The sequence below is a fragment of the Onthophagus taurus genome, chromosome 11 (assembly GCF_036711975.1).
Source record: "Onthophagus taurus isolate NC chromosome 11, IU_Otau_3.0, whole genome shotgun sequence".
Classification (NCBI taxonomy): Eukaryota; Metazoa; Arthropoda; class Insecta; order Coleoptera; family Scarabaeidae; genus Onthophagus; species Onthophagus taurus.
Window position 1 is genome coordinate 7,202,355 of NC_091976.1, and position 72,089 is coordinate 7,274,443.

Here is a 72,089-nt window from a genome sequence, read left to right on the forward strand (position 1 = left end):
ATTTCGGCTCAACTGCTCAAAGTACGCCTTCTTTTCATTACGCACCGCTAATGTTGTAAAATTACGCAGCTCTTTATAGTAATTCCAGTGACCGTCCGTTTTAGATCTTTTATACTTTAATTTAGCTCTATCCCTAAGCCTCTGCAAAAGTTTGACATTGTCAGTAAGCCAAGGTGTTCTTGGTTTGGTAATTTTAACGGTTTTGATTGGCGCAAACACATTGAACAACTGCAAAAGCGCATCATTGAAAAATTTTACTTTAGCATCTATGTCTAAAGAATAAATAATGTCAAACGGAATTGCAGACAAGTGACTAGCAAACTGACGATATTCAAAATTAGAGAAATCTCTAAAGGAATAGTAGAAGGGTTTACGGCAGAAGTTAGGAAACCTACACTTACAAAAAACAAGATCATGATCAGAAATTTCCGAGCACAAGACACCACTTCTAGCAACAACTGAAACATCAGATACAACTACAACATCCAATAACGTCGCGGAAGACTCAGTGACACGAGTCGACTCAGTAATTACTTGAGTCATTTGTAAAGAATCAAATAAAGTAAGCAAACTAATTGTATCATTATTGCTAGTTTCCAGCAAATTAATATTAAGATCACCAAGGCACAAAACATTATCATATTGTAACTTAAATTCAGTTAATTGTATTTCCAACTGTTCAACAAAGATTACATTATTCAGAGACGGTGGTTTATACAAACAACCAATAACATGACTCCGAGATCCCAACCTAATTAAAACCCATATCCACTCGTAAGCCATCTCATCAATACAATCAACCAAACAGCAGTTCAAAGTGTTACGCACAAATACGCCCACACCCCCGCCACGCCCAATCCTATCCTTACGAAAGAAGGTATAGCCGTCAATCCCTACAACATCGTTACTAATCTCCGGTGACAGCCAGGTTTCAGAGATGCAAAAAATATCAATCCCATGACACTCCAACAGCTGTTTAACCTCAGAAATCTTTGGCAAAAGCGAGCGAACGTTCAGATGCGCCACGGTTAATTCTTTATTACTCATCAGACCATACCGCTAGATTAAGACGATACCAAAACTCCCCTGCATTTAAGTCAGAAATCAATAACAAATGAAATAAATTTATATAACTACAAAAAAATTGAATAAAAACGTATAAAAACTTAACTACTTAGTATCCTTCCCCTTCCTTCCTTCTCCATTTCTTCCCACCAGCTCATAAATATCTTCCAGGCACCTAATTTCAACAATTCTATTATCCTTTTTGGTATAAACATTACAGTTATTGGTCCATACCGCCGAACGAGAGCCCACTCTTTTAATTGTTTCCTTCAACAGCAACATTCTACGTAACGTCAGATCCTCCTTGATTACAATGTTAGTGCCTTTCAATTTACTCTTCTTGGCGTAAATTATTTTCTTGATATTGCGATTCGTGAATCGCACTATAATGGGCCTCACCCTATCTTCTTTTGCTTTCAATCTATGTGAGACGCTAATTTCACTAGCCTGAATCGTAACTCCTAATTTTTCACGGCATATTTTATCACAATATCATCAGTGAATTCATCCTTAGTTTCCTTAACACCAAAAATTCTTAAATTTTCTCTCCGTGTATATTGCTCTAAATCGTCAATTTTACGATTTGCCTCTTCCATTAAATATTATAGTTCAGGGATAGATAGTATAGTTCTAGAAATTCAGGGTATTTTAGATGATAGGTTAAATATAAATAGTGAAGCTTTAGAAATAAGTATGGGGGAAACTTTTGATCTAAAAACAGCAGGTAGTTTACTTCCATTAATGGATGGAAAAGAGGAAACTACAAAACAATTAATAGATTCAATTGAATTATATTCTGAATTGTTAAATACAGATGGTAAAAAACTCTTAATTAATTATGTTTTAAAAACCAGACTATCTGGCAATGCTAAAGTAAGGTTAAATAAAAAGTATGATACCGTTGAAACGCTTGTAAGAGATATAAGAGAAAATTTTACAACTCGAAAATCTGCCACTACTCTGTCCAATCAACTCCATAATTCCCGGCAACAGAATAAAACAGTTGATGATTTTGGTAGGGACATTGAACAGTTACTTACTGATTTAACTTTGGCACAAGCGGGTGATGATGAAAATTTACTAAGTTCGTTACGCATTGTTAATGAAAAACTCGCGATAAATTCGTTTTGTAACGGGTTGAAAAATCATGAATTAAGAACAATCCTTAAAGCACGAAATTGTAAAACCCTAAAAGACGCAATTAACGTTGCATTAGATGAGGAAATAAATAAACCCTCGTCATCTACTGTTTTTCAAATGAATGGTAGAGGTAATCAAATCAGAAGAACAAATTTTCGGAATTCTAGACCATTTAACGGGTATAACCGAAACAATCGAGGAAATAATAATTTTGTTCCTCATAACAATAATCGCGGATTTAATAATTTCAATAGCCACAATAACAACCGAGGTAATTATGCTGATTTTAGAAGTAACGATCGTGGTAGTCAGAGAGGATCATATCGCAGTCGCGGTAACTTTCGAGGTCATAGAGGAATCTTAGGTTCTTTTCGTAGAAATCATGCGTATTTTGCAGAATCTGACGCGATGGGAATTCCTGAGGTTACCAATAAAAATACAGCCAATGACATAAACGAACAACGGTTTTTTCGTGAATAACTCTACAGATGAAGTAATATGTAGTATGAATGGTATGAATTATTTCTTCTAATGATCTATTATTTCTTTTGGATACGGGTGCAACATTAAGTGTAATTTTTTCAAAATTTTTACACAAAAATGAAATAATTGATACCACTAAACAAATAGATATAAGAGGAATTGCAGGTTCAGTAAAGTCAATGGGTTTAGTAAACATTCCTTTAATCATTTATAATTATAATATTACTCATGAATTTGTTGTTATGAATGATTTTGATTGTGGTGTGAATGGCATCATAGGATCGGATTTTTTTGAAAAATATCGTGCAACCATAGATTACGAAAAATTTTCATTTTCATTTTGGATTAATTCTTGTAAAATTATGATCAACTTAGAATTTAAATTGACAGTTTTGTAACTATACCACCACGTTGCGAAGTTATAAAGTATTTCTCGACAGATTCGTCTGGAGACTGTGTGATTTTGCCAAGTGAGATATCTGAAGGTGTCTTCACTGCAGGAATCATTGTTCGACCAGATTTGAATAAGGTCCCAGTTAGAATTTTAAATACTAACGATAGGGAAATTAAAATTAAAAATTTTAGACCTTCAAATGTATGTTTATCAAAATTCGAATTGCTAAATTTTGAAAACACTAATATAAATTTAAATAGAGTAAATAAACTTTTGGATTTACTTGATGTAAAACATTTAAACAAAGAAGAGGTAGACGCAATTCATAAAATCTGTGCTAAGTATGCAGATGTTTTCTTATTAAAAGATGATCCTTTGAGTGTTACGAATATTATTAAAGAAACTATTAAATTAAAAAAAGACGCACATCCAGTTTATCTCAAACCTTATCGGTTACCTCAAGCGCAAAAAACCGAAATCGACTCTCAAATAAATAAATTGTTAAATGACGGAATAATTGAAGAAACAAAGTCAAGTTGGTCCTCACCATTGCTAATAGTTCCTAAGAAAAATGATAGTCAGGGAAGCAAACAATGGCGAATTGTTATCGACTATAGGTTGTTAAATAAAAATATTGAGGATGACAGATTTCCGTTACCTAACATTACTGACATTTTTGACTCCTTATCAGGCGCGTTATATTTTACCCATTTAGATCTTTCTCAAGGATATTACCAAGTAGAATTGGAACCATCCAGTCGAAATTGTACAGCTTTCACTACCAACAAAGGCCAGTTTCAAATGACTAGGCTACCAATGGGATTAAAAACAAGCCCTAGTTCATTTTCACGGGTTTTGACCATTGCGATGTGAGGTTTAAACTATGATTCATGTTTTGTTTATATGGATGATCTTATAGTGTTCGGAAATAGTTTACAAAATCATAACAAAAATTTAATAAAAGTACTCAATAGGCTTAGAACAGTAAATTTAAAATTAAATCCAGTCAAATGTCAATTTTTAGAAAAAAAAATGTTATATTTAGGTCATATTATTTCTGCAGACGGAATTTCACCAGATCCTGCTAAAATAAATGCAATAAAAAATTACCCAATACCGAAAAATGCCGACGAATGTAAGCGTTTTGTAGCATTCGTAAACTATTATCGTAGGTTCATTGAAAATTTTGCTGAAATCGCATATCCGTTGAATAAATTATGCCGGAAGTCTGTACAGTTTCGATGGGATGACACTTGCCAAAAAACGTTTGAAATTCTAAAAAATTCTGTAATAAACCCACCGGTTTTACAATATCCTAATTTTTCAGAGAGTAATAGGTTTATTCTTAAAACTGATGCTTCTGGTTATGCAATTGGCGCAGTACTCTCAAATTCTGATGATAAGCCTGTTGCATATGCTAGTAGGTCATTGAATAAAGCAGAAATTAATTATCCAGTCATTGAGAAAGAACTTTTGGCAATTGTATGGTCCGTAAAGCACTTTAGACCATATTTGTACGGTAGAAAATTTGAAATATTTACCGATCATAAACCATTGATATATTTGTTCAGCATGACGAATCCTTCTTCGAAATTGACTAAATTTAGGTTAGTGTTAGAGGAATTTGATTTTTCTGTGCACTATATAAAGGGAAAAGAGAATTCCGTAGCGGACGCGTTATCAAGAATTACTCTTGACTCTACAGATCTAAAAAATATGTCACACGATGTTTTTGTAACGACACGTGCACAGCAAAAATTAAGAAACTCTGAATCTGTGGTAAGCTCTGGCAATGATACTGATAAATGGACTGGCCATCCAGGAATTGTTGAATTGCTAAAGCGGCCAATAGGTTCAGTCGAATTAAGAAATTTGAACAATAATGAATTAGTGAACTATAACTATAATGATATGGATATAATTAATTATAATGAAATTTTATATGATAAAAGGCATCAAATAATTTATATAAATTTAAGTTGTCGATCAATTTCAGCCCTAGACGCAAAGTTGAGACACTTAGAAGCTATATGCATTGATAATGAAATTTCACAGCTGTGTATATTTAAATGTAAAGAAAATGATAAGTTAATTGCCAATTTAGCGAAATATTCACAAATAATCAAAGAGTTACGCGTAAAATTTAACATAATAAATAAAGGAACTTACATTGAGTGTAAAGAAACACGTCAATTAATTTTAAATGAATTTCATATTTTACCTACTGGAGGTCACGCTGGTATCAATCGTATGTTTAACAATATTAAGCGATACTACTGTTGGAATAAGTTAAAACATGATGTAACGAGATTCGTAAATAAATGTGATGAGTGTCAACGGTACAAACACTCGAGATCTCATAAAGAACCGTTAACACTCAACACCACCGCATCATCAGCCTTTGAAAAAATTTTCTTAGATTTGGTAGGTCCTTTGAATCAAGATAATGAAGATAACAGGTACATTTTAACCGTTCAATGTGAACTTACTAAATTCGTAGGAGCATATCCTATTAAAAGCAAAGAAGCCGAAACTGTAGCAAAATCTTTTGTTCAAAATTTCGTATTACAGTACGGTATTCCACAGGAAATTGTTACGGATCAAGGTACTGAGTTTTTAGCAAGTGTTTTTAAAGAATCAGCAAAGGTTTTAGGTATAAAACAATTACATTCATGTGCTTATCATCATGAAACTTTGGGATCTTTGGAAAACACACATAAAAGCTTAGGCGCATATTTGCGAATTCAAACTTCCAAATTTCAAGATACTTGGAGTGCATGGGTACCGTTTTGGGCATTTGCTTTTAATAACACCGTGCATTCAGAAACAAAATACACACCGTTTGAATTAGTATTTGGAAAAACATGTAAATTGCCAACTAGTTTGCTTAATAACAATCAACCAGTATATAATTTTGACGATTATAACCATGAATTGAGATTTAGATTGAAATCTGCATTAGACGATGCTAGGACGAATTTAATTGAATCTAAAAATAAGAGAAAATGTAGGTTAGATAAAAATTGTAAGGAAATTAACTTTAAGTTTAATGATAAAGTATTATTAAAAAGCGAAATTAACAATAAACTAGAAGCTATTTATAAGGGTCCATACAAAGTAATTAAAAATGAATCCCCTAACATAATTATAAAAATTAACAATATATAAATTAGTAACTGTGCATAAATACAGAGTGAAAAAATACAGTGCATAAAAAAGAGACTGTTACGTGTAGTGTTATGTAAATTTAATTATAATAGATTATAGAATTTAAGATTTAATTGTTATAGAAATGTAGTGGAATAAATAAATTGAACATGAAAATTTAAAACATTAAGATGTTTAAATTTTCTTTAACAATAAGGGAGATGTAGTGGAATAAATAAAATTAGAATTAGAAATTAATTAGAAATAAGTGTAAATTATAAAAAATAGCATAAGTAGCATTAAATAAAAGACGATGAACTGTGCGGCTCGTGGAGTAAGCATTTTTGGTCGTTCACCGATTGCCTAATTGATGAGCACGCACAATGAACCGTTTGAATAGTGTAATAATTAATATTGCAAAGAGTATTATTTTAGCTATCAATAAAGTTAGTTGTTAAGCAAATTATTTTATGGTTTTTAATGAAACACAATTAAATACCCTATATGAAACCCCAAAAGGGACCAAGTTATTACATGTAATTCTCGTTCCCAACCGCTTCACGGAGGAGGGCGTTAGTTGTTTTTTAGTTTTTAAGATTTTTAACCTTTCATTGTACGCGTTGACTTTTACACGTGCGTTTCCATGTTATCAAGAGAAAAGATTTTTCTGTTATGAAAGTTTGATAATAATTTATTGTTTTCGACGTTTTTTGTATTAATGTTTGCCAGTTTCAAGAACTTAGGTATGTTTAAGAGGTTAAATTTTTTAATGCTGTTTTTCTATTGATATTTTGTTGTTGTAGAAAGAAGCCCTGAGGAAAATTACAAATTTAATCGAAATATTGGCATGTTAAAATTGTCACTTAATTTTTCTGGATTTCGCTGATTCAAACACACTGCTTTTTTGTATATTAAATTATTCTTTATTTTATTTGTTTTACACTTTTTCAAAACCAAAAAATGTATGCAGTTGTTCGCTGTAAACGATTTAATGATGAGAAACTGAACAAAATGATCTCCCGACGCCACAGCTATCGAAAAAACCGTTTTCTTAATTTCAGGTAAATACTCGTTTCGAAAGTCTCTAACCGCCCACATGTTTTCATTCTCTTTCAGCCATCTGGGCCCGACCGAATATAGCTCCAAACCGGCCAATTCACAGCCACTCTTGATACTGGATCTGCGGCATTATCGCTACTACGTACGTATTTCTAATCACCAATTTTTGATTGTTCGGTTATTCGCGCCACCCGATTACCGACAAATATTTGTAACTGCAAGGGCTCGTCGACAACGAACCCAAAACCACGCTAGAATCGGTCCAATAAATTTCCCGACTAACGTTTATCTTTAATACAGATTTTACGTTTATTACCAGTTCCGTGAGTAATAACGCGCCCATTAGTTCCACCCGTGGTACTGTACCCTTTTTTAACGGTGCAACCCTAGATTTCGCGCATATTAAACGAACCAAAACATTTTCGTCACTATACAGGGTGTTTCGGTGACTCGGGGAACAAATTTAACCATATATACTAGAGTCAAAATGATGACGATTCACGTAAAAAAAAATTAGAAAAAGTTTTCAAATTTCGACGATACAGGCCATGTAAGTTAGGAAATTTTAACACATTTTTCCAAATATCTTAACCACTATTTACAGTAAAGCGTTGAAATTTGGTACAGGGTAAATCAATGTCATGTAAAATCGTTAGGCAATTTATGAATTGGATCGGTCATCGGGAACAATGCTATACAGGCTGTTCCTAAAGTTTGTTTGTTCAGAACTTTTTTATTCTATCATAACCGTACATTTATGTTTGCAGTTTCTAATAGCAAATTTAGTTTAGAAACTTTTATTACTCTTAGATAATATTGATAAAAGTCACCGTTTTCGTGTTAAATGCAAAAATGTTGGGTTCCGATTTCATTAATAGCACTAAAAAAAAGGAAATCTAAGTTTTTGAACATTTCCTTTAGTATTTTTTATTACTTGTCTTGTTATTTTATGTATGTTTTTATTATTCCTGTTAGTGTTGTCGTTTATTTGTTTATTTTTTGTTGATTTTTAATTTATTGTTTTCGAATTCTTTTATTAAACCAACTAAAACAAATTAAAAATGTGATTTAGCTTAATCTACACTTGGACATGTTGCATACATAATAGTTATGACAGCTCAGTTCGATTTTCACTTGTCATTGACAATTCAGATTATTTATTTACTTCTTTTTTTTTAATGTTATTGAATTCGGAGCCTAACATTTTTGTATTTAATACGAAAACGGTTGTTTTTATCAATATTCTCTAAGAGTGATAAAAGATTCTAAACTAAATTTACTATTAGAAACTGCAAAAATAAATGTAGGGTTATGATAGAAAAAAAAAGTTCTGAGCAAACAAAGTTTAGGAACAGGCTGTATAACATTGTTCATGCGTACCGATCCAACTCAAAAATTGCCTAGTGATTTACGTGAAATAAGTTTACACTGTACCAAATTTCAACGCTTTACCATAGCGAAAAACTAAGCACACGGTTGGAAAGCTTGGTCTTTTCTCTATCTTAAACCGCGTTTTCGTCCGATATGTTGATAATAAGAGCAAGAAAAAATAAGAAACGTCGCGCTGCATTCAATTTACCTCAAAATTACCAAACTTCACGGCCTTGTGCAGCCATTACCAGACGGAAATTCAATAAATGGTTTACATATTCGGAAAGAGCTGACCATGTCAGTCTTATTTTCCTATTCAGTCTTAATTTATTTAAAACCGTTTAAAAACATATAAGTACGAAGGCTTTCACGGCCGGTGTTAATAAAACTAACACTAGCACTATCACTATAACTAACACTAGACCTAGAACTAGAAACTTTCGGGTTGAGCCGTGCGTTTTTTGAACAAATGTTTGACGTTTCGGGTGCCACCTTCTTCAGAAAACTAGTTGGAACCCGAAAGTTTCTAGTTCTAGGTCTAGTGTTAGTTCTACTGATAGTGCTAGTGTTAGTTCTAGTTTTAGTTTTACGTTTAGAAACATGTTAAACTGTTCAAAACGGAAAGATTATTTCATGTTACACCTATTTTATCAGAATCTCGAAGAATTTGAGCAATTTTAGATTCGAATTGTGTTTTGATGGTTTTTAACTCAGTTCAATTCTCATTCAATTTTCTCCTCGTCATACAAGAGAGTTATTGACCTAAGCGTGGTTTAGCCGCGGCAAGAATTCGTGGTTTAGGTAGTTCATAGTTAGAAAAAAGGATTGTGCAAACGTGTGATCACGGCGTGTCACACATCGTTGGAAAGAGCAGGAAATTTCCCATAAGCTGAATATAGTTGTAGAGTTTTCCCCCATCAAATAGGAAAGTTATTAGTGCAAGAAATACATGCGTTAAAACTCGGAATAAGGTAGTCCAAGGTCAGCTCTTTCCGAATATATAAACCATTTATTGAATTTCCATCTGGCAACAGCTGCACAAGGCTGTGAAGTTTGGTAATTTTGAGGTAAATTAAATACAGCGCGACGTTTCTTATTTTTTCTTGCTCTTATCATCAACGTATCGGCGGACGAAAACTTGGTTTAAGATAGAGAAAAGATCAAGCTTTCCAAACGTGTTCTTAGTTTTTCGCTATCTTTCTAGATAACCAAAATATTGGCCCGAAAAGTAGACGGAAATACAAGGGAAAAGTTTGTTGCTGGGCTGATAAACGATTGTGCAAACGTGTGATTGAGATGTGTTATATACCGATGAAAAGAGCAGAAAGTTTCCCATAAGATGAACATAGTTCTGGAGTTTTCTCCCCGTCATATAAGAGAGTTATTGACCCAAGCGTGGTTTAGCCGCGGCAAAAATTCGTGGCAGCGCGACGTTTCTTATTTTTTCTTGCTCTCATTATCAACATATCGGCGGACGAAAACTCGGTTTAAGATAGAAAAACGACCAAGCTTTCCAACCGTGTGCTTAGTTTTTCGCTAGTGTTATAAATAACAAAGATATCCGTCTGAAAAGTACATAGATGGAAATACAAAAGTAAAGTTTGTTGCCAACTGTAGGCTCCTTTTCAGGAGCGTTTTTTTGACAGACGCCGACAGATATTGACGGACGAAAACTCGGAATAAGATAGTCCAAGGTCAGCTCTTTCCGAATATGTAAACCATTTATTGAATTTCCGTCTGGTAACGGCTGCACAAGGCCGTGAAATTTGGTAATTTTGAGGTAAATTGAATGCAGTGCGACGTTTCTTATTTTTTCTTGCTCTTATTATCAACATATCGGCGGACGAAAGATAGAAAAAAGACCAAGCTTTCCAACCGTGTGCTTCATTTTTCGCTATCTTTCTAGATAACGAAGATATGGGCCCTAGAAGTAGGTGGAAATTTAAAGGAAGAAGTTTGTTGCTGAAAAGGAAGGATGTTACCGAAAAGGAAGGAAGGAAAAGGACTTACAGCACGTCACAATGGCGTCGTTTCTGGCTACCAGGCCTCCAACATGGATTTCTAATTTAGATATAGTAGATTCGGTGTTCATCGCAAATTTTATTTAATAATTAAACTATGTTTAACCATGAAGCAAATTTATTTGTTTTTCAGCGCTGCATATGTTTCGGAATTTCTTTTCTTCTTCAGGCACGACTGAAAATACCATGACATTATCAAATTGATTTAACAAATTAACTAAAGATTAAAACAATTAAGGAGCAAAAACAACATATATAAGGATTAAATGAAAATTAAAGGAAACAGCTCACCGTCAGATCTCAGAGGAACTCCTTTTTATAATTAAAATTCATTTCTACGTTCATGAATAATTTAGGCGTATATGTTTAGGAGTTTATCCCCTGTACAAATTTAAAATTTCTTAAATGTGAAAAAATGTGAGAATAGTTATTTATGCCTTGAAGAGCATGTCTTATAAGTAATGTAAAAGTTGACTTATTGGTTTTAACGTAAAAATGTGGTTTATTGAATTAAATTAAGAATTTATCTGTAAAAGAAGATGAAAAACTGTAAATGTGATTATTTAGTGAATGTAACTTACTGAATCTACAGACTTATTAAAATTTGAAAACTGAGTGATCTATTTTGTATTATCAACTTTGGGAGACTGAATTAAGATATTATTAAACTGAAATTGCGCATGCGTTGAATGTGTAATTTGAAAAATTAAATATATTCGATGAATTGTCTATATGGGTTAATCATTCATTAAAAGGTTATTGTAATTATTATTATGTATGTGAAATTCTTCAATTAAGTCCATTTCCCTTGATTTCGTTACACTTTTGATGGATTTCTAAGTCGCGTGGTCTGGAATTCCTGGGTCGTCTTGGACGGGTCAGCAAAAGCACTCCCAATATGGACGACGTCGTGGAAAAGGATTTGACACGCCGCTTCAGTGCTTGGATACCATTTTTATTTCGATTTTGTTTTTACAATCAGACTCGAAGGACCATTTTGTGTTACTTAATTTTTCTGGATTGCGCTGATTCAAACATTGCTTTTTTGTAAATTAAATTATTCTTTATCTTATTTGCTTTACACTTTTTCTTTATACGGAGTATGATTACGAGATTTAACGTACTTTGTGTAATTGCGAAGTTTTACTGCTATGACTGATACAATGTGAAGAATATCAAAAGACGGACGGGGAAAATTTTGTGCACACAGGCTCTTTTATATCTTTTTGGAACACAAAAAGTGGTTCTCGATTTAACCAAAATTGAAAATAAAATTGAATACTTTATGCAACCCAAATTGCTATTAAAATAAATCTTAACAAAAATAGTTGTTTTAATTATCCCAGATCCTACTCCTGAAATTTATTGGTTTTTTGTTACTGGTTACAGGATCAAACAACACAGATTTCTTGCTTATTCATTCTTTTCTTCTAACAGCTTTAAATATGGGTAGGATTTAGGAGTTTGGTTGAATCGTTTTGATATTTATTCTAATGATATGATTTAATTGGCATCAGATTTAGCTTCTGGTTTATACCAGTATTTTATTAAATTGGAAAAGTCTAGGCTATATACACATTAATTTGAAGAACACCATATATCAATTCTGGTAGAAAACACGACAAGCACCACCTTTTCAGAACCTCCTCCATGACCTCCAGATCCTCCAAGACCCCTCTGAAACCACCACTTCCTCCATTTCCGAGACCACCAACACCTCCCGAACCGCCGCCACTTCCCACTCCAACCCCATGACCTCCTAGACCTCCACTACTTCGTCCAGCTCCTCCTATGCCGATCCATAACCACCATAACTACCTGTGCCCACGCGGCCGTCCACACGGCCATCCAGACGGCCATCCAGACGGCCGTCCACGCCGGCGCCTAAGCTGGCGGCCACGCCGGCGCCGAAGCGGGCGCCCACGCCCACGACGAAGCTGGTGCTTACACCGCCGCCCAAGTCGGCGCCACCATATGGCGACCTGCCCACCCTCTTCAAGACTGCGGAATTGTCTTGTAATAATATAAATAAACCATTATCTCGAAAATCTTTAGATTCTTCTAAAAAAAAAAGTTAGTATCATTCGGATAATTATCTAGCGTTCAAAAACAAACTATACTCTCTTCGCCTGTGTTCTCTTGAGCTCGTAGCGAGCCAAGGAAAAGTAAACTGCACACCAACAAGAGACGCGTCTTTAGCGCATCTGATGTGTTAATTTGTTCGTGTGCAGTTTTTATACGATTAGTAAGGCCCTGAGTCGTTGCGCAATGTGCAGGATTTCCAACAAGAGGTGAAACAATAGAAAGAAAATGTTAATGTTGTGAACTTGCGTTCAGATACGGGCCAACGTTACGTAATCGGCGATAAATGATTAAAAACTTATAATTAGACAATCCGGATAGTTTGCTTTTTTATGGTTTAGTAAACGTTTACTGCAACGAGTACATCTGCATGAATTTGTTTACGCATGAACTTAACACTTATACACATAGATAATACGGATGTGTTGTTGATATTCTGAGAATGTTGTCAAAATTATCCACGGGCCTTTCATCCGAAAATTATAGGTTGGTAAAAATTAAAAAGATAAGGAGATAAATAGACAAGAAACACAGATAACCTTTATACGGGTTATGCGATCTTCGTCAATAGAATTTATAATTATCTTTGTTACCTCAATATAAAATATAAATACAATATAAAAAACGAATTTAATTATTATACAGGGTGTTAGATAAAAAACGCCCCAAGCTTTAATTCTGTCATTTACATTCCGATTTTCATGAACGAGGTATCAAATGAAATGGTTTGATGAATACTGTGATTCATGCTACAAATAAATTTTTGCCAACGCCATCTTCAATTTCAAGTGATTATTAACTTTTGTTTTTCAAATTGCTCCATATATTTTTCTTCACGTCATTGGATAAAGATTGTTTTTCTGAATCCATTGATGTACAGGGTGGTTCAAATTCGATGTCCGAATAGGCTAACTCGGAAACTATAAGAGTTAGAAAAAAAGTAGCTTACATGTCATGATCTCGTTTTTCGAGAAACTGCTAATGCCGAAAACCACATAGCGCTATCGTCTTTTGTTTTTCCGCTAGAGGCTAAAATTGAAAATATCGTAAAACCAGCAAGCGCAATTATCTTGGTTATTATTATAGCTGGAGTATTATAACTAAGACATTATATGGACACTTTTTTACAGAGAATTTGATGACGTAGTCAAAAAAATTTTTTTGGTTTTAGATTTTGAGATATTATCACAATGTTCGTTTTTTTAAATGGAAACAACCACTGATTATTCGCTTATTAAATTCGTTATTTTTTTCTGATTACAAAAATATAGGGTTCGAAAGGTCTATTTCTTATTGTTTTAGAATAAAGCTAAAAATTTACTTTTCTTTTAGTGTCTTCCAAAAAATTAAATTTACAGTTTCCTGTAAATTACGGTACTATAATTAAAAATGAAAAAAAAAAAACATATTTCTGATATTTGAAACAAATATATTTGTTGAACTATTTAATTTATATATGTAATTATGCAAAAGTTGAAATAGATTGCATTATTTCACATTTTTTATTAATATTTAATATTATTCTTAAATGACTTAATAAATTATTGATAGATGGCGCCATATGTTTTTTTTTAATTCAAATAAACAGCAACATTTGTATTCAAAAATTTTCTGAAGTGTCACTTTAAAAATCCTGTTTTTTAAGATGGATTACGAAAATTACGAAAAGTTTAACATATTAGAATGTTACATATTAGAAAATAAAGTAAATTTTATATAAATTTTTAGTAGAATAATTTTTAGTTATAATACCGTAATTTACAGGAAACTGTAAATTTAATTTCGTCGACGACACTAGATGGAAATTTTATAAAAAAAGTTTATTTTTAGCTTTATTCTAAAACAATAAGAAATAGACCTATCTAACCCCATATTTTTGTAATCAGAAAAAAATAAAGAATTTAATAAACGAATAATCAGTGGTTGTTTCCATTTAAAAAAATGAAAATTGTCATGATATCTCAAAATCTAAAATCTTAAAAATTTTTTTGTCTACATCATCAAATTCTCTGTAAAAAAGTGTCCATATAATGTCTTAGTTATAATACTCCACCTAGAATAATAACGAAGATAATTGCACTTGCTGGTTTTACGATATTTTCAATTTTGGCCTCTAGCGGAAAAACAAAAGACGATAGCGGTATGAGGTTTTCGGCATTAGCAGTTACTCGAAAATCGAGATCATGACATGGAAGCTCCTTTTTTTCTAACTCTTATAGTTTCCGAGTTAGTCTATTCGGACATCGAATTTGAACCACCCTGTACAATACATCCATTTCAAATGTAATTTTAGCAGAGAAAAGGCAGCCTTTATATACAGGTTGTCACACAAGAACACCGCAAAGTATAACTCTGTTATTTATCTTCCGATTTTTATGAGCGAGGTATCAAATAAAATGGTTTGATGAATACTACTATAAATTATTACTACTACTTATTCATGCTATAAATAAACTTTTTCCAACGCCATCTTCAATTTCAATCGTTATCAAGTTTTGATTTTCAAACTGCTCGGTATGTTTTTCTTCACGTTATCGGATAGAGGTTTTTTTCTGAATCCATTGCTGTACAATACATTAACATCAATTGTAATTTTAGCAGAGAATAACAATTACAGCATTTTCCGAACATTGTTTTAGTCACTTCTGTAGTACTGTAGTGTGCCATGGAAAAAAATAACGGGCAAAACTGATAACAGTCATTAAATGATATTTCAAGTCCTGAAGCAGTATAACACAAGTGACTTTAAGAGAATGTTCGGAAACTATTTTAATGTTTTTCTCTACTACAATTACACCTAATGTTAATGTATTGTACAGCAATGGGTTCAGAAAGAAAATCGCTATCCAATAACGTGAAGAAAAACATTCCGAGCAATTCGAAAATCAAAAATTGATAATCGGTTGAAATTGAAGATGGCGTTGGAAAAAGTTTATTTGAAAATCCGAATGTAAATGACAGAGTTACAGCTTCCGGCATCCTTGTGTGACAACCTGTATATACAGGTGTCTTTTGTCTACTAATATTACATTTAAAATGGATGTATTGTACATCAATGGATTCAGAAAAACAAACTCTATCCAATGACGTGAAGAAAGATATAGGCAGCCATTTGAAAAACAAAAGTTAATAATCGCTTGAAATTGAAGATGACGTTGGAATAAATTTATTTGTAGCATGAGTATTCATCAAACCATTTCATTTCATACCTCGCCCATGAAAATCGGAATGTAAATGACAGAGTTACAGGTTAGGGCGTTTTTTATCTGACACTCTGTATATCAAATTATCAAAATAATTTTTCACTTATTAACTTATTAATGATGTCATAAATAGAATTTCTAAACAAATAAATCCGCTAATTTCTAAATATTATTCAATTTACGATATAGATAAGTAGGTACATATTTTTAAGTATACTTAAATTAAAATGCGTTTCTAAAATAGACAGAAAAGTTGTGGTTCTAAAATCTGCTTAAAAAGGAATATGTTCTTTTTTAAAGACGGATACATCTGAAAATTCTTCAAAATAAAATTTTTTTACTCCATAATGTTACAACACTACCTAGTCCAACATCTACTCTAAAAAGTTTGCGTCAACAACAAATAAAAAACAAAACTCTACGTCTAAAAATCTCGTTCATGTAATCAAAATATTCTTAAATATTTTTTAATATTTTAAGCATTAAAAAACGGTCACTCTTGTGATGCAACACTGACTGGCAAAGTTTGTAAACATTTGGAAGCATCTTAAATAAATCCAAAATACTGATATAATCTGGGGCATTCATTGCATTCATACTAAGGAACAAACATGTTAGTAAAATTTCTATTTCTTCGTACAAATCTTTAGCACAGATGGTATCATAACTGTTATTAACATTTTTCAAATTTTCCTCCCTATTCGTATATTATTTTTTTATGATATTAATTCATAAAAATTTGAGAAAATACGTCGGTATACAGACGTCCGTAAAGTAACGGATATACGGTATACGAAATTAAAATAAAATTAGTTACAACTTACCGTTAGATTCGGTTTGTTCGACTGATTGCGACGTGATTGCACTAATCAACATGCCTAATAAAATTATAGTTTTCATTTTTGTTTAGTCGATTGATTGGTTGGTTGCCTAACTAATGGCACTCACTGGTGGTGTGAGAGATTGTGTGAATTCTTCTTGAAATCCTAACTCTTTTAAAGGGGTTATATTCAAAACAGAATTATTCAAATTCGAAATAGAATTAACCGCCTGTCTGACCTTTTGTTTAATTATGTGTTTGTTTCTAGGAGCAATTAAGAAGATATTCATTAGAATGCAAAGTTTCGGACTTAGAATAATTTAGCTAGAATTTTAATAATTTTATTATTCCAATCAATCGACAAAATTATAATTTATCTTATTTGATGGCTGCACGAACGACTGCATATTTCTGGGAACTGTGTCGGAGAAATTTTCCAAATCGAAATTTTATTCCGATTTTTTGGGACTTAGAATTTTGATTGAAGGTCACAATTATTTTTTGAAAGGTCATATTTTAATTTAATTTATTTTTTTTTTTGAAATCCCGAAACTCAACGTCTGGCGGGTATCGGACGAGAAGCCAACCCATATGAAGGTCTTTGAAAGGGTTGTCTCATCTGAGCTATGGTGTCATATTGGTAAATATGAACATCTTGCCTACTTTTCAGTCTGGATTTCGTCCAGGTTATAATTGTACGACTGCTCTCCTTGATGTTACTGATGACATCATACATGCTATAGATTCTAATATGATTTCTTTGTTAATATTACTTGATTTTTCTAAGGTTTTCGACACCCTTCACCATAAAACCTTGCTGTCTATTTTACATTTTATTGGATTATCAGAGCGATCTATACAATTATTCAATTCTTACTTGTCAGGAAGATTCCAGGTAGTTGTCTGCAATGACAAAAGATCTAAAGAGAAGCCTGTTAGTTCTGAAGTACCTCAAGGATCAATATTGGGCACTCTTCTTTATCTAATTTACACTCTAAAGTTGTGCAGTTCATTGGAATTTTGCAAACCTCACATGTACGCAGATGATACACAGTTGTTTTGTAGTTTTGAATTGAGTGACATTTACAGTCTCTTATTAGTTTTGCTAAAAGTCACTGCCTTAACATTAATGCTGCAAAAACGTCTGCTATCATGTTGGGGGGTAAAAATGTTGCTGGACGTGCTCGGGAAGAACTAGAAATTTTTGTTTCGAATAATCGGATTGAAATTTTTGGTACAGCGCGTAACTTGGGTGTCACAATAGATTCTTCCCTCCGATTTAAAAAACATGTAAACACTCTGATTAGGCGTGCATATTATACTCTTAAAGTCTTATATAGCAGCAAGCATCTTTTAAACCGAAGACTGAGGCTTCAGTTATGTGACACACTTATCTTGTCAATTTTTAATTATGGTGACCAGCTGTACCGTTTCTGCTTAGATCACGTTGACAGTGCTCGTATACAGGGGGTGCAGAATGCATGTTTACGGTTTATATTTGGAATCCGAAGATTCATATCTCACATACTTTAACTTGGGCGCGTTGGTTGAATATGGAAAATCGCAGAATATTACATTGTGTCTGCTTTATCATAAAATATTAAAATTTAAAAGTCCACCCTACTTGTACAATAAAATTAGAGTCAGAACTGATGTACACAATATCAATGTCCGACGCAGACACGCCGCGGCGTGTCTGCGTCGTGTCACCGTTACTATAATATTTAACAAATATTTAAAAGATCATTTTCATATTGCGTACCATTTCTGTTTAATGATATATGCCACCATGTAAACACAGCCTTGGGAACACTAACGTTTAAAAAGCAATTTAGATTCCTTTTAAGTATGCGACAGTTCGATTTGTGATATATCAGATCATTTGTCTATTTTCTTATCTTATAGCATTTGTTTATTAAACTTTTCGACTTTCGGCTAGTTGGAGATGCTACGCATTTATTATTTGGTTACATAATTCTTATTGTAACCTCATTTTATAGTTTTCTCTTTTGTTTATTTTTTTTTCTATTTGCTCACTGAAGTATAGTACATTATTTTCTTTTATTGAATATTTTATTTTTGTTAATTATTGAATAAATATTGTTTGTTTCAAATCGCAAAATGTTGCGTTAGCACTGACGCAGTTCCTTTTGAGAAATACCAGCGTAATTTTTTTATTTGATTTTATATTTTATTTGTTTCTATTATTGTTGTTTGTAACATTTGGTATCTCAATAAATGTATTATTATTATTATTATACCTGTTTTGGTAAAAATAAGAAAGATGTCTTTTAGTTAAGTAGATCATATCTGTAAGTGCTATGGTCAGAAATGTTCCTAATTTAATAGTGATTTTTTTAATAATGTAATCCTTAGTAACTTAATTACTTAATTGTACTTATTACTTAATTGTAATAAGAATATTAGTTTGATTGAGTTAAGGTTCAAAAAAATTATGTCTATTAAGTTTGATACATTTTTTTTTTAAGTTTTTTAAGGAGTACTATGGCACCTTTGCTAAATTCCCTTTATTTTTTATTGGGGTTGCATAAAAGAAAAAGTTTGTTCAAAACCCATTGAAAAATTATGTCTATTAAGTTTGATACATTTTTTTTTAAGAAAAGGAGTACTATGGCACCTTTGCTAAATTCCCTTTATTTTTTATTGGGGTTGCATAAAAGAAAAAGTTTGTTCAAAACCCATTCAACTTCACAAAAAGCTATTAATATAACTTAATTTAGAAATGATAAACTGTGAAAACTTTTAGGCGCGCAAATATGTGATTTGCAACTGAAATATAACCTCAAATGTTCGTTGCCGTAAGTTATCTGTATTAATTTTTATATTTCTTCATATTTTAAGATAGACATGAATAAGCACACGTTCTTTTACGATACTTAAAGTTATTAATGTAATCCTTGTTTTATATAGGTCGTTTTCCTGAGGATGACTGTTGCACAGTCGAAACCGGTAGAAAACTAAGCTTTTTACAATAAATGTCATCGTTCAAGTGCTGTTTTTTAATTTATTTAAATTATTCTAAGTCCGAAACTTTGCATTCTAATTTTTGTTGTTTGACCCCAAATCGTTGCAATTGACCCCAAAAAATAAATATCTTCGTTGAACCATCCTCTCGACCTATCCATCTTCCGCGAAACATATTATCTAGATGTCGCCGCATATGTCGGATATCTAGGAAATTAAAAAACTTTTACTAAAATTTTTTTCACCTATTAGTAATTATTTGTCATGAGGAATAAATCCCCAAGTTTATGCGTATAGGTTAAGAGTAGACGATAAAATCATTCTAAACGGTTTATGAAAAAATCCCTAAATCATTTTTTTAGTGTAGACTTTAAATTTTTTCCGCCTTTATAAACGACTTATGACGTCATCGATATTTTTTCAAATCGTAATCCCCCATTTTTATTACGGAGTATGAAAGAGAATTTTTTTCTGAATCTAGTACAGTAACAGTAGTAATACTGTTAGTAACTCTTCTAGTCTCATCCATAAACTCCAACTACATAAAAATAGCACACTTCTTTTGTTTGATATAAAAAAACCTCTACGCTAATATCCCAATACACCAAACCATTCTTATAATAAGAAAACATCTCATTGATACTCAAGATCTCACTGGCTTTAATATTTTGGAAATTGATTGCTTCTTGGAATTGCTTGGTTTAGTATGCAAACAAAATTTCTTCTCCTTCAATGATAAATTTTACACTATGAGTGATGAACTCCCATTGGGTTCTCCCATTTCGGGAATACTTTCTGACATTTATGTCAACTTTTTTGAATCTGAGTTGTTTTCTGATAAATATAAACTTTTTATTAACGACATCGACATTGCCTTTTATTCCAGATATGTAGATTCCACATATTTATTGTTTTAATGGAAATCTAGCGAAATTACATGCACTTTTTAATATCTTCAATAACATAAACAATTTAGCTTTCACCATAGAAAAGGAAGAAAATCTTACTTTAAATTTTTTAGACCTACAAATTACTACGGATAACATTAATCAACATTTGATTTTTAACGTCTATAGAAAACCTACAAGTACAGATAATATCATTCCAAAACACTCCTCTACATGTAATCAGCATAAACATGCAGGCTTAAATTTTTCTTCAACAGACTTTATAATATTCTCCTCAATTCAGAAAATATTATCTCAGAAATTAAGAAAATTGTAAAAATAGGTCTCAATAACCACTTTTCTTTAACTGAAATGCAAAACATCTATTTTAAACTCCATAACTCATACACTAACAATATAATTTACACACGTACCAAGCTTAAACAGTTTTTTACATCAGCTTACCTTATCAACCTTCCTTAACTAATACTCTTGCAAAAAATTTAGATAAATTTGGAATAACTGCTGTCTATTTCTCCGAAAATAAATTGTATAAACATATATTCAAAAATAAACACAGATATAAAGAAAGTGAACTGAGTGGGGTTTTGGCCAGAATCCTTTAAAGTTCTAATGGACGGTCGTCGTGGATGACCCTATATATACCTTGGTAGTTGGTACTCGACTCCCCGAGTCGAACTCGGTTGCGCATCAACGCCTCACGCGCTGAGGCGTTAGAGAGCTGACTAAATATAATAGAATAGAGCTGACTTAAGCAAATTAATTATACAAAACGCAATTTAATATACAGGGCGGTTTGTTACATAGTTATCCAAAGAATTTAGTTCGTGGTCGTGATGCCTAGATTGAAACTTACGTGTCGCCATTCATAAAAATTTAAATTTTACTATACGCGCCCAAACGTATTACTACGACAATCGTAAAATAAGTTGCATATATTTTAGTATTTCTTGCATAGAAAAGAATCGATAATGTGTCCTTCGAAAATAATACCGAATTGTTGGAGACTATTCGTCGGTAGATACCGATTTGCAGACGCCAAATTTTTTTAAGTAGTTAGTATCTTTTTAAGAAGTTTGTTTAAAAGACTATATTTAATATACCGAGTAAGGCATTCAAATTGAGACTACCTAATAACTCATAAAACATCAATTTTATCAAAAAAGTTTCAGGTAAAACTTTCATCGTATAAAGGAGGAAAGTATTCTAAACGATTTTTATTGCATTATAGAAGCGCCATCAATATTTTTCAATTGTTAAGTATGCTTTTCAAGGGGTACATGTTTTTTCTAAGAAAGGGCCAATTGAAAAGTTGCCTTTAATCTCACACAATATATTAACTGCCCAATGTCGTTAGTAATTCATTTCACGTAACCAATAAGAATTTTCTAGTAACCAATAAAGCATACTTGTATTCAATGACAAAATGAAATTGGCTTTTGGATATCATTCTCCTGATGCTCTTGATACAAAGAGCGTACGGGTGAAATTTATTGCAATGTAAAAATCTAAGTACACTGCGTTGGTATACAGCAAAGTCATAAGAAATTACTCGAGAAGAAATATATGGATTATTACGAAGAGCAGCTCAAACATTGAATTTCTTGTACCGCCTTTTTCTCTATTGAAGATTGGATGTTTCTGTCTAGAAATCTTGGTTCGAATAAATTTTGGGCAACATTAATATCTCTGACTGCTCCATAAACAAAATTCATTTTAGTTTTTTCAGCAATTTTTCCATGCATAATTAAAATAAAGTTACTATTTTACAACATAAGTAATTTGTAATTTACAATTATAAGTAGTTAGCAGAATGTGTTGTTTTTTGTTATTCTGTATTCATGATTTTCATTATTTTCAGTCAACACAATAAAGTCAACCTTAAAAAAGTTCATTAATATACAGGTGTTTCTAAATTAATGCGAAGGATTTCAAGGAGTGATTTTTCAGCAAAAATTAAGGAGGGTCTTTTATATAACTTTTTGTTGAGAACCCCTTCCCCACCGAGATACAGCACTCTAAAGTTATGGGAAAAAATGCTTTTTATTTAATAAATCCACTATGGAGGAATTTATAAGATAGAAATTTGGCAGGTAACTGTTGTTTAATAAAATGACACTGTTTGACGATTTTTATAACCAGAAAATGTTATTACAAGAGGCTGAAAAAATCAACCCCATAATACTTTGCATTAGAACTTTTTAATACGTCTACATTTTTCTGTTTTACTAAAACTTGATTTAAATAGTGAAAAATAAAATAATTTTTGGGAATTTTAGATTTTTTCCCTTAATTTCAAAGGACTATAACTTGTTTTTAAACAAAAAGTTATATGAAAGACACCGCGTAATTTTCGTATTTGTATTTTAACCAAAGAATTCTCGACGACGAAATAATAAAGAACGAATTTGTGTTGTTACGTGAAGTCATTTATCCAAACTCGAGTAGTTGAAAAAATACTTAGTTTATACTACCTGCTCGTTTGATAGTGCTCAAATTATATGATTGCTCAAAAGAACGCTCGGCGCTACTACGTCTGAAATTAAGTTTGCAATAGGACGAACAAAAATCAAAACTCACCTTTTGTAGTTCTACTACAATTTTAATCGAAAATAAGTATTTGTTTTTCTTTCATTTTAAAAGAGAAAAGTCCTAATTGATTTATTTCATTAGCAAATCAATTTTTGGTTCTCTGTTATAAAAGAAGGACAGATATTTTTTAAAATATTTAGATGTAATGTTTAATGTAATTAAATATTTTATATGTTAAACAATTTCGTGTTCAATCACATAAATTCAATTAATCTTTTATTCTGAGTATGCAACTTCTACTACAAGTTGGTATTCCAATTTTATTCAATTCATTCATAAATGATGTTTTTCTCGTTTGCTGTTAGAGGCAGCACGTGCTAGAGCAACCCAACTCTATCTATATACAAAGATGGAACTCTATGTATTTGTTAACATATGCTGATTAACTATCTTAAATGCTACAGCTGTATATCTTGTTTTCAAATTTTGAATGTAAGGTTGCCAAGTTATTAATTATTTTGTGAAAATGTTTAAAATTCATTAGATCACTTAAAATTCGTTATAAGCATTATTATTAAATATTGTAGATTGCAATTTGGCATGTCGATGAACAAAGCTTGTGTCTTTCCAATACCGCTAATACTATTGGATGTTATTATACAAGGTGTTTACCAGAAGCGATTAATTTATGTAATGTTTAGAGAACCACAACTTTGTTGTTTTAAATGGAACACCCGCATTTCTCTAAGGTTTCGCAAGACTTTATTAATCACCCTATGTAGCGGTTTAGGTCAACCTCTACATTATTTTTTATAAGATCAAGTGACTATCCGAACTCCAAGATAATATACAACTTGTTTATTGTCATAGATTATTTATTCATTCAAAATTTATTACTCGTCACGTACACATGTATCAATTTTTTATAATATACATATACATATCTTTCCAAAATAAAGTAATTCATATTTAAAAACACTTAACCTTAGCTAACACTGGGGTGGGACAGTATGAATAACAAGAAAGAAAGGAATATTATATCAACTGTTTAAGATTTTTAAAGAATTTTTCATGTAATTTTGGAATTAAATATTATTTATCAAGATGTTTTATTGAACAAACTGCAATGTTTTTCAAGATTTGGTTGTATATTAAATTTTAAATAAGTAAGTACTTTTGTAAGTTAATCTATACTTTTTTACGATGCATTAATTGAATAATGTTTGATAAATTTGCTAATGTTAAATATCGATATTTTTGAAGAGTCTCTGAGAATGCCCTTAGGGCGAAACTAGTCAGACAAAAATATAACAAAATAAACCAGTGAAAGTACAAAAAAAAAATTTTATTTAAACCTTATTTACATATAAATGTAATATATAAAATGGATTTTTCCAACTTTACTTCTTAATCAGCATAGGATATTGTGCTGATATAATATTATAAACGTGGTGGTGGCGTTTTGATTGAGTAGCATCTTCCCTGTCTGTCCTTCCGCAATCAACATGATTTGTGGACCTTGAGGCAGTGTGTGTTACTCTACGGACCGGTTCTATTACTTTACACATTTGCTGCGTTTATATTCCTCCTTCTGATCAAAATGCATTGCTTAATTTTATTAATGAAATTAATTTAATCATTGAAGACCATCCTAACGACAAATTCTTGATTTGTGGCGATTTTAACCTAGCTGAAATTCGGTGGTCGACCGATCTTGCAACCGATGCCTCCACTTCTTCTGCTCGTTCGAGTGAGTTTCTGGATGCCCTCGCCTTATGTGGTCTCAACCAATTCAATTTTCACAGGAATGCCTTTCAGAACACTTTCGACTTAATTTTTGCTAATTTTTCTAATATATCTTCTATTTCATTAAGCACTCATCCTCTAATCCCTGAAGATAGTGCTCACAACACTTTAGAATTGTTTTACTCGTTTGAAATGCCACACCGTCTTCCCACTGAATCTTCTAACGTGTTTAACTTCAGACGTGCTAATTTCTCTGACATTGATTTGTACCTGTCTACTATTAACTGGGATACAGAGCTAAATACTCGTGAAGTAGACCCTGCTGTTGATTTCTTTTATTACCATTTAAATTTTGCCATTCAAAAATTTACTCCGATCAAGCGCAAATTCACTAATGGTTTTCCGTTGTGGTTTTCGCGAGATACTATCAGAGTGATCAAAGAAAAGCGAAGGGCTCATGTTAAGTGGAAACGGTATGGAAAACAAATAGATTATTTGAATTTTTCATTATTACGAGGGCGTTTCAAGTTTCTCATTCGGCGCGACTATGGGAAGTATGTTGGTGGTGTCGAGAGCAGTATTAAAGCTAATCCTAAATACTTTTGGTCTTATATTAAAAACAAGAAAGGTGCGGATACAATTCCTACACTTATGATATTAAATGGGGCTGTTGCCGAGGACGGTAAGGGTGTCTGCTCGCTATTCGCAACATATTTCTCTTCGATGTATGTCCCTCCCTCTGTTAATTCAATTAATTCACTTCACTCTGCTAATGCTGACCTTAATGATACTACACGTTTGGGTCCGATGCGCTTTGAGCGGCCTGAGATTGAGGAAGCACTTATTGCTTTAAACATAAATAAGGGTCCAGGCACTGATGGTATTCCTCCTATCCTAATAAAATCATGTTTTGAATCTCTTTCTCTACCACTTTCCATCTTATTTAACAAATCTGTAAATGAAGGTACGTTTCCTGCCTTTTGGAAACGTGCATATATTTTGCCCGTTTTCAAATCCGGTAGTCGTAACCTTATATCTAACTATCGCCCAATATCTATATTGTCTGTGTTTGGTAAGGTTTTAGAGAAACTGGTTTATACCAGACTCAATTTAAAACGATCTATTCGGGGTGAACGGTCAAATAAGCACAGGAACAACTTTTTACAATTTTCTAATATATTTCGGTTGTCGAATTACAACCTTCATCAGAGCGAATTACATTTGCTGTTAAAGAGAAAAAAAAATTTCTTAAAATGGTAGAAATTTTACAAAATAAGTTGAAAAACTTACTTGTTTATGAAGTGGATAAACCAAAAACATTATTGAACACATTACATAGATATTATTACGTTTAATTAAATTAAAACTTGGAATTAAAAGTTAAAATCATTGAGACGAACGAGATACACGTTAAAATTTTACTTTCGTTTTTTCTTTTTTTTTTTGGTTCTGAAATTCTAGTTTTATTTGAACAAAACTGGAACAATACGCCCAGCGCGTGCATTAAAATATAAAGAGAAAACTGTAATTGAAATTCAAAATTTAAAAATTTAAATTGATGATAAAAGTTAACATAACTAAATTTCAAGTAACCCCAGCGATACAAATTCACAATCTGCACACAAATTTAGATTGTTTAAATTAAATAACAATTTTAAAATATTAATTTGTTGAAAAGTTAAACATTAAATGTAGGAAAATTTTATGTAAACGGAAAAACAAAATGTCTAGGGGGCCAGCCTATTCTTGCTTTTGTCATTAGAAATGATGTAAGCATAAATGTTGCTTAAGGATTGTGTATCCGTTTTGAAGTTAATTGAGTCATCAGTGTAGTTAATGTAAAGAACTTCTAAGAGGTTTCTGTTATGATAGTTCTTTTCAACATCCAAAACTTTGACATTATCAAAGTCAAATTTATGTCCTGTGTCTGTGGTATGTTGTGACAGAGCACAGGAGGTTTTTAATAACCTGCAATCGCTTTTGTGTTTCGAAATCCTACTTTTTAGCCACTGATTGGTTTGCCCAATGTATTTGCCATTGCATTCCCCACACGAAATGCAATAGATAACACCTGATTTTAATAGTGGATCAGCGCTGTCCTTGACTTTAGTGAAATATTTTTGTAATTTATTATCGTAACAATCCACAACTTTGATATTCTTAACGACTTTTTTAATTTTACCCGTAAGTTCATTTACGTAAGGAATTTTACGATATTTAACAATCTGTTCAGTTGTGTTTGTTGTTGTATTTAAGATGTTGGTAGAGAATAACAATTTATTAACAAGTTTTGGGGATACCCATTATTAACAAAGGCATTGCTTAAAAATCTCAATTTTTATCAAGGAACATCGGATCACTAATATGTGTTATTCTATGTTTCATTGTCAAAACTGTTGCTATCTTGTGGCCAAAAGTGTGGTTAGAATGAAAGTTTAAATATCTCCCAGAATAAGTAGGCTTTCTATACCAATCAAAAACGATGGAGTTACCCAAGTTTCTGATGACTTTAGTGTCAAAAAAGGGTAACCCCCCGTCGACTTCGTGATCAAGTGTGAATTGTATGCTAGGGTGGAAACTGTTAAATTGATTTAAAATTGCTCCTGCATCGTCTTTGTGGACACCCAAAATTAGATCGTCTACATATTTTTTGATGAAATTAATTCTGAAGTTTATGTTATTTTTCTTTAAAATGTTATCAATGACGTGGTCCATCACTATCAGAGCCAGTATCGGAGAGATTTTGGAGCCCATAGGGGTTCCTTCAATTTGACGGTAGATTGTTCCATTAAAAGTAAAGACTGAAGCTTCAAAGATTAACCTCAAACCCAACAAAAACGTGTCCTTATCCCAACCACACTGGTCCGCTACCAAATCCCATTTTTCCTCTATAATTTTATTGACCAAGTCCAAAGGAATCACCGTAAATAAGCTGATAACGTCAAGAAATCAATATGTAATCCCGTGGCAGCTTGTAACCGTTATAATCGTTAACAAATTGAAAAGTGTTTTTGATATTATAATCAGTTCTGTCGTTAAAAGCTAAGCTTAGTATGTTTGCCATGTAACCAGACAATTCATAGGAAGGGGTGCCCACAGAAGAAATAATAGGTCTTAAAGGGTTATCTTCCTTATGGATTTTTGGAAGAAAATACGCTTTGGCCAAGACTGAATTACACTGTTGGACATAATTCACGAGCACACCCTATATAATCTGAACGCGTGAAGATAAATCCATGATATTTGTGGAGCACAAAGATTTACTGTAGACGAGTTTATTCATCGAGTTTCGAGTTGTTCCGTCGCGGCATTGTTGACTGAGCCGCTCTTCCAAGTGGAACATTCCGTCGCTATGGAGACCGAAGTGGATGGAAAATACCGGTCGTTTTTAGTGTGGTGTGAGGAACCACATTGTTATCGTACTCTGTGCGCAATGGATGGACGATCGCGTTACTTAAGCGAGTTTGAGCGAGGAATGTTTGAGGGTATGCACATTGAGGGTGTATGGTTCCGTGAAGTTGCGCGTCGTCTCGGCCGGTCGTTATCGGCAGTGCAACGGGCATGGCGAGAATGGTCTGAGGTAGGACATAGGTACCTTCAGCCTCGGCCGGGAGGGCCATGCGTGACCCCAGCACACGAGGATCGCGCTCTTGTGCTCAGCGCTTTAGCGTCGTGTGAGTCCTCCTCAAGGCAACTTGGAGCTGTTTGGCCACCGGCAGGGGAAGGCGCACTCACTACGCGAACTGTACGGCGGCGTTTGGTAGATAGTGGACTGCGCGTGCGTCGTGCGAAACAGCGGATTCCAGTAACATCCGAGCACCGCAGCATACGTCACGAGTGGGTCAACGCTAGGCATTAGTGGGTTGCCGAGTAGAGGGACATTTTGTTTTCCGACGAATCAAGATTCGAATTGAGCACCGGTGATGCGCGAATTTTAGTTCGTCGGAGACGTGGTGATCGTCTACTCGAGCAGTAGAAACTAAAATTTAAATAACCTACATAAAACTAAAACATAAAAGTACAAAACTACATAAAATATACATATATGGAGAAATGGCAACACAAAATTTTTAAATTTGTTTCATATTTGAGATGCGATTCTTGCACTACGTTTTCAGTATTGCGACGAGTAAACGAAAGAAAGAATACTAAAAGAAAATAACAATATTCTTTATTATCTCATCTGCAGTTTCCTTATTTCGCCTATTATAACGTAAATTCGCTTGTCGTAACCAATTGCTTACTACCACTTCATATTCTTTATCAGTTAAATAGAAGCTCTTCCTAACTGCCACTAAAATGTATGTTTAAATTAGAATTGGGTCATGGAAAAAGTTTTAAACTCCTCCTTAACCAACGCGATTTATTCGCTGTAACGGCGATTGTTTCGCATGACGTTGTCGCCAGGTCAACACGAAGCCGCGGCAAATGAACATACCCAGACCGACGCGAAAGTATCGCTACACCCACGGTTTTTGTCGTTGTCACCTGACAGTTGAAAAAGTCGGTTTGGGCACGTTTGTGCATGTTCATTTGCCGCCGTGTCGACTTGGCGACAACATTATCAATCGTAACAATCGCCGTCGCAGCGAATAAATTGTGTTGGTTAAGGAATAACTTTATGTCAATATAATATTTTTCGGTTAAATTCAATCACAAGATTTAAGTCAGCATTTTAAACAAGAATGTTTTTAGATAAATTTAAAAATAACTAAACCTAGTGGTGATATATAAAAAAACTTATATAAAACTTACCTGCACCATTCTAAACCAATATTCGAGCCACAGAACAGATATATAGAAAACGATTCGAAGGAACTGAGAACAGCACTGAACAGAACAAAACACACAATAGAACAAGTCGTGACAAGACGCTGATGAGTCACCGCGTCCTGGAACATGCGCATACGTTCACAGGCGCTGATGAAGATATTGAGACATGTTTCAGACACATTTGTAGAGAAATGTTTCAAATGAAATGTTTCTGCTACATATTTTAATGATATTTCATAAATATTCCTACTGAAATGTATTTGATACATATCTTTAGATACGTTTCGTAACAATCGTATCTGTTACGTATATGAAACGTAGTTGTAAAATGATTCATTTAATTCATTGTACGTTAAAATTGAAATGTTTCACAGATGTTTCTTGTTTACTGGGACAATATGTGTGATTCCACAGTTCTTTTGAATTCGGTCAATATTCATGTACCTCCCCGTCTTCTTCGATTTAATTTCTTGTTCTGTACCCCTATTCCGCGCACCAATGCTTTTCGAAACTCTCCTATGTTGCGAATGGCTCGCCAGACCGATAAGCTCAATATTGATTTGTTTCAGCATTCATTTACGTTTAGGCGCTTACTTTTTAATGCAGTCAACGAATTGCCTCCTACGTTTTGCTAGCTCGTTGGTTCTGTTTTTGTGTAATGTTTAATTTCGCCGTTACTGTTAAATGAAACAATGCCTAATTACTGTTGGGTATTGTTTTACTTTACTTTACTTTTTGGCTTTTTTGCTTTATTGTATTATTATTATTGTTTTATTTTATTTTATCTTTTTTTGTATACAGTAAAACTTCGCTAATCCGAATCAATTAAAACCAGCTCAATTCAGATTATGGAAGCATGCGGATTATTGAAGTCATATTTAAATATTATCAAAAAAAGTCTTATAAATACTTATTTATAGATTTATTGTAGTAGATAATATATGCAATACATGTTTTATACAGTTTATTTAAAAAAATCAACAACTTTGTTTGTCAAGACTGCATCTTGTTTAAATTTCATGGCGCGTTGCCGTAGAATTCTAAGGGTTGTTACGGTGTTTAAATCGACTGCATTCTCCTCCGCCCATTGAATACATGAAGCTTTTAATAGCATTCTCATGTTTTACTTTTAATTGCTATTAAATTAGCCGATAGTTTGTCCCAAGCATTGGCAAGCATGAACACAGCATCCTTAATAGAAATATTCTTCAGTGCTTTGGAAATATCGTCTTCCTTTATAGATAGAACATGTTCTAAGAGACTTTTCCGGTAATACACTTTCGTTAAACGAATTGCATTTTGATCCATAGGTTGGATAAGTGGAGTACAATTGGGTTAGTATAACGTAAACAAGTAACTATAAACTATAAAACTAAACGTGTTCCAACTTGTTTAAACGGCCACACAAAAAGACCGTTAATTCCGATTAGCGAATCTTCTAGCAATTCGGATTGCAAGGGACATAATGCAAATTTCACGTTTTCTAATTTTGTTCGGATTACAAGGGAATTCGGATTTGGGGGTGTTCGAATTAGCGAAGCTTTACTGTATATATATTAATATTTGATTTCCGATATTTTTAGTTTAAGTTTCATTTCATGTTTAATTTTATTTTTATTGCTCGCCTTAATTTAGATAATTTTTATTTTTTGGTTTATACATTTTTCGTTGGTACACGTATTCTTTTTTTTATTGTAAATTTTTTTTGTGGTACAGATCATTTGGGTTTGTCCTGTTTCTGTACCCATAAATTGTAAATAAATAAATAAATATTCAACAGAGGAACTACAAAGAAGAAGGGGTTGGAGAATAGAAATAGAGATGTGGAAAATTGGATCATATGCTGAAGTGTGCCGATTTGAGGGAGAGATCATTTTATTATCTTGTCTTAAACGTTTTTAATATAATATAATAAAAAAAAATGACAACACACTAACAAGTATTAAATAAATCAAAATTTCAGTTTTTACTATACATTTCTGTTTTTAATCAATTTCTAATTGTCGGAAGCTACCATCAATACCGTACTCGTACGATTTGAAATAGTTTTCTCGGTTTGGAACGAGCCCACATAACTTAATTGCATCCAATTTTGTCTTTAATTTCGAGTTTTCGGTGATCAAAATCTCCCAATTTGCAGATAATTCCTCCAGCGTGCTATTTGTACCTCCTATTTCAACCGGAAGGAGATTTTTAGGGATTTCTTTGTAGAAATCTTCAAAATTCTTGTGTACCATAAGCTAATTAATACAATTTTATATTAAGTTATTCTATTTAAAAATAAAAACTCACTCTTTCTTTTAATTTTTGAGCTAAAATTGCTTTTAAAATAATGACCGCTGGCATTGCTATTGGGTGGAGATTTAAGATATGAATGCTTCTTATCCGAAATGGTAAAACATCAACGTACATTTTAATGTAATTATGCATAGCAATTAAGTCTACTTTAGCCATTAAGGAAGCGGTTACGTTTTTAAAATCGTAGATTATTACCACGCCAGAACTTAAATCTTCGTGTAATAAATAGTCGACTATAAAAAAATATTTTTATTAATGTTAATAATAATTAAAGATTTACATAAAATCGTTCCGTATTTTAAAACTGAATTAAAATTTAAATCTTCGATATCTTTGGGCTGAACTAAAACCATTCTGTAACCATTTTCCGTTAAGCTTGGCAAATAACACATAAATCTTCAAAAATATTATTAATTTAAACAGGTAACTCTGATTAGTAAAAATCTTACTTTGAAATATAAAATTTTTGTAAATATTCTCTTGGCATTTCGCGATTTTCATAAAACAATTTAAACTTTTCTCTCGAAATAAAATAGAGGTCTAATTTTTTCTTGATTTTTCCGACGTCGAATTTGCATAAACGAATAAAATTTTCAAGTAGTTTTTCATCTACAATTTATGCTTGAAACGATTAATTCAAAATAAAAACAAATACTTACCAATTTCGTTTGGTAAATGATTTTGATATTTTAACCATTCGTTAATTAATTGAATACGATTTTTGAGTCTTTCGCTAGTCTCGCCCAATTCCTCCTTAATTAGTTTCAATTGGTTATCATTTGGTAAACAAATAACTCCGTCTTTCATCATACTTTATATCTACTTAGTTTTCTTAAATTTAACTTGAAGCTTTAGGTTCGAAGAAGCACAGAAAACGTTTTAAAAGCAGTAGGTAGACGATGAGGATAAAGACAAGATTTAAAAACAGGTTATGTAAATTTTATATGTAGTGACAATACATATAAAAATTAGTGACCATGTAACCTGAAACTAAACTAAAATAAACGTATTCAAATACCTCAACTATAGGTATATTTTTAAAGCATAACAAAAAAAAAGTAAATGGTTAATTATGTAGTGACGATAAGAAAAACGTTGTTATAAAACATGATTTAAAATGTTTATTTTAATTGGGTGTACTATTCTTTAACTCATTTAAATTGTAGGTATTTTTTTCTTATTATACATTAATGAATTATAATTTCCTTTAAACGTAGATGAACAATAAAATATAAATATTCAAATTAATGTTTAAATAAAGCGTAGAATAAAAAGGGAAAATTGTGATAATAGTAGAGTTACTAAAGTCCAACATATCAAAATCTTTTTATTTTTACAATTATAAAATGATTTTTTATTTAAATGAAAACTTAAACGTTTTCCTCTATTATTAATTTGGTCTGTTGCGCATTTTTGAACGAATTATGACGTCACCGATATTGTTTTCAAATAGCAATTCCCCATTCTTGTTGCGGAATACGGAAGAGGAATATTTTCTGAATTTAATACAGTCAAATTTAATATTAGCTACATAAGAAAGTTTTTGAGAAAAGATACCTTAAAAAAAATAATAATAGACATGCGTAACTATGGCAATCAATTGTTTCAGATATTTTATTAAGACAATGATTAATTTTTGAAATCTGAAACGGTTGGTTATCTTGACTACTGCTATTTTTCTGTCTTAATTGAATTGTAAATTATGGAACTTTAAGGTAATTTTTCTTGAACATTTTATACGAAACTTCCTTTTCATTCGATTTATCTTCTGCATCTGGTGTCTAAACAAATTATATACATTTGGATTTTATTAAAATTATGCGTGATATGTTTTAACAGTTTAACAAACCTTTTTATTATCTCTATATATTGACAATTAATATATTTTATATATTTAGTTTATTTTTTAGCATATTTTAAATATTTTCATGACGTTCGTTTTTTCATGTTTATCCTTTATTTTTTGATCAAGGATATCCTGAATTAAGGCGAGGGTCTCTTTTACAGGTATACCCGTATAGAGGTTTGTAATATCAAAAGAGAAGATTTTATTATCTTTTGGCAAAGTGATAGTATTTAATTTTTCAAAGGTTGGAAGGATATATGGTGTTTAAAGTAATTGACAAGGAATTTTTATGTTTTACATGTACTTGAATCTACAGAACTTATTATTGGCCTTATAGGAATGTTTTGTAGTTTTGTAGTTTATGGTTTAACAGCGCTAATAGCAGTATGATAATTGGAATACATAATAATAATAATAGTTTATTGGCATAACAATACAATATAGGTAATACATTAAAATAACTAAGTATAGAGTTTGCCAAAGGGTATTTCCATCAGTAAGCCAAATTATGGCGTCCTGGTCTTCCTGGAAATCCCATACACAAAAAAAAGAAATATATAAAAAAAACAAAATAAAGTAATAACAAATCAAAATTAAATTCAACCTGAAACAATTATCGTGGCCGATAAGTAAAAAACGAAAAAAATATAAAAAATGAGGAGCCTAAACAAATAAAAATTAATAAATGTCCCTAACAAACTAAAAAGAAAATATATATATATATACACTAATTCGAGTTGAAGGTAGAACGACGCGCTAGTCATTAAGCAATTTAAGAAGCAGAGACTCTTTAAAAGTGCGAAACGATGGTTGAGCAAAAAGCAGACTGTACTTATTCAAAATACATGCCGCGTTATAACTAAAAGACCTCTTGAACAATTGGGTACGGTGACGAGGAATGTCAATGAGGTCCTTACGCCGTACATTAATATTATGAATGTCCGTTCTGTAAGTAATTTTGTTGGTGAGGTAAGGTGGTAGTTTACTTGACACAACTTTATAAAGAAAACAACCAAAATGTAACCGACGACGACTTGACATACTCAGCCACTTCAACTCCCCCAGCTTATACGATACTCTCTGACGTCGGCGTATACCAAATATAAAACGAATACAAGAATTCTGAACTACGTGAATACGTCGCGCATCATCAGTCAACAGGCAGTGGCCGTAAATTGTGTCACAGTATGTAAAGTTGGATAAAATTACAGACTCGCAAAGATTCTTTTTAATATCGGCGTTCAAGACTTGCCTATGAGCAAACAGCATTTTCAATTTTGCGTAAGCACGCCTGATCAGTTCACTTGTGTTACGTGTAAACCTTAAGCTGTCGTCAATGTAAAGACCAAGATCCTTGACACAGACCTTCCTCTCCAATTCAATTCCATCTATAAAGATATGGACCATACTGCTGACAAGCGCTTTGGATTCCCTACCCCCGAACACCATATAGACCGATTTATTCCCATTTAACAAAAGACCATGTTTCTTAGTAATATTTAAAAATTTATCTAGATCATTGTTTACATCTGCAACAGACTCTAGCACATTATTTGAGCTGAAGCTGTGGTAAAGTTGTGTGTCATCCGCATAGATATGAAATTTTGAGCAAAAGCGGACAAAGATCAACATTTGAGACGTATAGATAGTGAACAAAAGAGGACCCAATGTAGAGCCCTGCGGCACACCAGACCTCAATACGGCAGGATCCGACACATCATTATCAATAACCACATACTGACTTCTCCCGCACAGATAATTATTAAAAAAATTTAAGGCTGTATTATTGAACCCAATATAATGAAGAATTGCTAAGAGAAGTTGATGATTAATAGTGTCAAACGCTTTAGAGAAGTCAAGTAAAACCAAAACAGTAGCCGCGCCATTGTCCGTTGCAGACATAACATCATCAATAATTGTCGAAAGTGCGGTTGCACAACTATACCCAGGCCTAAATCCTGATTGGATGGAGGGCAGAATATGAAACCGTTCCAAGTGCTCACGTATTTGTTCCGCAACGACCCTTTCCAAAATTCCCGACAAAGTACTTAAGATACTAATTGGCCTCACATCCGAGAAGGAAGAAGCAGTCGATGACTTAGGTATAGGAACAACTTTGGCAGATTTCCATTTCTCAGGAAAGACACCAAACTCTAAACAAAAGTTAATTACATGCAGGAGGTAGGGAGTTATGTGTGGACAACAGAAACCCAACATCCTAAGGCTTATACCATCAATCCCCACCACTTGACTCGACATCTTCGTCAAGATAATATTGATCGTCCCGAAATCGAAGAAAAGTACCTATTCAAAGCTTCAACATCTCTCAGACTCGTCGGTAGGCAGGGTTTTTTTTATTGTAAATATTCAACTTGCGCAGCTCCCTCCACAAATTTTGAGTGCTCCCAGTTCTCATTTGCTCAGTTAAGTAAGCTCTTTTTTCACACTTAATTGCATTAGTCGTATAATTCCGCAATTGCTTATAATAGTCCCAGTGAGCTACATGATTAGTGTGTTTAAATTTATTTAAAGCTTTGTCACGCAACGACATCATCAATTTTACATTATTGGTAATCCACGGACTAGACTGTCTAGGAATAATTGTACAAATTGGCGCATGTATATCGAAAAGATTGGAGATATTACAGCTTAGGAAATCGACCATATCATCCACACTATCCATGTGAAATACTAAATGCCAATCAATGTTGGCTAAATCCCGAGAAAATAATTCATAGTCGAAGAGTCTATACGAACGAAACGACACTGGCTTCCCAAGTTGCACCTCAGCCTTCAATTTTAATTCACAAAACGTCAGGCAGTGATCCGAAAGTTCGTGAACATCAATCACCTGTGAATCCATGATCGAAACGCACTCAGAAACAGCAATGATATCGAGGAGCGTGGAATTATGACCTATTCTTGTCGGTTTATCAACATATGTAGCCATATGGCAACAAAGTCCATTCCCTAAATCTAGGATATCAATATTGATAGAGATTGTTCTTCTAAATCCATTGATGTACAATACATCCATTTTGAATTTAAGTTTAGCAGAGAAAAGACACCTGTAGATACAGGTTGTCACACAAAAGTGCCGCAAGCTGTAATTTTGTCATTTACATTCCAATTTTCATGAGCGAGGTATCAAATGAAAAGGTTTGCTGAATACTATGATTCATGCTACAAATAAACTTTTTCCAACGCCATCTTCAATTAAAAACGATTATCAACTTTTGATTTTCAAATTGCTCGGTAAGTTTTTCTTCACGTTATTGGATAGAGATTTTTTTTCTGAATCCATGAATGTACAATACATCAACATTAATTATAATTGTAGTAGAGAAAAACATTAAAATAGTTTCCGAACATTCTCTTAAAGCTACTTGTGGTATACTGCAGTGTGCCATGGGAAAAAATAAAAAAAAAACAACTTATAAGTATTATTTACAACTGCTTCGGGCATTGAAATAACATTTAATGACTGTTATCAGTTTTGCCCGTTATTTTTTTCTATGGCACACTAGAGACAATGTTCGGAAAATGTTTTGATTGTTTTTCTCTGCTAAAATTACAATTAATGTTAATCTATTGTATATCAATGGGTTCAGAAAAAAAATCTCTATCCAATAACGTGATGAAAAACATACCGAGCAATTTGAAAATCAAAAGTTGTTAATCGCTTGAAATTGAAGATGGCGTTGGAAAAAGATGAAAATCGGAATGTAAATGACAGAATTACACCTTGCGGCATTCTTGTTTGACAATCTCTATATACAGGTGTCTTTTCTCTGCTAAAATTATAGTCAAAATAGATGTATTGTACATCAGTGCATTCAGAAAAACAATCTCTATCCAATGACGTAAAGAAAAATATATAGAGCAATTTGTAAAGCAAAAGTTAATAATCGCTTAAAATTGAAGATCGCCTTGGAAAAAATTTATTTGTAGCATGAATAGTATTCATGAAACCATTTCATTTGATGCCCCGCTCATGAAAATCGGAATGTAAATGACAGAGTTACAGCTTGGGGCGTTTTTTGTGTGACACCCTGTATAATTCACATAATAATAATATCTCCGATATCTCCACATTTAAGTTTAAACAATGTTTTATACCGTATTATGTTATGAATTTTCAGAAACCTGTAAAACTTGTTCTGAAGTTATCACTCATCATTTGGGCTGAAAGCTCGAACTACCAAATTTAATGTCGTAATGAATTTAGCATTATATTTTTATTAATTTCTAATTTCATTATATTTTGTAGGTGTTTATCTAAGTTTGCTATCGGAAGGTTTTAATTTATAGTTTGTTGGCTTAATAATCCGTCTCCGTTGCCTTGAAATTTATTTTTGATTGAAAACCCTCGTTTATCTCATTAGTATTTAAATGTGATGCTTCGCAAAGTGTATACTTATCATAATAGTACCGCATTACCGAGTCATTTTGTTTTTGAATTCTTTTTCGCATACGATGCCATATCTCACTCGTATTTGTTGTTTTGATAAATTATATTTTTATTACATTAATTATACATTATATAGTTGTAATTTACATTTATATAACATAACCTAAAATAAACAGCAAAACCTTTTTTTGCAATAAGTTGTTGCAACGTTATTAACGATTTCGTTTTAATAGCACTCCTTTAATAAAACGGCATATAAAACGAATATTATATGCATCAATTTTCAATACTCATTTATAAGAATACGCATTCAAAATTTATTGATGTTAGAGCTAACACAATAACCAAAACAATGAAAATTTAATTATTCAAAATATGGGAGCTAGCCAAAGTTCTAGACAACGTTTTTTCATTTTTTTCTCAGGATGAAATAACTTTATATATACTTACCAATTAATTGAAATGCACATGAGTATATTTTTACTTACGTATATTCTTTTAATATTAATATAATACTGACTCTATTTGCTGACCATACTTGATGTTTAATAATTATAAATTTGCAGTAACATCTGTTGTTACAAAGAAATCTATAACGTTTTATTGATTGAAAGTAGCGGTTGAAAAAGAAAGAAAAAAAATAATACAGTATATCAAACTTTATAACTATTATGACATCATGTATTGATCCAACTAAGAATGTTTCTTTCTATTAATAGCTTTAATTTTGGGTAGGATTTGGGAGTTTGGTTGAATCGTTTTGATATTTATTCTAATATGATTTAATTGGCATCAGATTTAACTCCTGGTTTATACCAGTACTTTATTAAATTGGAAAAGTCTAGGCTATATACACATTAATTTGAAGACCACCATATATCAATTCTGGTAAAAAAGCTCTTCTTGCAATTCTTTTATTTCCGGCTAAAACAAACAAAATTAAATATTCCAGTTATATAAATATATCAAACTGCTTACAATGTTCCGGCTGAACTCGATGATGTTGCCCAAGCACCACCTTTTCCTTTCCCTCCCCCATATCCACCTTTATGTCCCCCGCAGCATCCACCACCTCCATAGCCACCACTTCCTCCGCCTCCACCACCATGTCCTCCGCCTCCACCACCATGTCCTCCGCCTCCACCACCATGTCCTCCAGCACCTCCAAGGCCTCCCCCGAAACCTCCACTACCCCCACCTCCAAAACCACCACTTCCGCCTCCCCCATGGCCGCCACCGCCACCTAATCCACCTCCACCTCCCAATCCACCCCCACTACCTAATCCGCCGCCTCCCCCAGCTCCACCCAAGCCACCTCCATATCCTCCAGCACCGCCAGAACCTCCTCCGTGACCTCCAGCTCCACCAAAGCTTCCTCCAAAACTACCACTTCCGCCACTTCCAAGGCCACCACCGCTTCCTAATCCACCACCATGACCTCCACCACTTCCTCCAAGGCCACCTCCAAAACCACCACTTCCGCCACTTCCAAGACCACCACCGCCTCCTAATCCACCGCCATGACCTCCACCACTTCCTCCAGCTCCTCCAAGGCCACCTCCAAAACCACCACTACCCCCACCTCCAACGCCACCACCGCTTCCTAATCCACCCCCGCTTCCTAACCCACCGCCTCCCCCAGCACCACCAATGCCTCCACCATATCCTCCAGCACCGCCAGAACCTCCTCCATGACCTCCAGATCCTCCAAGCCCTCCTCCGAAACCACCATTTCCCCCACTTCCGAGATCACCACCACCTCCTGAACCGCCGCCACTTCCCAATCCACCCCCATGACCTCCTAGGCCTCCACTACTTCCTCCAGCGCCTCCTATGCCTCCTCCATAACCACCACTTCCAAGACCACCACCGCTTCCTCCAGCACCTCCAAAACCACCACTGCCCAAACCGCCTCCATGACCACCGCCACTACCTAACCCACCCCCACTTCCTAATCCACCACCGCTTCCATGACCGCCTAAACCTCCACCGCCGCTTCCTAATCCACCTCCGCTTCCTAATCCACCTCCACTTCCTAATCCACCACCTCCATGTGCGCCTAGACCTCCGCCGACGCCCAGGCCGCCGCCGCCGCCCAAACCTCCCCCACCGCTTAGACCTCCTTTTCCACCGCCTGTTAAACCTCCCAGTAATCCTCCAATAAGTCCACTTCCAAACCCACTTCCTCCCCCAACACCTCCCCCAACACCTCCTCCAAATCCACCTCCAAATCCACCTCCACCTCCGCCACCGCCACCTCCTCCACCGCCACCATATCCTCCTCCGTAACCTTTGGCTGCGCCATATCCACCACCATATGACGACCTTCTCACCCTCTTCAAATCTGCGGAATTGTCTAAATCTTGAGTTTTTGGTAAAACTGTTAATATTAATAAACCATTATCTCGCAGTTTTCGAAAATCTTTAGATTCCTCTAAAAAAAAATTAGTATCATTCGGATAATTATCTAGCGTTCAAAAATATACTATACCCTCTTCGCCTGTGTTCTCTTGAGCTCGTAGCGAGCCAAGGAAAAGTAAACTGCACACCAACAAGAAACGCATCTTTAGCGCATCTGATGTGTTAATTTGTTCGTGTGCAGTTTTTATACGATTAGTAAGGCCCTGAGTCGTTGCGCAATGTGCAGGATTTCCAACAAGCGGTGAAACAATAGAAAGAAGATGTTAATGTCGTGAACTTGCGTTCAGACACGGGCCAACGTTACGTAATCGGCGATAAATGATTAACAACTTATTATTAGACAATCCGGATAGTTTGCTTTTTTATGATTTAGTAAACGTTTCCTGCAACGAGTACATCTGCATGAATTTGTTTACGCATGAACTTAACACTTATACACATGGAACACACGGATGTGTTATTGATATTTTAAGAATGTTGTGAAAATTATTCACGGGACTTTCATCCGAAAATTATAGGTTGGTAAAAGTAAAAAAAAATAAGGAGATAAATAGACAGATAACCTTTAACGGGTTACGAGATCTTCGTCAATAGAATTTATAATTATCTTTGTTACCTCAATAATAAGGTAAATAAAAAACGAATTTAATTATTATGTCTCAAATTATCAAAATAATTTTTACTTATTAATGATCTTATAAATAGAGTTTCTAATACAAATAAATCAGCCAATTTCAAGCTGTAAAAAGTAACAAACTTTCTTCTCATTATAACCTTTCTAAATATTGTTCAATTTATGAAATGGATAAGTACACATTTTTAAGTATACTTAAATTAAAAAGCGTTTCTGAAATAGACTGGATAGTTGTGGCTCTAAAATCTGCTTAAAAAAGAATATGTTCTTTTTTAAATCCGGATACACCTGAAAATTCTTCAAAATAAAGTACTAAAACCAGCCTCAAATCCGTCTCAAGGCAATTAGGAAATTCCCGTTCCAATAAAAATTCCGAAAACAATAGGATAATTCCAATAAAGTAGACACGTTTTTAAACGCGCAACGACTTATTTGAAATTTATGTGAAAGCAAGTTTACTCCTATAACGGTCTTAACCACTAAACATCGTGGTAATCACCGGTTTCAACGAATTTAAAATCCTTTAAAATCCATCGTTGAAACAAAGGAAAATAAAATCGCTATCTCAACGTATGGAGTAAATTTTTTACTCTATACGTTGAACACATACTTTGGACACTCCCTAGTCCAAAACCTATCCCACAAAAATTGCGTCAACAACAAACAAAAAACCCAACTCTGTACGTCTAAAAATCTCGTTCATGTAACCAAAATTTTCTTGAATATTTTTTATTATTTTAACCATTAAAAATGGTCACTCTTGTGATGCAACACTCACTGCCAAAGTTTGTAATCATTTGGAAGCATCTTAAATAAATCAAAAATAAAACTATACTATGGGGCATTCATACTAAGGAAAACCGGTGTGAAAACAGCACGCCAAACTTAGCAATTAGGACTTGAAATACCGGACCAAAATCTCAATACCGGTATTCGGTATTCAAAATTTTTAAAACCGGGATACCGGTATTAATACCGGTATTACTATAAAAAAGTTTACTCACTAAATTACAATCACTAGATAGATATATCTAATTAACAACTACATATATTAACTTAATATATTAACAATTAAAAAGATAATCAAAACATAAGATACAGAATCTGAGAAGATAATCAAAAAATGGAAAGATATTAGGAATCTGTACAAAGTACCAATAAACTTAAAGGTCTGGATACCATTATTGTTATGTTGTCTTTCACTTGATCCAAAGGTTCAACTTCACTGCCGCGTCAAAAAATAAAATTACATTTCAACATCTGAAGCTCTATGGAATTCTTTCGAAATCCTGCTTTGGAATTTTCTGGAAAGGTGCTGATTCAAGAAAGAAACTTTAGCATAATGGCTCTTGGTAATTTGTCAGACTTATCATACTACTGTTATACTTGGTGGGACACTACACGAATCAAACTGACCTGAAGCACCATTATGGAGTAAAAATCCAAAAATAGTTGTATGCAGAGAGTATTTTATAGCTATTAGCTATGACAAATTTATTGAACACGAACATTAAGTTGTCGTCATCAAAGGTTGAGTCTTCGTTATCTTCAACAGAGTGCAAAATGATATTTCTTGTAGACGGTATTCACACTGATCAAAAAATGTCACTTGAAAAAATGAGGTTAGTACGGACATAAGATGGATAACAAAGTTCTGTTTGGTCAACATCATTTTCCAGCACAGCTTTAAACAAACACGGCTATTTTCGATCAGTCGCCTCCGGCTAGCATTTTTTTAATGAAACGTCAAAAAATGTGATTTGAAAATGTAGAACAAACAAACAAGAATCCTCTACGTCATTTTCCAGCACAACTTCAAACTAGCACGGCCGTTTTTGAAGACATCGGCCGCCCCGGCCATCGAGAGCGCTAAATAAAAATAATACCGAAATACAGGTATTTTGCCATCAATACCGGTTTTTAATACCGGACAAAAATTGTCTCCGGTTGTGCTCCGCGAATCTGACTGCTGTAAAGTGTATCTAAAACTACCCCTTTTGAAATAGAGTGGTCAGATTTTGTTGCGGTCATATCCTAAAGAAGCTTTTAGCCACCCCCAAGAAAAAAAATCCTCACGTGTAAACGAGATTGTACTCCGCGGATCTGATGACTGTAAAATATACCTATAATTACCCCCTATGAGATAGCGTGCCCAGATTTTCTTGCAGTCATTTCCTATGGACGCTTTTAGCCACCTCCTAAAGAGAAAAATTCGCCACAAGTAAACACAAATGTGCTCCGTGTATCTGACTACTGCTAATTGTATCTAAAATTATTCTCTATAAGACAGCGTGGCCAGATCTTGTTGCACTCATTTCCTAAAGACGGTTTTAACCACCCCCAAACGAAAAAAATTTGCCACAAGTAAACGCAAATGTGCTCCGCGTATCTGATTACTACTAATTGTATCTAAAATTATTCTCTATAAGATAGCGTGGCCAGATTTTGTTGCACTCATTTCCTAAAGACGGTTTTCCCGTCAATCAAGAAAAACACGTGATTTGTGCAGAAGTTAAGTAAGTAAACTAAAACCTAATATACGAGTATGAAACAAATAATATCACAAAAAATAAAAACCGAAATAATGTAAAACCTACCACAGAAACAAGATAAAAGTTTACGATGCCGATGGATAGATGCGAGACAGCGCACAACGATAATAAGTTTATTATGACCTGATCTGTTTGGTAATTAAACAATTCATTGTAAGTGTTTCTTAACACTTTATCGACCGGTCATGGTTGAGGCTGCCACTCAGTAAGGACCGGCTTAGTTGCGCACGTATTTGATCCCAGTACCGGCTAAATTTTCCCTATTCATTGTGTTGTGCTTATTGTTTTTGTTTCAAAGGAATGTAATTTTATTGATATTTATACTTTATTTTGCATTTATTTAAAAAATAAAGGGCCTTATTATAAACTAATATACTTACATTGAATATATTCAAGGTAATAGTAATTCAATTTTTAATAATTTTTTAGAGGGTGATATCGCTCGTAACAGTCACCCTTATGCAACGGAATATTACAAAATTTACATACGAAACATGTTCTACTTGTTATCTTTTTCGACGCACATACTCTACATTATTTTTGAGGTGTTTTGCTTTTACTACTTGTCACTATTCTTATAAGTTTATGCTTCTTTATGCATGATAATCTTTTTGGCGGATCTGATCTTGGTGCTCTTCTCGTAGGCTCTGAAGTATTTGATTTGTTCGTTGAGTCTGCTGTGTCGTCACTTTCAGAATCTGTTGATGATAAATCGGGTATCCACGCAATTGCCACCTGGTGTAAGAATTGCTTATATGTCAACTTCTTTCCGTTCAAAGTTGTGTACGTTTTAAATGCATTAAAAAGCGCACAATTGATTAAAAACATTACTACTCGTTTGGTCCACTTCTTCGTTTTTCTAAAAATAGAGTAGTAAGACAGATATTGATCAGCGCGATCTACCCCCTTCATGTACTTGTTGTAATCAATTATTGACTCAGGCTTTTGAATTGATATATGTGATCTTCTATTTACACTTCCGGATTCCATTATTCGCGCCGAATGTATCGTAGATATCATGTATACATTTCGTTTACCGTTATTCCATATTTGTAACAGAATATCGTGTTTTCTACGAAATGTAGTTTGACCATTTGAAAGGGTTACTTTTTGGAGACATTGAGGAAGACCTCTATTTTTACGAATAGTTCCACATACCCGTACTTTATTTTGCAAGAGAACTTCAGCCATATGGACACTGTTGTAATAATTATCCTGATAAATGTGATGCCAAATATTTTTATAAGGATCAATAACTTGTAGAATAGTGTTTTCCAATTTCATTCCTTGGCAAGCATACACTTCAAAATTACAAACGGGAATGTAGGTTCTGAATGACAGTCTTCCCCGCCACGGAATAATACATTCATCTAATGATAATTGTTGACAAGGTTTATATACATCAACAAATCTATTCTTTAAATAATTTATAACTGGCTGAACTTTTACAAGTCTGTTTGAATTTGTGGGTATATCTTCATTGTACCAGCTCTGCAGTATCTGCATAAATCTGGTTCTGCTCATTACTTTAGAAAAAAACGGAGTTTCGATGCTTGGGTCAGTTGACCAGTAATCGTGAAGTCTGTCTTTTTTTACTTGTCCCATTAGAATCATTAGACCTAAAAAATTTTTCATTTCTGGCAACGTAATATCCATCCATTTCTTCGTTCTTGAGATAGTTTTCTATTTATTGATTATTTGATAGTGATATCTATTCGATTCTTTAACCAAATATTCCAAAAAGTCATCTCCAATAAATAAGTTGTATCTCCAATGTCTATTACACTTTCTTCGTATTTTGGTAGAATTTTTATACCTGGGCTTCCTTCGAAAGGTTCCAAAATAATTGATTTGTCATTTGTTGACCACGTATCGATGTTTACTTCAGCAGTGTCATCATTATCACTTTCTGAATCGCTAGATTGCAGTGGCAATAATTTGCGTGGCTTCCGAATGTTTATAGAAGAATCACTGCTATCACCATCACTATCACTTTCTGAATAACAATTATAGTCTGACAAAGTATCTAAGCAAACCTCTTCATCTGGACGATCTTTATCCATTGTAAACAGTAAAAAGTAAAAATATTATAATTTGTAAGGATACGGAGAGGACAGCTAACTACTATACACGTTGATACACGTTTGTTTGTCTCAGACATATAGTCAGACGAAACCCGTCGATAACTAAAAGCCGATTAATAGGCTATCAGTTGATAAGCGTTGGCAGTCGAAAAGCTGATTAATAGGCTAGCGGAGCACAATCTCGTTTACGTGGGGTTATACTTTTTATTTTACCTAAAAATGATCGTGTAAAACCGACTTTAGCGTATACTCGGATGTCTTCGGTAAAACGGGTTGCTATGTTTGGCGTGCTGTTTTCACACCGGTCTAAGGAAACATGTTACTAAAATTTCTATTTCTTCGTACAAATATTTGGCACAGTTGGTATCATAACTGCTATTAACCTTTTTTCAAATTTACCTCCCAATTCGTATATTATCTTATTTTTGTGCCATTATTTTACATTTTATATACAGTACGGGTCATAAGTAAACCCCCCTGTCTAATTTGAAAACGGTTCCAGATATCTTCATAACTCGAAACACAGCTTTTTATTAAACTAAAACTCGAACTAACACTAGTATTATCACAAGAACTAACACTACACCTAGAACTAGAAACTTTAGGGTTACGCCGTGCGCCTTTTGAAAAAAAGTTTGACGTTTCGGATGCCATGTTGCAACCTTCTTCAGAAACAAATACGAAGTTAACGAATTTAATCCTTTTTAAGCAGATTTTAGAACCACAACTTTCCTGTCTATTTCAGAAACGCTTTTTGTCTAGAGTTAGTTTCAGTGATAGTGCTAGTGTTAGTTCTAGTTTTAATTTAATTAACCGGCCGTGAAAGCGAAGGCTTTCACTTACATAGATTTTTAGTTTTTATGATATTAATTAATAAAAATGTAAGAAAATTCGGCGGTATACAGTGCGTCCGTAAAGCAGCGGATATAGACGATAAAATCATTCTAAATGGTTTATGGAAAAATCCCGTAAACAGGTTTAAACATTTAAATTTTTTGTATTTTTTTGGTGTAGATTTTAATTTTTTTCCGACTTTTCAAACGAGTTATGACGTCATCGATGTTTTTTTCAAATGGCAATCCCCCATTGTTATTACGGAATATGAAAGAGGTTTTTTTTCTGAATCTAGTATATACAATCAATGTTTAAATTTGCTAGACATTATAACAATTGCAGTAGCCATGAGTAACTATGGTAACTACTTATTTTAATGCCATATATTGCAATAAGTGCCGCTGGAATTGAGTTAGGTCAACATTATCGGGATGAGGCTGTTATGGTAGGAATGATGTTTTGAAAAAATCAAAAAAGTAAGGATCCGACAATTTAACTATTTACTTGTCCACTCAATGTAAATGTTTCCTCGCCGGAAAAAACTATGTTTTTGACAAAGCCTTCGTTGTCGTTACAAAATTATTGTTGCAAAAGTTACGACTCATTGCTCGTCAATGAGGTTTACTTTATGGGAATGATATTTTGCGGTTTTTAAAATTTTGTGCCAAATTTGACCCAATTGTTTTGTTGAATCTCCCGGAAAACATTTGGTCGGCCAGACTTCGAGAAATCTGGTAGATGTTCATCCTTTATAAATTTAATCACAGCTAGGCTTACCATACTTTGGCTAATGAGTTGGCGATCAGGATATGTTACATTAAAGAGGTCAACTACTTGCTAAATCAGTTTTAGACACTTAGGAAATTTAGTTATAATATAATAACATAAAAGCATAAACTATATGTATTTAACGTGATAGAAAAAATTTCGAATTTTGTTGTACTTTTATCATCAGAGACAAAAGTCAATAAATTTTACAGGAAATTAACATCGAAAATATAAAACGGTGAACAAATTAAATTATTATTGTCACATAATTTACCTACTTAAAATAAACGTAAAAATTTTTAAAATCTTTAAAGATTTAACTCCACATGGACGTCTTTTGTGGCAAATGTTACAAGATGGTCTGTATGTATTTGTATCTGATCTATATGTATTTACATGGATAATTTTATTTTGGCTCAACCGGTTTCAAATGCTAACCGCATTCATCATCAGGAGCGTGCCACGTTAGAACAGAATATTTTTAAAAGCATATTTTGTCTTCTATGGTTTTTTTTGTATTCTTACTTTATCGTTTTACTTTCTGGATCCTCTGTATTTTATTATTTTTATTATTGTTCTGTATAGATATTAACTCTGTTCTATTTAATTATTTTAGTTCTACAATGTTTTTGTAAATGAATGGTTACAAAAATCGTCAAAAAGTACTATTTTATTGGCAACAGTTATCTGCTAAATTCTATTCTTCTAAATTCTTCCATAGTGGATACATCAAATAAAAACAATTTTTTCCTGTAACTTGGAGGAGAAGGGGTTTTGAACAAAAAATTAAGACCTTAATCTTAATTTTTGTTGAAAAATCGCCCTTTAATAGTAATCTATTTTATTCTTTGCCATAACTTTCTGCATAGTTTTCCCTCTCTTGACGATGATGTACAATACTGCTTTGTCTAAAGTTTGTCCTGATCTTTCTCTCCTTCTAGTTCCCTACAACTTAGCCTGCCACGCCTGCTTTTGTTGTGAGCCCACCAACTTAATTGTCACTTCCCAGTAAAGACACTCAACGGTTTAATATTTCTTTCACTTTTCTCAGGTACCTCATCTGAACTGCCATTTACTTCTATTTAAGTATGTAAGTATTCAAGTTTCGCATCGAGAAGCCAATATTGGTCTAAATATCGCTTTGTAGATATTCATATTCGTCTTACTCGATATTTCTCTCTTCTTGGTAAATAGGATTCATACTGTAATATTGATTCAATATAATTCGAAGGTAAAACCTATTGTCAACGCTTTTCAAATAAAGCAAGTGTTATACTCCGCTCAATTCTAAGTATATGAGGTGTCTTGTAAAGATTGTGAGAGGATCTATATTGGTCAGACGGGCAGGAATCGAAGCAGGAAGAGTCAGAATACGAGAACATCTTACTAAGGATTCCTCCACTTTCTTCAAACAAATGAAAGAACGCGAGCACTCTGCAGATATTGAAAGTATAAAATTACTAAAACATCTTAACAAATCCATGGAATTCGACCTATATCAAGAGTTTTTTATACATTGTTTTTATACATTGAATGACATCAATTATTTTTTAACAACAACAGATATTTCTTAAAATACATAAAAAATTAAATTAATTTTCTGCAGTTTCCCTTTCCAAATAGTAAATCCGCACATTTTTTTTCTCATTAATTTTAAAATAAATTTTAAATGAAATCTGCAATTACTTTTAAGAACAATTTGCAGTTTTCTTTGTTGCCTTTTAATGTTATTTCCATCTCATTTACGTCTGCTTGACCTTCAAATTTTCAAATTTTATTTGTCACGGTCATTTACATACTTTATTGGTGTAGCGTTATTTTTGTTAATTTGAAGTGTTTAATTTTCATCGATTGTGTACAATAATTATAGCTTCTATTTCCTGCTTTTTGATTCAATAAACATTCCGTTGGTGAATTTCTTAAAGACCACGTTAAATAAAAAAATTATTACCTCTATTACCATCTCTTTTTTATATAGAAGTTAAAAATAGTATCTTAGATGAACAAACATATAGTTATAAAACATTCCATTGGAATTTTACTTCTTAATATACCTTCACGAAGTAGTGGCTGAGGACGATTTTATAATCGAAATACACCTCGTTGTATACCGTTTTCACAAAACAATATAATTCATCTAAGCAACTTGATTTGCTTGATTGCGTACTGTTTCTTGCCGCTAAAGACATACAAACCATTGAAGTAATCCTTAAAAAATATAGGAGATTGTACGAAACGAAATAAAATGCCGCGTATTATTCAACAACAAAAATGTAAGACAAATTCGATTCAGAAACCAACTTTACTTTTTACCAGTCATTTCTTCTTCTATAGACCCTCCAACATTCATAATAACAATATAATAATAAAAATAATAATATAATAAATATATCAGTCATATTCGCATGAACATCTATAAAAGTATCACAGCTCTTATCACTAGCCTTTATTATACCTAAGATTTAGTTCACATCCAATTATCACATGTAAGTCATTCTTCTCCACTGTTTTTCCATCAATTAGTATATTAGTATATTAGTAATTCTTCTCATCTCTCGTATTATTGCAGCCACCTTTATCAATTATTTGTTGTTTTCCCCGTTATGCCGCTATTCTTCATGTCTAAAAGGCTTTGTGCTTTCTTCTTCTCTATCTTAATAATCGTTGCCTGCCTGCTATTCCTCATGGGTTTTCTCAAGAATTTTGTGAATCTTTTCCTTTACTACCTCTTTGTCCATCACACCATCTATTGTTCTAATATGTAGTATTTCTGTGTCAGTTCTTAGTTTTACCACGTACGTATTATCCATATTAAAACTTTTTGTTATACCTTGGCATACTTTTTCCATAACGAGTTTCTCTTTTTCCATCGTTATGATGAGTTATCCGTCCCTTGTACTGCGAAGACTTCACGTTCCTTCCTCTACATTTTCTCTTATGAACACGTTTTTAACTTTCTTTAATCGTTCCATGAATGGTACTTCTTTTGTCGATACGACGAGAGCGTATGTGTTTCGATTTCCTTTATCTGGTGCTAATTTTGTAGCGCTCGTAGGTACACAACCAAGCTTATTCAAGTTTTATTGCTGAAGTGTTCGAGAACAAACACATCTATACAAATAATAAGAAAGCAAATTAGTGAAAATACCTGAGAACAACCGGGAACAGAAAAGAAAACATGGAAATGCAAAAGGTTTAGAAAATACTCGTTATAACATACAAGCAGGCATGGATTAGTTTAATCCCTTTGCCAGGATTGCCCTATTATGGTGCTCAATAAGAAGGTCCAACGGGAACTGGATAACAACCATAAAAATGTAGTCTAAGTTCGTCTTCGTTGATGGGGAACTTTGCTACAACGTCCAATAAAGACGAATGAAATTGAAAGAGACCATAACATAAAGGAGAGGGGGCTAATTAATAACGACGATAAAAGATCTGGTTGCGCTACTAAAGGACATTTCTATGCATTGCCGTGCCTATAGCAGTAGTGTCCGAAACAAGGTGGAATATGACATTTTCACTTGGTTTGGGAAGGTTACGAAAAGATGGGAGAGTTTGGGTTAAATGTAAATTGATTAAGGCTATAAGGGAATACTTATTGCCAGACTTATTAAAGCAATCGAGGGGATAAGAAAATACAGCATAAGCTGCAGAGGGGTGTGAAACCAACCAACCATAAGTAAATAATTAAAAGAGATCCTTGGCGATCTTGCAAAGGTTTTCCAAAGGTTGCACTGAGCAAAGATTTAAAATAAAACTAACGGTAGAGAACACCCAGATGCTACCTAAGTCTATCGTCTAACGTCTAACTAAACGAACGGAAATCTGCTACCCTGCTGAAAATCAGTTGAATTAAGGTTGGTTGGGGAAAGAGTCTAATAAAAAGCTAAGTTAATTTAAAGATCTTTCAAGGGTAGGTAGCACATAACGAAGTAATGAATAAAAATGCTTTTTGTACGACGGAAAGAAAGGGCCAATAAATTACGCCCGACATGGCATTTCGAAATTTTCCGTTAATTCTGGTCACTCTGCATATTGAAGGACGCAAATCCACAGCTTTCACGGTGATCGAAATGAATTTGCATAGTAGTAGAGTAGCGAATTCTCTCAAAACGAACACACAGGTCAAATTCATCGTAATCAGCTATTAGTATAAGAACAGAGACGATGTTCAGTTGACAAGTGAACCATACATTTTGACATACATTTTGATATTGTAATTGCAATGTCGGTGTAAACGTCTCTCTTCAACGTTAAGTTCCCAGATTTGTGTGTGATGTCACAGTGAAAAGTTTTTTGAAAATTCTTGAAATGATATTGATGGTGAAGGTTATCACGATGTCGCTGCCAAATCAGATGGCAGCGGTAAATAAGTTTTTTCTGAATGATATAACCTCGAAAATTCATCTAACTTAAAATCTGAAACAGTTGCACCACAATTTCTCAATTTTTCTGTTTTGATAATGCAGAATCTCGGAGAAAAAAGTTTTTAAGTTCTTTAAGTTACGGCTACCCACACTATAAGAGGCAGACGTACCAAATGGAAATAGAAGTGTCGACGGACAGTTACTTACATTCCCTGGAAGGTCCCTTCAAACAGTATATTCCTTCTAAACCAGGGTAGTATGGTATAAAGGTATAAGCTGCCTATGACGATATAACTTCGTAAGTTTACAATTACCAAATAAACTAATAATAACATAAGCAAGGGCAACATGTTGTCTTGACAATATGATAAAGGGATTGGAAGAAGCAGAGAGAAATGTGAGAAGTGCTATTTTTTTACAAGACTTGACTTATTTAGAGAATTAGAAAATAGAAACCTTACACTGCTTCGTATAATTAGAAAAAATTAATAATAACATTTTCGATACTTGGATATCACGTGAGAGAGAGGAATGTATACCCAATAAAATTTTATTTCTAAAAAAGGAAAGATCGTTACTAATTTTGCTATTAAATTAAATATTTATAATAAAACTGTAAATTTCTAATAAGTATTATGATGCAAGAATATTCTAGAAGGTGACTCAAAAAGACCACTTTGCTTGCAACGGTTAACAAACTTCTTGCGTTAACTTTGGTATTTTGAGGACATTTGACGTAAAACTTGGTTATATTTCGTTTTATGACATCCAGACCTTAATTGCAAAAGATGGAATTTGGTACCGGTTTCGACACTATATTAGGTCGTCATCAGCCGAATGGTCAAGAATAAAACTGATTTGAAATTGGAAACATCTGTTTGGTCATTAGAGATAAAATTTCACACGTAACTAACAATTTAAAATTATTTTCACGAAAAGACAACACTTGACACAAGACATGAAACATAAATCTGAAAGGATTTATGTTTCACCGATGTTTCCAATTTTAAATCAGTTTTATTCTTGACCATTCGGCTGATGATGACCTAATATAGTGTCGAAACCAGTACCGAGGAAATTTAAAATAAACGCGAGAAACTGAAGTTTAAAACACATTGTTGTTTTATTATATCTTATTTTTATTAATTAATCTCGCAACATGGATTCTAATAATATAATAACACAATATTTAGGGTAATTTCTGGATCATTCTATGTTCCTTCTAATACGTTTTTTGTTATTGTAGTTGTGCCTGAGGAAGACCACTACATGGTCGAATACTATAGTAAGCACTGAATAATATAAATAAATAATTCTGTCATCGTTACACGAATTTTATTTAATTCTTTCTATTTTAATTAATATCACGATGATCATTGAATCAATTTTATACGAATAGATGATCAATATTAAAAAAATCTATCTATTCGAAAACAAAAACTGATGAAGTAAAATCTTGTATAGCAAAAGTGTTTTAATGATCTAAAAACAAAGCTTGTAATCGTTTGCATTCCGTTGAAATTTCTGCGTAACGGCTTATGGTGTTAAAATGTATGGTTTTCATAAAAAAATGTGTCATTTCTCAAGAATTAAAACAGATGGAGCCAGTATTATGGACAAAACATATTTATGATGAACATAAAAGCAAAATCAATAACCAATGCATTTACAATAATTAGCCTATCGTATATCTATCACAACGATATTAATAACATGCAAAAATCACGAACTTAACAACAAAACATAACAAATCGAAAAAGAGTATTCTTCACACAAAAGGACAAGATAGATTGGTTTCGATAAAGAATTATTGAAGAGAAAAGAAAGGTGATATCTCATTCTAGAAAGCGGAAACATGTTGTATCTATTCTATAACTTAAATTCTATTTCTCATCTATATCTATAAATATGAAACATCTATCAATAGATTATATGGAAAAATCACTTATTGCATGTATTTGATGAAAAATTAAAACATTCATTAAAAAATTAATTACATTCCACAATTAACAAATAAAATAACATCTATTTTTAAACAATATGAATTTAACGAAATAGGATTCGCCAAATATAATAATAACAAAGTAAAAGATTACTTAACAAACATGAAAGATAAAATAAAAATAAAGGACAAAATTAATACAATATATCAATTAAAATGTAACAATTGTGACAAATCATACATTGGTGAATCAAAACAACATTTAAAGAAAAGACTGCGACAACATGAATACGACACAAAACAAATAAAAAACATACATAAAACAGCTCTATGTTATCATAGTAAACAAGAACACCATCCTTTAATTTTGATAACCCAAAAGTATTATCAACTACTGGAAATACACTAAATAGAAAAAATTTAGAATCTATATTTATAACAAAAAACATAGATAGCACGGTAAATTATAAAACGGACGCTGGTGGAATCGGGATACATTAAGCAGGAATAATTCATGATTTAAATATATAAAGTTTCTTTTAACAAATTCCATAAAGATATAATAATATAGATGTTGAAGTAATACAAGAATACGTTTTTCCCCCACCTGAGTATACAAGTTTTCGATACACGTTTCAAACAACATGGAATTATTCCATCGATAACTTTGCAGTCACCGATACGTGATATTATTAGAATATAATTTAAAATGTAAGATTGCGCTAAGAGGGTACGTAATTGTTTATAGAAATATAACTTTAAACGTTTTAAATTATTGTATTTGGTATATCGTTGTATAGTTTTGATGTTTTAATTTAATTTTAGATGATAATTTCTTGATAATGAGCAATATAAAGCTCGAAACGTCGAAGAAATAATGTTTTAATTTTATAAAAAATAAAACAAATTAACACTGAGAAGAGGTGGTTTATATATACGACTAAAAAAATTGAATCTCGGTAAATTATAGCGATATGCCGATATTTTATTAATTTAGCATATAAAAGAAAAAATGAGTTTTTTCTTGAAATTTTTTTTCTAATATTCCGTTTTACAATAAAAACAAATGATCTGAGTGAACTAACAATTATCATTTGATAGCTTAGTTTTAGCCTATTGTCAAATATTAATTGATCATGTTTACATTACAACATAAAATATTTATAGTGCGGTGCTATGGATTGGGGAACAGTTTTAAGGCAATTTGAGATAAAAATCTGGATTTTTAGTAGATTAAAAAACAATTAGGTTTAAGGGTCGATTGTCTCCTCCAGTTTTCCATAACTGCCTTTTTAAAAAGTGTTTTTCGTACCAGATTGTCAGAACAATGAATGATCCCCGATACGACTGGGCGAGATGTGCGCCTCCGATTAAGGCTCGTTACTACCATCTTCTGGTTAAGCTATCTAAGGGATTATTACTATGGTTACGGCTATTTCACGCGTTCTGATTGGCTAGTAGATGGGTTTATCTATAAGATAAATTTAACTAAAAGATGGTAGTAATGGACCTAAGTTTAGGAAAGTAATACGAGAACTCCTGGAGACGTTACAGTGATTTGCTCCTATTATCCATTGATTTTATTAATTATTTGTCTATTATCGAGGGGAAATACTTGGCCTGTGCGGACATTATGTTTGCTGTGTGACTTTTTTTTTTATGGATTTGTTATTTTTCTGGACTTGAGTTCAGGTTTCTTTAATGATTATTATTATAGCGAGGTGTTAAAGGTGTTAATTATCTTTTTTTATGTATGTATATATTATTTTCTTGCAGAGCAATAAATTATTATTATTATTAAGAAAGTTGTTAAAAATGTTCGGAAACGGGCAATGTGGAAAATAAAAGGAAGGAAAAAAAGCTTTTAGATGAACATAATGCGGGGTCGATTGTTGCAGTAACGAACGCAATGGATTACGGTAAGGTGTCGTTAAGAAAAATGGCAGTTCAAGTCGGTATAAGTAAATCCCATTTACAAAGAATTTATCGAGAAAATAAAATATTGCCGTATAAACCAAAATTTAACCACACTATCGAATTAGGTGATGAAGCAAAACGTTTAGATTATTGTTTGTGGCTTGGGTACAAAATTTTGAAAGACAGAACTTTTTTAAGAAACATAATATTTGCGGACGAAGCATCGTTCACCACTAATGGAGTGGTTACATCACAAAATTGTCGATTCTGGTCAAAGACTAATGCACATTATCGCATAGCTTGTAAACGCCAGTATTCCCAGAAAATGAATGTGTGGTGTGCTGTTTCGTGGGACGGTGTTATAAACTGCAATTTGAATCAACACCGATATTTGGAAATAGAAAATTGTTTATTTAATTATCTTCACGGCGCGTGAATTTAGAAAAACCCAATAAATTCTAAGTGTTTTCAACAAGATAGTTGCGGCCCACATTCGACCATTTTAATTAGAAATTATTTAAATAGGTTATTTGGAAAAAAAATGGATTGGTAGATATGGTCCGCAACCATGACCGCCAAGAAGTCCGGATTTATCTATTATGGATTTTTATTTTTGGAGTTATGTAAAACAAAAAGTGTACACTGAAAATTTTAATAACAATTTAGACCGTTTAAAACAAAAAATTGAAACTGTTATTAAGAGAAATTTCGTTGGTCCATATTAGAAAATCTTATAAACAATGTCGGAAAAGGGCTGAATTATGTGTTAGTGTTGGTGGTGGTATCATTGAATAAGCTTTTATGTTAATTTAGTATAGATCGAAAATGTTTTGTTAATCTTATGATTTAAAAATCTGCATTTTGCTTTTATATCCTAAATTAATAAAATTCGGCATATCGCTATAATTTAACATAACAAACATTTTATCTTAATCAACTTTTGTTGTACATTGCCCAGAAACACCACTTTACCTGCAACGGTTAACAAACTTCTTGCGTTAACTTTGGTACTTTGAGGACATTTGACGTAAAACTTGGTTATATTTCGTTTTATGACATCCAGACTTTAATTGCAAAAGATGGAATTTGAATTCAAAAATGTATCGTCAATTATACCTTACGGGGACACACTGTATATAAAGTATTCCTCAAATAGATCAAGTTTTTTCGATTTCTATATATTTTTCTACAGACTCACATTATTAATGTCTGTAGTATGGTTACTAAGTTTTAAATGCTTAAAAACAGCTGAAGTATCTCTATTTAGGTGTTCTTTAAGTCTAGTGTGGATGTTTCTTCCACTCTGTCCTATATAGCACATGTTACAATTTCAACATTCAATCTTATATACACCGTTCAATGACGTATTGTCAAATTTGTGTTTATTATTTAACAAATATTTAGATATTTTTGAATTCGATGAGAAAACTGGGATAATATCAACTTTACCAAGATTTTTCTTGACTTTTGACTGAATGGAAAGGACGAATGGTAAGGTTATATATTTAACGCTTTTCTTATAGTGCGGATATATTAGCACATACATATTTTATATATTATTTTTTTTTTTTGGTTTAATGATGTTACATTTATGTACCATGTTATGAATGTCCTGTAAGTCTTTGACGTTGTATCCATTATTCAAACCGATTTTTACAATTTTATGGAGTTTTGTGAGATAATTGGAATCATTTAACGGTACTTTTTGTAATCTATTGACAAGAAAACGAAATGAAGCCTGTTTATGTTCAGTAGAGTTGAATGAATGTTTGGGAATTATTACATCTGTGGCTGTTTGTTTGCGAAATATATCAAAGCTCAAGCTATAATCAGGATCTCTTGAAATCACTAAGTCTAAAAAGTTCAGCCTACAGTCTGTTTCAATTTCAGAAGTGATCTGCAGGTTATTAATATTATTAAAAATATTATTTAATGGTAAAAGTTTTGCTGCATTACCATATATATTGCCGCATGCTGCATTACCGCATATTTCCCGTAAAATGAGATATCTTTGGTTATACACTTATATTTATCTGAGAAAAGCTTGTTTTCGTAATGATTGACATAAATATCAGCTATTATACCTGAGATGGGCGAACCCATAGGGAAATCATCTTTCATCTGGTAATAATTATTAACCCAGAGAAACATGTTATCTTCTTCTAGATCTATTGAATTTTGGTTCTTAAGAAAAAGTTTCTCAATAATGGAAATAGATTTATCTATTGGGATATTAGTATACAGATTTTTAATTTCATATGATATAAGTATACTATTTTTGGATACTGAAATATTTTTTATTTTATTGATGAGGTCTATAGAATTTTTGATATTATAACAGAAATGGTTACTAAAGACTTTGAACAAAAACCTTTGAATGTGGTTCGCGATTCTGTTAATATTGGTATTATTATTCCCAATAATTGTTCTAATGCTATTGTCTGTTTTATGAAGCTTGATTAGACTTTTTAAGATTAGTACAAGAGGGTTCATTTCCATTGAATTAAATAATAATAATAATCTTTATTATGCTAATAACCCGAAGGCATACATTCGTCAATATAAAATTTACAAGCAAGGCGGAAAATATAATAAAATATAATATATAAAATATTACACGTAACATTTACATAAAAACAAATACACAGTCATAATAATCCGTGTCAGAACAGTAGTGGTAGGGAAAAAAAGTTAATCTGTTCTTATACTAAACACATTCAAAGGCCTGTAAATCATTCGACAATTCTTCAATGGAGTAATATGCTTTACGCAATAAAACATTCTTAATCCTAGTTACAAAAACTTGAAATGTTAAATTCCTATAACTACCAGGCAGACTATTAACAATTGTTATTCCATAATAATTATAGGCGTTCCTAGATCTGGTCAGTCTCAATGAATCATGTCGGATGTCACCCCCCTCCTAGTTTTGTAATTGTGAAAATCACCATTTTTTTTTAGTTGACAATGAAGTAACAATGTAAATTTTAAACATTCCAAGAATTTTTAAATTGATAAAAGAAGTTTATCAGGTCTTTACGGAAGTTTTCAGTATAGTTTAATTTGGCGATACTTCTAATGGCTCTTCTTTGTATACTAAATATTCTTTTATTAATCGCGGTGTGTCCCCAGGCAAGTAGTCCTAACTAAGATGACTCTGAAAAAGCGCAAAATAAGCGGTGCGCAATACTTCCGTAGAAGAAAATTCAGAAAGACGTCTTAACAAAAAAGCTGTGGAGCTCAAACGAGAAGCTAAAGCTTCGCCATTAAAACTCCAGGTAAGTCCGGTGTCAACATGCACGCCCAGAAATCTGAAACTATCATCAGCTTCCAACAAACTTGTGTCGTCTGCATACAAAATTGATTTTTCAGGATTCAAAAATGAAGGCAAGTCATTTATATATATTAAAAATAAGATAGGGCCCAAGATTGATCCCTGGGGAACCCCACTATGAATAATCCCAGGATTAGATACCAAAGAGTTAAATTTAACAAATTGTTTTCTATTTGTAAGATAGACTGACAAAAGTTTACATGCCTCTGGGGCGACATTATACGCATACAATTTACGAATCAAAATTGAATGAGATACACAATCAAAAGCTTTTGTGAGATCTAAAAAACTTGCTTCGGTATATTTTGAAGTCTCGAAACCATCGACCACATACTCAATAAAGCTTTGTATAGCTGTAACGGTGGATTTTCCCTTTCTAAAACCAAATTGTTGTTTATTAAAAATATTATTATCTTCAAAATATTTGATTAATGATTTTTTAATAGTTTTTCAAAAATTTTTGATAGTACAGGTAATATACTAATTGGTCTGTAGTTCGAAGCCTCATTAATTTCTCTTTTTTGAATAACGGTATGACATTTGCAATCCCAAATCCGTCAAGAAACTAGCCAGCGGATAGACGCTGGTTAAACAAAGCAGTCAATACTGGAATCAGACAATTCAATAAATAATGACAAAGGATCAGCACCACCACTTATATTTTTAGCTAATTTACCAGCGATATTCAAAAAGAAATCATTAAGTTGTTCAGCATCCAAATTACTATCCATTTCGTTGACTCTTTGAGAGGCTTTATTAGTATTGATTATTTTCCAAATAGCAGAAGATTGATTTGTGTGATTCAAAATAAATTTGTCAGTACCATTTCTTTTAGCTTGACTAACTGCTAACTTATAAGATTTACGACGTTTGTTACGTTCAGCAAGTGTGTACGAATTTTTATTGAATCTGTATAGATCACAAAGAAAACTAAGTTTTTCTTTATGTTGTTTAAGTTCCGAATTGTACCAAGATAAGGTCAGTGAATCGCGTTTATTAATATTGACCGTTATAGTTGAAAAAGCAAACTTAGCAGCATCCCTTAAGATATTATTTAAAGTGGTTGCTTTATAGTTAAAGTGTAGTTTCATATCATTAACAAAACTGAAGTCATAATTTGAAATAATATCAAAAAAAGTTTCGAGCCCCCCAACCGTTGTCGGTGCAAACATTTTATATAATTTACCTTTAGTAACCGTAGGAGTTTGAAATTCCATTATTATAGCTAAGTGACCAGAAAAAAACGTATCAATTACGTTATAGGTGGCCGAATCAGTAAAATTTATAAAGAGGTTAGCTAGACAATTTTGTAATCTAGTTGGTTCTAGAAAATTCGATTTCAAATTGAAGCCACTCTGAAAGCAGTTATATCGAACCTCGAAAGCATATTATGGTTATCCTTGACAAATTTCTTAAGTTTATTATGAAATGGCATGGTTGGGTTGTTCTTAATTTTATTAATATTATTCTCTTTGAAGAATTGCAAAGTTTTTCCAATATATGTATCGGTGTCTAACATCACTACGCCAGCATTTTTGTCTCCAAAAGTTATCGTAATATTGTTATCTTTGACTTTATTCTTGCTGTTGTTAATTTGTTTTTTAATGGAGTGTGTAAAGCTAGTGCTATTATTATGTTTATCCAAACTAGAAATAATATTATGATTATTTACAAAAATATCTTTGATTATAGAGCTTTTAATCAATTGTGATTCCATATCAATAGCAAAGTTAATAGATTTGGTGTTAAAGGGTAAAGAAAATTTATGCCCCAGTTCCAGAATTTCGGTTTCTTTACCTGTAAAAAGTGTATTGGTGAAATTAGTGAAACGTGGAGAAATTTAATATAATTCAAGTTGCTCAAGTCAACGGAAAAAATCGGTTTAACTTTTTTAAATCTTTTAATAGTGAAACTGATAATTATAGAATTGAGGAGTAGAAGTAACAAAGGAGCTAAGTGCCAATTTACCAAAAAATAAGATATTTCGATAGACAGGTTCTATGTGCCATCGACTATATCCTATCAAACGGGTAAAGTGCCAGGACTTTAAATTCCGTCAACAATCAGGCAGATAGGTGATGCTTCCTGCAAGTGCTCGGTCATTTCCACATCAAACGAGCCAAGTGCCGTAGTAGGCATTGTTGTGTTGAGCGTTCGTTTTTTTTACATCCAACCGGAATACGAGTATATCGTTTCGTATCACACGGCTGCTGAACAGTGTAAAGTGAACTTCAAAATGAATTTATAACGTCGCAAATAAGGATTGGGAAGATTAAAAATGCCGGACAATCCTATAAAAGCAAAAATTAAAATGCTGTAGGTGAAAAAAGGAGACCTAATCTAGAAGTGGGTTATTATTTTTAATATAGTTGTACGTGTGTAAATAATGCCATGAACTAGAACCATATTTTTTTGTGTAAACCCTAAAACTCTTACAGATAACATATAAATGCAAATTCAGGTGCAAGTCGTTGAATTACGCAAATAGACTAGCTCTTTTTGAAAAATACTACAAGTGCAGAGTTGACGTCCGTGGAACATACATCATGGGTTTAATACAGTTGACTGGCGTGAAAAGGAGAAGGCATGGTTCATATGAAGACCCTCATGACAGTCATCGTCAAACTACCATCCACTATAGCCTTCCAGATGGAGAGGGTAATATTGTAGTTGTTTGTAAATTTACTTTTATGAATACTTTTGCTTTTGGATTTTTCTAGAAAAATTCGAATAACTCAAAACGGCTGAATCAAATTGCAAAAAGTAAAGTTATTCATAAACCTTGAAAATAGACAAATTCAAATATGTAAAAATATATAGGGTGTTCCATTTAAAAAAATAAAGTAGGTGGCGACTTCCGGTATAACCGGAAATGCTAGAAATCTGAAATTATTTTAGTCGAAGAGAACGCAATTAATAATAGTTAAATCTGAATTTTCAAATTTTTGTATTGGCCAGAAATTAGCCCTATAAAGTTCTAATGGACGGTCGTCGGGGATGACCCTGTATTAAAATTTTCATTTTTTTTTCGGTTGTTTTCGTCGTAGCATATTTAGTCGTAAGGCAAATAATATGTGTTAGATAATTATTTAGAAATAAAGTCTGTCGTTTTGGTATGTGAAGGTTTTTTTTTAAATTTCTCTGTTTAACAATTTTGGCACTTAGCCCCTTTGTTACTTTTGCTCCTCAATTATTAATTAATTATTAATTATAGATATTTCATCAAATACATGCAATAAGCAATCTATTGATAGATGTTTATTTATTTATATAGATCTACATATTTATAAATATAGATGAGTAATAGAATTTAAGTTATAGAATAGATACAACATGTTTCCGCTTTCTAGAATGAGATATCGCCTTTCTTCTCTCTTCAATAATTCTTTATCGAAATAGTCTATCTCGTCGTTCGATTTGTTATGTTTTGTTGTTAAGTTCGTGATTTTTGCATGTTTTTAATATGTTAACATCGTCGTTTATTTTACTTTCCGACATCATATTGATTTTTAAATATTCTTTAACGGATAATTATTGTAAGTACGCTATTTGTACAATTGACCATTTTGTATTCCCTTTTTATTGATTTTTAGAACAACTTTGAGTCAAGATCATTCATCCTAAAGAAATTGATGTCATTTAATATCTAAATTATGCTTTGACGGTAATTTATGTTCTTTACTTTTATATTTTTAGATCATAATATTTAGGGTAATTTCTGGATTATTCTAAGTTCCTTCTAATACATTTTTTGTTATTGTAGCTTTGCCTGAGGAAGACCACTACATGGTCGAATACTATAGTAAGCACTGAATAATATAAATAAATAATTATATCATCGTTACACGAATTTTATTTAATTCTTTCTGTTTTAATAGATCATCTATTTTAACAATTTGATATTTGAAAATATATTCCGAGACCGATTATCTAGAATTACCAATTAAATTTAAATTTTATTAAACAATGGTATCAACTGGTATTATTAGTTCAGAGATACTGCATTTCTAAGCTTCAGAACAAGGAAACAAACAAGACGAAGACAGGTGTAGATAAAGTTACTTTATTTAAAATTTTGGGTTTTAATAAACATCACGTTGCTTTGTTTAATTATGTTTTTATCTTCCACTAGAAAAAATAAATAAATTTAGAACCCTAAGTATTTCTATAATTGTTTTAACTTACTAAGAACCCGCGGCGCTCGATGACGTAGCCCAAGCTCCACCTTTTCCTCCATGCCCTTTACCTCCATATCCTCCGCCACCTGGTCCACCTCCTCCGCCAAGTCCACCACCACCACCGTGACCTCCGCCACCTCCTAGGCCACCACCACCCCCATGACCTCCACCACCTCCTAGACCACCTCCAAGTCCTCCTCCTCCTAGTCCTCCACCACCATGACCTCCACCACCTTGTCCTCCACCGCCTCCAAGACCTCCTCCGCCTCCATGACCACCACCCCCACCAAGGCCTCCACCTTGTCCTCCACCAAGTCCTCCGCCTCCACCATGACCACCTCCTCCTAACCCTCCGCCTCCAAGACCACCTCCACCATGTCCACCTCCTCCTAAACCGCCGCCTCCTCCTAATCCTCCCCCACCACCGCCGCCATGTCCACCTCCAAGACCACCTCCTCCGAGTCCTCCACCACCATTCCCTCCTCCAAGTCCACCACCACCGTGACCTCCTCCAAGTCCTCCTCCACCAAGTCCTCCACCGCCGTGACTTCCACCTCCTCCTAATCCACTGCCGCCTCCACCTCCTCCTCCTCCAAAACCTCCACCGCCACCAAATCCACCTCCTTTGCCACCGCCTCCACCAAAACCTCCGCCGCCGCCAAATCCACCGCCACCGCCAAATCCTCCACCACCGCCTTTTCCTCCTCCGCCTCCACCACTTTTATAGGCTGATCTTCGAACTCTTCCAGAAGGAATGAATGCTTCATTGTAATTAATGGATTCGTCGTAAGTTTCACTCGGTACTAATCGAATGATAATCAAGCCATTATCAGGAATTGGTCTAGATTTAGGTTCTTCAATAGAATTTTCCGAATATCTATCACCGGTGGAGAAATCTACTGGGTAGAGGATGCCCAATCTTCCCCTTGACTGCTGGGCTCTGCACGATAGCAGAACCAAACTAAAGACTAGTAAATGTCTCATCTCGAGCATATGTCTATTTCTGCCGTTGATTGTTTGCAGTTTTTATAGATATAAGACAATGCAAATTAGTTGCGTAACAGCGCTGTCTTCTTGAAAATAATAAAAAAATAAATGGATGCGCTAAAAGAAGTGCCCCGCGGGGAATATAACTTGATAATTACTCAGATTTAATGCGATTTTGCCACGAACTAACCGACCAAACGTGATAATGTATTACATAACATTACGATCAAACGTTCAAAGCCAACGGATATTTCAAAGGGGACTTTTTATAAAACATGGTGTTTAAAATTCTAATTAGGGTTTCTCCGAAAATATCTTTCCACTATTATAAATTTCAACTTAATAATAATTATCGAAAGTATATGAAATATAACGTCACACATTAACAGAAAAATTATTTTATTTATTTTGTTTGTTGTTGTTTTTGTTATTAAATTAATAACATGTTTTTCATATACAATAGTTTTATATCCAATTTACACATTTGCTTTTGCATAAAACTTGTATAATTGTAAATTAAGGTGAACTTCAGTTCTAATATATTAATTATAATACTTTTAATATATTTAATTATATGTGTAATTGTACGTTAAATGATTGCATCACATTTATCAAATAAAATAATTATCTTAAAAATTATTAATAAAATTTATTCATAAAAAATAGCGTTTAATAATTTGTAGGATAAACAGGATATAATTTTGAAAGGAAAAAAAAACTATAATAATGATAATGAGTTAGCCGCGAGACCGTTTATTAAACATGCGATTATATGCAAAATAGGTCTTGGAATCAAAGGAGAGGTACACAAAGTAAATTAAGCATATTGTGGTCGCTCGATTAAAACCGCAAGTGTCAAGGTGAAGAGTAAAACTAAATTGAGATGATGTAACGTAAATTCCAGTTTTCCTTATTTACTCGCACAGAAGAATCTAAATAGGATGACGGGCTAATTTAACGATTTATCATTAATGCCTACCATGAATTCGATAGAAACAAAAAGAATATATGCTAATAACAGTATACCAACACACAATCAAGTAAGCATACTAAAAGTTTTTAATCATCATTATTTTATATACATATATTTTTTTTTGTTCCCGTTTCAGTAAGTTAAGCAATTATATTCGTTCAGAATCAGACAAAAAACTGTTAAGTCTAAATCACAAACCTTCACTTCTTTTAACAAATTTTACCATATGAAAAACGGCTTACAGATGTATTCCCCAATTTCGGGTATCTTTGCGAACACATTTGTCAACAGTGTGGAGTTAGAGCTACTTTCAGATAAATTTACAACGTTCACCAATAATATAAGGTAGATATGCTGATATTATTTTGGTTTACACAGGAAATGATACAAAATTTCAAAAATTTTATCCTCCGGTCCCAAGAATTCACAACAGAAAATAAAAAGACAATGCTATAAATTTTATAGATCCAAAGATTTGCAAAGACATAAATAACAAATGCTTGGATTTTGATATTTTTCATAAATCTACGACTATAGACGCTATTAATCCTAATAATTCCTTCCATCCTGACTAGAATAAACAAGCGAGTTTCAAATTTTTCTCCTCGAGCATAAAAAATATATATATAAAAGAATTGAAAAATATTATTAGAGTTAAATTAGAGCTTTGTTCGTTGGGACTGCACTACTCTGCACGACATGGCACTCGTATGACGTCATAGTGCAATGAAGTGTAAGTCAGTGCAATGTCATGTCAACTTAGTGCAGGTCAGAAAAGTGTATAAACTGCACTAAACTGCACTATCCCCAACGAACACACAACATCTGCACTAAACTGCATAGTGCAAGTGAGTGCAAGTAGTGCAGTCCCAACGAACAAAGCTTAGGTTAAACAATAATTTCAAAATTTATATATAGTGTTTCTGTAAGACGTGGCATAATTTTAATCACAAATACTAGTGTAAAAAATGATGACGACACGTGCAAAAATTTTTGGTCTAAACCCACAAATGGCTAAGATATGGACCTTTAAAGTTAAGAAATGTTTAAACATTTTCGTATACAGGTGTCCCATTAAGCGTACGGAGCGGCTGTATTTCTAGAACGTTAAGGCCTAGAGGTTTGGGAAAAAATCCTTATAAGCAAAGTGACCAAGAGAAATAGCTGGAAATTATTTTGAAGTTCGTAATTCGACCGCTAGGGGGCGTAACTGCCATTGAGAAACATAAAGTTCCCACTATCTCAGAAACTTAGACGATGAGCTATAACTTTGACAACATCATTTAATAGCTTGGATAATACCGCTTCGCTTTTGTTTTGCGATATTTCTCATATTTGTCATAATAAGGGAGGGGGAGGCCAATGCGTTTTCATGTTTACATTTTAATATCTCCTAGACCATTCAACCGATTTGAATATTTTCAGTGTTGTTTAAAAGAGCATTTTATGCTCTTTTTAAAGATATTTTCAGTAAGACCGTTTGCTTTAAAACAAATGAGCTAGAGGGCGTTATCTGCAGCGATTACATATTTTTGTGATTTTTGAAGAAAAGTTAAATGGAACGATACTATTTACTTCACAGACCCTTGATCACCTTAAAATTTGCTACATTTTAGTGAAAACCGCATCTCGATATCGCCACTCGTTCTCGAATTATAGAAGAAAATGTTAAAAACTCGAGTGCCATCAATCGGATCCAGTTACCTCATCGACAAAAACAAATCACATAACCATGGTAACTGTAAACATGTCATTTACTAACGCAGAAGCGTATGATAGAGCGTATGATGATTTATTTTCAATGTTTTGAATACGATGCAACTGCATGGCAAAAATGTGCAATGCAATTACGACAAAGAAAGACATTTTTCTCTAGAAGTGTTTTTAAGATTGACTTAGCGATTACGGAAAACTGGCAACGTGTAGCCCATTCAGACACCTCTATGAATTCGTAAATCACATTGGTGTGCAATGTGATCCCACATAATCTGGGAACTCCGAAAACAATTGTCCACAAGATTTCTTAACAGATACCGATTATGATAATAGACTGAACTATTACCATTGACTTTTAAATATGATTTGGGCAAATCCAAACCTTTTATCACAAATGCTATGGATGCATGAAACATCTGTCCACAAGCTGATGTAAACTTGCATAATATGCATTCTTGGTTCGAGCAAAACCCACATTACTTTCACCCCTTTATCTATTGGGTAGACTAAACGACCTGACTTTTCAAGAAAAACCAATAACCAGGGAAAATATGACAAAACATTAAATACCAGTAGAAACGTGTCCAGGGCCGAGACTTAAGCAGCGTTTTTTTTTTTCGTCGAAACTAGATTAAATAAATGCATCGACGTTTATGGAAGGCATTTCACACATTAGTGAGTTATTTTGCCAAAAAATTAAGTTATTCTAAGTGTTTTGGTTTATTTTGTTTTATTATCATTGTTGATGTTTCATTGATCCGTTGGCTTTTCAACACGCCTCAAAAGTAGTTTTGAAGCCGTTCTAAGCTTGGATAAAGTGTGAAGGAAGATTCTAGATAATAAAATTTTTGTTCTCTCTAAGGTAACTTGATCCGATTAAGATATACGAATTTTTAATATTTTCTTTTATAATTCGGGAATGGATGGAGATATCGAGATGCGATTTTCACTAATATTTAGCAAATTTTATGGTGATTAATGGTCTGTGAAGTAAATAGTACCGTTCCATTTAACTTTTTTTCAAAAATCACAAAAATATGTAACCGCTGCAGATAACGCCCTCTAGCTTACTTGTTTTAAACCAAGCGGTCTTACTGAAAATATCTTTTAAAAGAGCATGAAATGCTCTTTCAAACAAGACCAAAAATATTCAAATCGGTTGAGTGGTCCAGGAAATATTAAAATGTAAACATTTGAAAACGCATTGGCCTCCCCCTCCCTTATTATGACAGATATGAGAAATATCGCAAAACAAAAGCGATGCGGTATTATCCAAGCTACTAAATGATGTTGTCAAAGTTATAGCTCATCGTCTAAATTTCTGAGATAGCGGGAATTTTATGTTTCTCTATGTCAGTTACGCCCCCTAGCGGTCGAATTACGAACTTCAAAATAATTTCCAGGTATTTCTCTTGCCCACTTTGCTCATAAGGATTTTTTTCCCAAACCTCTAGGCCTTACCGTTGTTGAGATACAGCCGCTCCGTACGCTTAACGGGACACCCTGTACATGTATTTTCAATATGGTTTGTATTAGAAAGATTAAATTTGGCAAACAGCCTGTATGAAGAATTCTACATACGTATATGATCATAAAAATATAACACATAAATGAATCAGTTCTTAATGAATAAATTTACTGAATATTAAAATAATAAACAAATAAATATAACTTCTTATCTTGCAAAATTCAATTTATTTTAACGAAACCGGTTTCGAGTACTTTTACTTAGTCATCTTCAGCCGAATCTACAATTATATTTTAATTACTTTTAATAATTAAAAATTAAAATTCTTATAGAACTTCAATTTCATAAATTTCATTAATTGCTGCATCAAAGAGAATATCATTCCAAATTTTGCTAAGGTGAGCTGCAAAAACATAAAAATATCAACTTTGAACTTCATACATAAAAAGATTTTACGTGAAGAAAAACGGAAACATTTTAAGACACTTAATTTCTGCTATGATAAACCCAGTTCCAAAACTTAACTGACATTAACTTCACGGAGGAAGAAACAAATCTTTTAAATAACGGTTACAAATTTTCTTTGACCCCAAAAATTAACTTACATATCTTCACTGTTGAATTAGATAATATAATTAGAAAACAGCCTGAAAATAACAAAATGAAGAACGACCTAATATCATACATTAAAAAGGCAGAAAAAAATATTAAAAAATATAATTGATCTCAGGTTCAACAATGGCAAACTCTGAAAAACATCAAACGTAAATTAAAAGAAAATAATGCCATATTCACTAAAGCTGACAAAGGGGCTGGCATTATAATATCAAATAAAGAAACATATATCAACAACACTGAACAATTTATGTCAGAAAACCATTATGTTAAACTTGAAAAGAATCCCTTAGACACAGTTATTAGAAAGACCCGCGAAATTATAAACACATGCAGAAGTACCTTAATCGAATATTCCTCGCATATTGATCATAATAGTAAAATAGTCTCCTCTTCTTTTTTCAGTACTCTATTTATACACATGAATTCCAAAATTCCGAAACTCTACGCTCTTCCTAAATTACATAAACAAAATATGGCCAATAACTTCTTTTAACAATTCACCTACTGCAAAACTAGCCAATTTCATGCTTCAATTTTTCAAAAACTTAAATTTTCAACCGAAATATACAATACATAATACCAAACAATTTATTAAAGAAATACGAGATATAGATCTTAAAGGAAATTATTTGGTTTCATTTGATATAGTTAATCTTTATTCAAACATTCCTATACATCTAACTTTAAACTTAATAACTAAAATTTTTGAAAATCAAATAGATAATATAATAAATGTCAATAATCTGAATAAAATTCTTAAACACATTATCGCTCAGAACTATTGCTCTTTCAATAATAAAAACTACAAAATAAATGAAGGTTTACCTATGGGTATGTTCTTATCTGGTATACTAGCAGATATATTCCTCGATCATTATGAAAGTGAATGTTGTAGTAATTCAGACTGATACGAATATCTATTCCAAAATCTTATTTTCAAAATTCACCGATTATGATAAAGACTTATTTAAAACCATCTTGTTTCTGAAACTGAAGAAATATAAACAACAAATCGATACAATATCATTGATAATCATCATTTTTTGGAAAAACGAAAAGAAGAACATTTAAAATATTTTGATCGACATTGTATTTCATTCCGAAATTCTACATAAATTATCTTTTGACGTGTCTTGTAAACCTAAATTTGAATTATTTTTGGAATAATCCAAGATTGCCAGAACTTAGTCGCTATGCAATTTTAATAAAAAAATTGAAAAACCGACGCTTAAAAAAAATAACAAACAATCAGAATTGAAGCGCAATCGTTTTGTTGTGAACACATTCGACAACGAAAAGAGACTAAAGACAAGAACATAACCCGAGTGAAGGAGAAGAAGAAATAACTTAATGATACAAAAAGGAAGAATAAAATTAATACGACCGATTTGAAATTGGACACCTAGCGCAAGCGTGTGAAATCACCGAGGATTTAAATTGAGATAGAGGAGGCCACGAGGAGGCGTACATAGAAACCATTGTTTGAAGGAGAAACAAATTACTTCTAATTAAGATAAGTCTTTAATTCATTTTTTTTTTCGTTCATTAATAAATTAAATTTTTTTGAGAATTTAATTTTGATTTAGAATATTTAGTCCGAGTTAACAACATCACATGATATAAAATTTAAACCCGTATTAATAATTAAACAATAAATTTATTAAGCTATTATTATTTTTTTTTTTTAATTAAATTGGTCTTTTGAACTGAATCCACAATTGAACCCTGAAAAGAACTTTACTTCATCGATATATATATTTCTTCCATAATCAGTACCAATACAATATGTACTAAACAACTTGAACCCATATAAAAAACATATAGTCAAATGGATAAGATTTGTTGATGATATTTTCGGTGTTTGGGAAGGAGATCTAACCACGTTAAATGATTTTTATAATTATATTAATCAACTTCATGACAACTTAAAATTTACTATGGAATTAGAAAGAGATAACATTTTGAACTTTTTGGATTTAGCTGTAATAAAAATCGATAACACAATACATTTCGATGTTTATAGAAAACCATCTTCAATTTCTACTATAATTCCATTCGATTCAAATCATCCTTTTTCGAATAAAATGGCAAGCTTTAGATTTTTCATTAATATACTCTTTAGTTATACCTACGCGAAGTTAGCCCCCAATTTTTCTAGCCCCCAATTAGATAGGATTTTACATGTATAGTATTTTATTATAAGAAGAGAACCAGTCAACCGATTTCGATAAACAATGTCTCATTCGAAAGCTCAATCCTTGGCCAATACGAAAGTATGCCCGATTTCGCGAAGGTACACGAAAATAACACAAAAATGACCTTTTTTAAGTGGTAATAACTCGTAAACGATGTACCCGATGATCAAGATCTGTACGTCATTCGATTCATCATCATTCTTCTATTGAAATCACAAAATGCCCGATTTCAATTCTCTCCCGTTAACCTTGTACAGCCCACGGAATGACACCGTGTTCGGCTCGTTGTTTACGCACTTATGAACGCCCGAAAGTCTAGCCCCCAATATAAAAAAATTAATTTAAATTAAATCGACTATAATAAGAGAACGGTTTGACGGATTTTAATGTTGTATATGTCAATCGATAGCTTTCGCCTGGCTGAATGCAGTTGTCAAAGTATTTGCCCGATTCGAAGTATTTAAGAATTTTGATTAAAACACAAAAAACAAATTAATCAAACACATCAATTATCTCCTTAACTAATTGACCAATTTTAGTCATCAACATCTCGATCGAAAGTATGATCTACAATGAATGCGAAGGTGGAAATGCCCGATTTCAAAATTTACTCATTACCTGCGTACAGCCATTGAAATGACCCTGCGAAATGACCCTATAGTAAATAAAGAATTGAATTTCATTTTTGAATTGGCTAAAAGTAATAACTATTCTACAATAACCATTAACAATCTAATTCATAAAATTAAAGCACAACATGATCCCTTGTTTACGAAAGATACACATAATAAAATTTACAAGTCACTTCCTTTCA

At 32.9% G+C, this 72,089-nt stretch overlaps 3 protein-coding genes and 2 long non-coding RNA genes across 7 annotated transcripts; 1 reads left to right on the plus strand and 4 right to left on the minus strand.

Moving 5' to 3' along the window:
• Positions 1-6,862: 6,862 nt before the first annotated feature.
• On the plus strand, positions 6,863-11,295 carry LOC139432211 (uncharacterized). The gene is made up of 4 exons (XR_011642078.1): positions 6,863-6,972; positions 7,033-7,290; positions 7,346-7,430; positions 10,566-11,295. It is a non-coding gene; the product is annotated as an uncharacterized lncRNA (long non-coding RNA).
• Positions 11,296-12,193: 898 nt separating this feature from the next.
• Positions 12,194-17,120, minus strand: LOC111421831 (uncharacterized). Of its 2 annotated transcripts, none has more exons than XR_011642063.1 (2): positions 16,790-17,120; positions 12,194-12,741 (listed from the first exon to the last, which is right to left on the minus strand). It is a non-coding gene; the product is annotated as an uncharacterized lncRNA (long non-coding RNA). The 2 variants fall into 2 exon arrangements; XR_011642062.1 differs by lacking the exon at positions 16,790-17,120 and adding an exon at positions 12,801-12,874.
• Positions 17,121-31,586: 14,466 nt separating this feature from the next.
• Positions 31,587-32,960, minus strand: LOC111413429 (alpha-tocopherol transfer protein-like). 2 transcript variants are annotated; one of them, XM_071200152.1, is made up of 5 exons: positions 32,687-32,960; positions 32,477-32,636; positions 32,308-32,423; positions 32,022-32,260; positions 31,587-31,969 (listed from the first exon to the last, which is right to left on the minus strand). In XM_071200152.1, exons 1-5 carry the CDS (start codon positions 32,835-32,837, stop codon positions 31,715-31,717), a joined length of 921 nt encoding a protein of 306 aa, XP_071056253.1. In that variant the 5' UTR covers positions 32,838-32,960; the 3' UTR covers positions 31,587-31,714. The 2 variants fall into 2 exon arrangements, with proteins under 2 accessions (XP_071056253.1, XP_071056254.1); XM_071200153.1 differs by having other exon boundaries at positions 32,308-32,381; positions 32,687-32,922.
• Positions 32,961-39,076: 6,116 nt separating this feature from the next.
• LOC111413422 (uncharacterized) lies at positions 39,077-40,899 on the minus strand. The gene is made up of 3 exons (XM_071200279.1): positions 40,776-40,899; positions 39,263-40,718; positions 39,077-39,208 (listed from the first exon to the last, which is right to left on the minus strand). Exons 1-3 carry the CDS (start codon positions 40,846-40,848, stop codon positions 39,199-39,201), a joined length of 1,539 nt encoding a protein of 512 aa, XP_071056380.1. The 5' UTR covers positions 40,849-40,899; the 3' UTR covers positions 39,077-39,198.
• Positions 40,900-63,187: 22,288 nt separating this feature from the next.
• Positions 63,188-64,324, minus strand: LOC139431972 (eggshell protein 1-like). The gene is made up of 2 exons (XM_071200300.1): positions 63,326-64,324; positions 63,188-63,268 (listed from the first exon to the last, which is right to left on the minus strand). Exons 1-2 carry the CDS (start codon positions 64,309-64,311, stop codon positions 63,259-63,261), a joined length of 996 nt encoding a protein of 331 aa, XP_071056401.1. The 5' UTR covers positions 64,312-64,324; the 3' UTR covers positions 63,188-63,258.
• Positions 64,325-72,089: the final 7,765 nt, after the last annotated feature.

Excerpts from the sequence above, each read along its gene's own strand:
- LOC111413429 (XM_071200152.1), bottom strand. The coding sequence starts at position 32,837 with ATGATGAAAGACGGAGTTATTTGTTTACCAAATGATAACCAATTGAAA. Across the intron at positions 32,424-32,476 it reads CAAAAATTTTATATTTCAAA|ATTTATGTGTTATTTGCCAA; the intron begins GTAAGATTTTTA and ends ATATTTTTGAAG. Across the intron at positions 32,261-32,307 it reads AAAATACGGAACGATTTTAT|TCGACTATTTATTACACGAA; the intron begins GTAAATCTTTAA and ends ATTTTTTTATAG.
- LOC111413422 (XM_071200279.1), bottom strand. The coding sequence starts at position 40,848 with ATGCGTTTCTTGTTGGTGTGCAGTTTACTTTTCCTTGGCTCGCTACGA. Across the intron at positions 40,719-40,775 it reads AGAGAACACAGGCGAAGAGG|AGGAATCTAAAGATTTTCGA; the intron begins GTATAGTATATT and ends ATTTTTTTTTAG.
- LOC139431972 (XM_071200300.1), bottom strand. The coding sequence starts at position 64,311 with ATGCTCGAGATGAGACATTTACTAGTCTTTAGTTTGGTTCTGCTATCG.